Source organism: Pistacia vera, unplaced genomic scaffold (genome assembly GCF_008641045.1).
Source record: "Pistacia vera cultivar Batoury unplaced genomic scaffold, PisVer_v2 Contig492, whole genome shotgun sequence".
In the NCBI taxonomy this organism is placed as follows: Eukaryota; Viridiplantae; Streptophyta; class Magnoliopsida; order Sapindales; family Anacardiaceae; genus Pistacia; species Pistacia vera.
This window is the reverse complement of record NW_022196326.1, coordinates 261,142-327,303: the sequence shown is the minus strand read 5'-3', so window position 1 is coordinate 327,303 and position 66,162 is coordinate 261,142. Positions and strand designations below refer to the sequence as shown.

Sequence of the window (66,162 nt, the reverse complement as noted above, 5' to 3'; positions counted from 1 at the left end):
GTTTTTGGCACCAACCAATTGTCACGTGGATATTACTATTTGATGAATTAACACACGTGATAATGGATATATGAAGTGAAATAAATGCAAAGAAGACTTTTAAAGTAGTTTGGATGCTAAGGTAGCAAGTCCTACGTCCACTGATTTGTATTGATATTAGTGTGGGTCAGGTCGCGAAGCGGACTGACGTACATAAGAGTTATGAAAAGTAAGTGTTTTTTATAGGAGAGAGAGTTTTTTCATGTAAAGAATGGCTGAATCCCCTTAATGAAGGGGTCTTCTTCATTTTATATCAAACTGAAGCGTGTAATCATCATTAAATCCATGGGTTGGTGTGATTGTCAGGATATAATCCGGCTTTATGTCCCATTGCCCTCTTCCCAAGCTGACTTCGCCCGATTTGCTGCAGAGAAATGGACGCATGTGAGCTCCATATCATGTGGCAGGTCTGACGTGTGCGTGTTGCTCTGACGGGAGCAGGTCGCCCTTCACACGATTTTCCCACGTCAGCCCTTTATTTTCCCAGGCATAACAGTTTCTAACAGAGATTTAGTTGTTAAACATTTTATTCATATCAATAAACATGTATATAGCCAAATCACTTCTTCAAAGTTTACAAATTCTTTCAATGTACTACAATTCTCAGAACAATGGTTTTGGGAATATCAAAATTAATTGCGTGTATTATGGACCTATAACTGTTTCCCTTTTAAAGTACACCGAATTCTTTCTATCAAAGACAACTGCTAAGGATAACTAATCAACTGTTGAGAAAGTGTTCAGTAGTTAAACATTATATAATAATATATAAAAGTGCAGGACCAAATAATAATTAATGAATTTTAATTAATTAAAATTCTAAAATTTGTACCTGTCACATGACAATTCTTCGCAGGCTTCAGTTCACTTTTACTGGCCTAAATGGATTAGCATCAAGTTTAGTTGGGAAGCTATTCTGATATTGGAAGCTGATCACTCGAGACCTCTAGCTATATCAAAAAAAAGCTCGAATTGGACTGCTTTGATTTCTTCGATTTATTCTTTTCAAAGANAGATCCCCTCATGAATTTCCCTCATGATGTAGTCTGCTTCTTCGCTGGTCACACATCGGAGGAGAGGGGCACTGAATCCTCTCCTGTACAGCTGATCCCCGATGAGTGTGAAACGAGCAGACCTTGCTCGTAGGACCCTTGCCTCGCCCTTGTCGCTAGGCAAGATCCCCTCCTTGAGGTACTAGATGATGGGAGTCATCCAGGAATCCGGTTGGGCCACATTTAAGACCTGTTCGGTCGAGCTAATAGTTGGAGCGTCGACGAAGCGCACAGGAATGCTATCAGGAGCCTCTGAATCCAACGACGAGGCTATCTTTGCCAAGGCGTTCACTATAGAGTTGCTCTCTCTAGGGATCTGAGCGATTTCAAAGCGCTCAAACGACCCTAGAGACGCCTTAGCCTCTTTCAGGTAGCGGACCATGTTCTCTTCCTTGGCTTGGTATTCCCCTAGAATTTGGTTGACAACCAGCATAGAGTCGCTGTAAATGTTGATTGCGGTTGCACCCATTTCTTTGGCAAGTCACAATCCGGTGAGCAGGGCTTCGTACTCGGCCTCATTGTTGGTCACTTTAAATCTGAATCGGAGGATACCATGAACCCGAGCCCCCTCGGGGCTCACAAGGAGAAGACCCGCGCCGGCTCTTTTCCTGTTTGATAACCCATCGACGTAGAGGTTCCAGGTCGACAGGTTCTGAATAATTTCTTGCCCGACTTCGCCAGGCTGCTGCTCGCTTGGGAGATAGGAGAATTCCGAGATGAAGTCTGCAACAGCCTGCCCTTTGATGGTCGACCTGGGCTTATACTTTAGGTCGAACTGGCTCAACTCCATGGCCCATTTCAGCAGTTTACCCGAGGCCTCCGGTTTCTGGAGGACCTGCCTGAGAGGGTAATTCGTCATTACGTTGATCGTATGGGCATGGAAGTAAGGTCGCAGTTTCCTGGATGCGACCAGCAGAGCAAAAGCTAGTCGCTCCATCTCTGGATACCGCATCTCGACGTTTGACAGACGCTTACTTGCACAAAACACTGGTCATTGAGTCTTTTCTTCCCCGTATTAAAGCTGCATTGACCGCGAATTGAGACACGGACAGGTAGACGAGCAGGGTTTCTTGTGGAAGAGGCTTAGAGAGGAGAGATGGCTGCCCAAGGTGTTCTTTTATATTCTGGAATGCCTGCTCGCATTCGGGAGTCCACTCGAATCTCTTGTTAGCCTTCAGGACGTTGAAGAATGGTAAATAGCGGTCTGTTAGCCTCGATATGAAGCGACTAAGTGCCGCTATTCGCCCGTTCAGACTCATGACCTGCTTTCTGCTGGTCGGGCTTTCCATATCGAGCAGAGCTTGAATCTTTTCGGGGTTTACCTCTATGCCCCGCTGATTGACCATATATCCTAGGAACTTTCCTGACGATACTCCGAAAGAACATTTGAGAGGGTTCAGCTTCATTCTGTAGAGTCGGAGTATGTCAAACATCTCAGCGAGATGTTTAATATGTTCTGAGGCGACCTGGGATTTGACCAGCATGTCATCTACATAGACCTCCATTGTCCTTCCGATCTGGTCGGAGAACATTCGGTTGACCAACCTCTGATAGGTCGCACCTGCGTTCTTGAGGCCGAAGGGCATGACTTTGTAACAGTAAAGCCCCCGATCCGTAATGAAGGTCGTATGTTCTTCATCTGGCCCATACATTGGGATCTGATTGTATCCCGAGTAAGCATCCATGAAGCTTAACAGCTCGTGCCCCGAGGTGGCGTCAACNTTACCCAAAATTAACTAAACCTAGCTAATTCAATATACAATTATGTTAATTACATACATAGCTCGTAATCTTTCATCAATTAAGAAAGATAGAAGAAGAGATTTTTAAACAAAAATAACAAGAAATGAGCATCATCTTACCTTGTAACTTCTAAATGAGTAATATTTCTTAATTAATCTAACCAAAGAAAGAAGAAAATATAAGAGAAAAGGAGAGGAAATGAAGAATAGAGAAAATGTGAAAAATTGTTAGTTAATATAAATTTTAGCGGGACAATATAAATTTAAGTGTGATCAAATTTATTAATTACTATAAAATATAAATCTATTTTAATTAATCTCAAATTTTCAGTGGGTCCAAGTGAACCCAATAGAGAGAGACAGTGATGTTATTAAGAAAATTTAATATTGATTTTCTACATATTTCTACATAATATTTGTTCTTTCTCTTTTTTTATTCAATTATCGGGTTTACCCAAAAAAAAAAAAAAAAAAAAAATCTATTTTGAACATACTTGGAAAGTACATGCTTGTACGAATTTGAATAAAACTAGACATACTACAAGTAATTTTACGATAGATGTAGGAATGTTGTTGTAATAAAATATGGCTGGCTTACCAGAAAAATACAAATGCACCCAATTAAAGAAGTTGCAATTCAGATGCAGGTAGATTAATTGGGCTGTCTCTGATATTGTTGCCTGAAGAACCACAAAGTGTCGTAACTGAAATTTTGGAAGTCTGAGTTTGGAGCTAGACCCTTTAATACTAGAAAAGCAAGTGTTGAAGCTAATATGTCAGTAACACAATAGCTAGTGTAGATGGAACTGTGGAAAGAAGTATATTAAAGCTTAATTATGCAGAATCAAGCTGCTTTTTTATTGCAAAAGCTAGGTTGGCGATTGAGCAAGGAAAGAATTTAGTACCTGGATTAGTGATGAAGCAAAGCATTTGCGCAAAAGCTAAAATATATAGGCTGTGTTTATAGTAAAACCTCTTCATAAACCCCAAGGGGTTAGCTTGACAATCAAAGAGATTTGTTCATTTCCTTGAATTTTTTTATTTAAACCTTAGAACTACCTACCACAATAACATTGTGATTTACCTGTTCCTTTAAACTTATAAGGTGTCCAACAGGGTTCTAAAACTAGTTGAGGTGCGCGCAAGTTAACCTAGACACCTCGGTTACTTTAAAAAAAAAAAAAAAAAAAAAAAAACCCTCTCTATAACGATACTCTATGTAAGAATAACCTCTATATAGTAATAAAAAATTATAGTTCCAACTTAGGATAGTTTTAAATAAGAATAAACTTCACATTGCAATAAGTTATAATATTCTTAATTCCCGTTTTAAGAAAGTTGTCTCCACATAAAAATAATTATATGTATACTAAAAAATATATATGTTATGTTACATCAAAGGTTTAAGATAAAATAAAATATTTATTTAAAGTTATTTGGTACAATGATTTATGTTTTAAAGTTGTTACCACATCTTTTAACATGTGGATATGTAATAACTCGCTAGTATAGATACATTCTTATTGAAGTCAAAATATTTCTAACTTCTTAAGCATATTTAGAGTTTCTTAACGCGAAACTTTTTGTATTTCGTACTATCATCCTCAGGATTATCTCATTTCTCTTCTTGTCTAATTGCAGCAATGACTACAAACAATGAATTAAAATCTTAATACATACTATTAAAAGATGAATTATAAAATAAGAAATCAAAATAGCAATTTTTATAACTATACCTCTATTAAGTTATAACCTTTTTATAATAATAAATTAGTTTGATTTCACCATAATCACTATAAAGATATTTTAGTGTATATACAAGGATCTAGACTGTAATTACCTCATTTTATCCATAAGTCATAATCCTTATGATTCCAATGTGTGTTTATCAATTAATATTATATAATCTCTAACACACAACTTTGATTGGTATGTTTATTTCTTTTACCTCTCTCACCAAAGGACAAAGAAATAAACTAGGGGAGGACAGAGACAGGTAGGACCTTCTCCTACTATGGACTTAGCTTTTTTAGCATCTTTAAACACGTGAAACTTAGAGNATATAGTATAATTTTGAAAAGATTACATTAATCTTAATTAAGCACTAATTACCCTTAATCAATAATATGACTATTTAGTTAACATTTTAAAACTTGATAGCCTTTTAATTAAATGTAAACTTCAAATGTCTTTTTAATAAACTCCCCCTGAAACTTAACATTACTCTGTAGCTAAAGATCATTCTCCATTCCATTTTTTTACTTTTCGTGAATCTATAAATCACAAACTTTAACTTTTTGTTGAAGTAAAATTTACATGTCCGTTAAACAGTAGTTTCTTAATAATTCACTTATATATTCTTTTCTTTATTTATTTGTTTATTTTTTTTATCGTGAATGTCCTAGTTAGTTTACAGATACCTTAACTAATCTCCTTAGACCCTGGAACTACTGACTGGATAAGAGTTTCAGTAACCACCCCTATTAACACTATATATTCCTTTTTAATGTGGAGACAGTATAAATAGGTACAAGGACTACATAAGAATGAGAAAAAAAATCTCTTAAACTAGGAAACAACTTATTTCAAGGAAAACTAAATATTCCTACGTTAAATATATTTAAACAAAATATTCTAGAATTACATGGTTTTGCAGAGAATTACCGAATTCAAGATGTTCTGCATGATACCCACAACATAGTTTCTGCTTTTAATATATAGTTTCTGCAGACCATTTGAGAAGCTCAAGAAAAATAGTTGGTCCAAAAACTGGGGAGAATTAATGGGAAAAGTGATACCTTGCGGTGATGCTGGTTTGGGCACACGTGAAATTTTTTCAAAGCTATTCCGATTGTCTTTCCTTTTCGTACAGACATGGAATTTCTTTCAAGCAAACTATTTGCAACTTCTTTTACAATTCCATTGCTTGTTTTACTTTTTTCATAAAACAGGATTCGGAAGAATGAGTAAAGAGTGAGTAATTGCAGAATATTAAGAAATGCAGATTCCTGAAAATATAAATTTGAGGATATTTGTTTAAAGTTGTTACAAAATCTGGAGAATGTACTGACCCTTTACTACTCTTCTCAAAATGGGAAAGTTTAAACAGAAAAGAAAGCTCAATAAAGATGAACACAAAAGATAATTCCCAAAATGCAATGCATTAAGCAGAATACGAAAATAATTATAAATACCAAAAAGAGAATTATATTTTTCTCACAATTTTTCTAATATAGGGAGTATATGTACAGACAGAAATTCACAAAACCCCCGCATTTTCTGAAAACAAGCTTAGCTTAGCAATTTTACACCTTAATTAAGTTATATACAAGTTTCTTGGAGGGGTTTCATTTACCATACCCCAATAACAGAAAAAGTGTGCTAGGTTTCATTTAATATACAACAAGATGGCGATGGGATGGAAACACAATGTTGAAGACCTCTTTCAGATTCTTGCAGCCTATGATTTTCATCTTCTCCAAACCCATACTTGCTAGAGATTTCTCGGCTGATTTTGGGACTATACATTTTTCATATCCTAGTTTTGCCACCATACTCGCTCTTTTCTCCATTCCCGGCACCTATAATATTGCAATAGGGAATAGAACCATAAAGTGTGAAAACAGAGACTTGCTAATCTAGACACAAGAATCTACGTACGGAGGCATGTGCCCTGACTGTGCAAGCATATATGTAATAATGTCGTGGAAAATCTCTTTGAATTTAGAGATTAGATTTGTGCTCACCATGCGAAGCTCACCACCAAGGCCAATTTCGCCTATGAATGCAATGCTATTAGGAATAGGGAGCCCCAAGAAACTGAATAAGAGAAGAAGGTTAGCTTTCATTTATTCAGGAAAAAGAAAAAGTATTTGCAGCATATGCATAAACTAGAGAACCACAGACACGACTCAAAGCAAAATCAATCAAGATAATCTTGCATAAATCATGGTAGAAATGTAATGATATCTCCATGTCATAATTATAATGGGTGGGACAAAACAAAAATTACGAAAAGTTAAGAGAAAATGTATAAACCCATAAATAGAGAGAACATAAGAATTAGTTGAAGAGGTAAGCAATGGACCAGCTACTCAAAACACATGCCTGCTACAAATTGCTGCTGCTACAGCAAGATCCCCAGAAGTCTCTTTCAGGGCCACCCCGCTAACAACATTTAGAAATAAGGCCTGGTGTAGAAAGATTTAAAAGAAAAAAAAAATCAAATATAAAAGTAAACAAAAGAAGTAAAAAAACAGTAGCCCATACAGTAACTAGAAAATAACTATAACCACAAAGCTTATGGGATCCTCTAAATAAAGTACAGCCAATGAAGGGTCCATTGGGTATTTTCCATTGCTTACAAATACCATATATTTAGACATGAAAATCGCCAATGCATCTGGTGAATGTATATGATTGTATGTATAACAATTTAGAAGTACCAATTTCAAAATATTTATTATGCCTGCACTTGGTGCACATATAGATCAAAAACAAAGGGAAGAATGAATTATAGAAGACCCTAATATGATAAAAGTCCCTTTTGAAATTATGGGAGAAAAGAGTAAATAGTGATAAGGAAATCATTTATGAAAAGATAGATAGTATGTTAAGAAACTTACGTTTTCTCGAAGCTGCAGACCGGCTTGCTCCATGAGAACCTATAATTCCAGAGAGAAGTTGTCACAATTGAATGCTTTTGAATGCTTGAAGCAATCATGATAAAGATTACTTGTTAGACAGAAGCATAAATACCTTAAATCAATTTGAAAAGTAACATCATAACAAATGAGTCCTGAACGTTTAAATTGTCCTAAAAAAGATGAAGGAATATGGAAATAACATTTTGAATACCATTTCCTGAAAATGAATAACATACTGGATATGATGAATTAGGTTTTGTTGATGTTGGATCAATTTAAAAATAAGGCATATTTAGCAGCGATTTTTGTTTTCTGTTTCTAAAAACATGTTTTCAAGAATGTGTACAGAGCACAAGTTTCGTTTTCTAAATTCTGGTATCCATTTGTCAGTCAGGTGTAAGTTGTAGTATAAGTTTGAATGCTAAGCTTCAAGTATTATACCTCGTCATGAAAGATGATATTTTACTCAGTCACATGAAAAGAAATTGTGGTTCATTCAAAACAATCCTGGTAAAGCAGAAAATGACATAAACATGTTCTTGATAGTAAACTCATCAGGGTGTTCTGACAAAAGTATAAAGCAGTCTCTACACATTGTTAGCTAAATAAGTTGTCTGCTGCAGATAACACATGATCGTTTAGAGGGAAAAAAAAAAAAAAAAAACATTTTCTGTAACCAGGGAACCAAACATGCACCAATTATGCTTTTTTATTAATCAATTTAAACCAACTATTAAACATTGTGTAAATGTTTGCCTGTATACTTCCTAAGTAACTAAATGGGGTTTTTTGGTACTGAACTATTCAATTAATGCCTATGTGAAGCTTAATGTCTCATAAATGGCAAGACATTCTCAAAAATACTTCCTCGATTCATATAGGCCTTCCTAGCTGGAAACTAGAAATAGTTTAAGTGGTCTAGTCATCTAACAACTATAGCTAATTGATAAGAAACTATTAGAAACAGCAAATACGTAATCAGCAAATACAGTGAAGCACAACAATACCTTTAAGAGAAAATTTCTTTTCTATAGGAAGAGAAACACAACTACTATGGCATGCATGTGATGACAGAAGAACTTAAGTAGTACTTACAGCAATAATCATGTCAGCTCTGCTTGCTTGATACCATTGACAGTTTTGAAAATCCGTAGCCAGACAAAACATAAATCCTACATGAAAATCCAGAAAGTCGATCAAACATATTAGGTACATGCAAGGAAACTATAAGTCAGAAATTTTTTTTTTAAGAAGTTTAGGCCAAAAAGAATACTAAAATTGGCTAACAAAGCAACAGAATAACCAAAAATCTGACATCGTAGCTCACTCACTTAGAAATTCCACCAAAAAATTCTTAACCTCCCAAAATAAAACTTATCTTAGATGGATTTTCCACCCCTTGAAGCTGTTGGTTTAACACACATCCGCAAATTATTTACTTTAACTCTGCAAGTCTAAATTACACGAAAAAGGACGCACAGAAGTACTCTAAAAGACAGCACCACAGAATACTAATAGTAGCTCTGTACCATACGTACATAATCAGTAAAAATAAAATTGAAAAAATATAAACAAAACACAGTGACACAAACTAGTACAAATAACCATTTAAGTACATCAATTATAAGCCTTTAGAATGTTGATTATCCTTAATATAATGTTTAAACATAATAGATCTGGAAACTAAACAAGTTTACCATATTCATTAAATTGGACTTACCATTCTAAAACGTGTTACAAGAAGTAGCAAATGTGGAAAAAGCTAACAATTATAAAACATTGGAAAGCACCTGAATTTCAGTAAGGAATGTCCGAGTACCATCCATAATAACAGCAACAGCAAGTCCAGCTAAAACATCAGAATCTGAGTGCGCTCACTTAAAAACATTGACTGGGTTTGAAACAACTTGCAGTCCTGATTGAGACATTTCAAATACCCAAGCTGAAAGTAAAGATAAATCCTCAACAATGGTCGATAAGATAATATTTTCTCCATTTGAGTAAGAAAATAAACTCATCTTTGTTATGTTAATAAATTATCTGCACATACTAGCACCTGTTCGAACTGCCATCATCTATAAAATCATTATTACCTCATCAATGGACCCGAAACGATTCTTCACAGCTCGAAGCAGACGTAAGATGAGCACTTCTCACCCTAAGATTAGCATTCAAAAACACAAACAATCAGAGATTTTCTTCATGCCATTAAGCAATGTATGATTCAAAATAAGGACTTCCGGCAATCAGCAAACAACTAGAATGAAAGCATCAATAAAAAATAAAAAATTCTTAAAAGCCTACAAAATCAACTACGAAGAAAAGAATATTGTTTTAAGGTACAAACTTCCACATATAAGACAGCATCAACAATGTGCTGGAGAACACGAGGCCCAGCTATGTCACCAGATTTTGTCACATGCCCAGACCTGAATAAACAGAAGAGAGGGAAAAGTGAGAAAAGAGCAGAAGCACAAGAGATCAGCCAATTATTAACCATGTTCAACCCATGCAATTTGATTACAAAAATACAGGTAGACAACATTCACATGAAATCCTAGAAATAAGCCATCAATCTACCAAAACAATTATTTTGATGAACAAGGTCCAATGTAAAAAATTAACCAGCAACAAATCGAAAGCCGAGAGATCATACCAAAAAAAAAAATTAAAAAAAAAAAAAAACTCACAGTCATTCCTTTGTAGATAAGTAAAAACAGAAATAATTAGAGTTGCACATCGGCCACCAAATAAGGAACAACTGATCATAGATTCAACATTCATGTAGCATATACTTAGAATTTAACATAAACATTTCAAACACCTAGTATGACATTTTCCATTAATGTGTGAAAGTGCTCTCACTCTATTAAATTGAGTTTAGAAAGAATTCATAACTTAATGTGTTTCTCACCAAAAGAATTGGAGTTGGACTTCTTTGCAAAACGTAGCAAGGCCAAAATACATTCCTTCACCTGTTGTACACCAATGCAATGTTATACTCAGAAGAAAATGCAATCACAAAACCACCCTATAAGATTAACCGAAATAAATATAACAATATCAGTTGCAACGCTCATGTAAGAAACCAAAACTACAAAGTCTTGCCATCCTTAATTCTTTCATTTCTATTTAGAAATGTTAACAGTTGGGTGCAGAGCAAGGTTAAAATTTGAATATAATGCAAAATTATTTCACAAATGAGAATTTTACAGTTGTTATCAACTAACAATAGGTTGTACAATTAAAGAATCCTTTAAGCTATGTCATTCATACATCATCTCACAAAGATCATAACAGAAGCAGCATATAAGGCAAACAGATTAAGCTAAAACATGCATTCAGACTTGGCAGGACTGTAGACATAAAAATCAACCTGTATGAGCCCTCCAGCCTTCGGTTAACTTTCTTTAAATAAACTGTTTGAATTGAATCAATTATTAGCACCCGAGGGGAGAGGGGCTGAACTTTTTCTAATATGTCCTGAAATCAGAAAAAGATACCAATTATTGGGCATCCTCCATGATGCTACAGATCCAAAAAACTAAACATAATATTTGCTTTCATGATAAAGCTAACAAATTTGGCAGCTGAGGAAAAGTATCAGCCAATTACAAAGATAGCACCAAAGATACTTAGTTCAATACTACTTTCTGCATAAGAAAAAAAATTATTGATCATGACATGCATAACCGAAAATCTTCTTGGCATCCAAAAAAATTAGAAGATCATGACATGTATTACATAAACGAACATTCTTAAAACAAAATTCTTTGCACCCATTTATAACAGATATTTGATGCAAGTACGGGTGAAGTTAAGTAACTGCAAGAAAAAAGTGATTTGATGTTAATACACAAATCACCAAAGGAGGGGTGGATAGGAAGAAATGATTGCTCCTTATCCCTCAATGCACTCATGTTACATTAATCAAAACGGTACAAAAAGGCAAATTTTCACAATCGAGTTTAAGAAATAATAATATAATAATTGAGTCAATAAGATATAAAAATCATAAACATAATAGTGTGTTGTGTAGAGGAAAAGATCAGAAAAGTCGGTCATAAGAAAAATGGCATAAAATTGGGACCTCCACATCGGTACTGGAATACAAGAAAAGTTCCTCCGTTTCCAATCCATCCGATCAGCTCTATTTCCAATTTGCTCAACACTCTATCACAATGAGGAAACAAAAAGGAAAAAAGTATTACTCTAAAGTCTTAAAGGTGTCTTGATGTCTGCATAGCCATAATGAAAAACAATACAACTTTTAACGACAACATATAGCATGATTTCCCCATCCAGATGCTAAATAGGCTTCCAGAAACTAACCTAGAATCAAATAACCCAAGATCTATTCAGAGGATTTTAAGCATGTCTCCATCCGATGAAGTTTCCAGCAAACTATCAGTTAGATATAACGAAACAATAAAATACTATAATTCATTTCCAAAGAGTGAACATAAATATGTTTAGATGTTGACAAATAACCATGCAGCAAACAATCTCATCAAAGGTCCTACAAAGATAAAAGCTATTTAATTATTATTTAATGACCAAATAAAGGACCTCTAAGAAACAAAGAAAAGCATAAGCCTAAAAGGGTGGTCAACCCTCCTTAGAACTTTAGTTCTCCCGTTTTGTAAAACACATTTCCACTATTAATTAAAAAAAATGAAAATCTATTATTTGTATATAAAGAAAGATACAAATTATAATATATTATATATATATATATATATATATATAAAATACAAACAAACACACACGAAAATAATTAGAAAGCTGGAAAATGTATACGACGTGACATAGCCATGCTTTGAATGAAAGACAATTATCAACATGCAACACTAACCCTCTCACCGGAGACATACACAACCGGAGCGGGTTCACCAACATCACGGCCTTCAGCTATTATTGCAGCCATCTGCCGGTTCAAATGTAAAAATTGGCATGAAAAGAAAGCATTATTACACAAAAATGAATCATGCAATAAATCAAGGAATTAAACTCCTCAGCATTTGATAGAGAATTCATATGTTTGTCTATAGAATGAGAATCCATGAGACAAAATCTAACCCTTGCAGGAATTACATACCTGCAACAACAGTGTGCTCTTGCCAACACCAGGATCGCCACCAACCAAAAACTAAAGAGCCTGTATACGCAATCATAAACATGAAAAAATAAAATTTGAAATATCCAATTTACAGGGGAAAAAATTAAGGCACTAAGGTCATTCTTTTCACAAGCTGATGCTGCAAATAGAAGGATCATGCTGTCAGCCAGAATAGCATAGTGAGGTATTACCATAAATATCTTTGAAAACAGCGCAACTTTTTGTCGGCTAAAACTGAATTTTAGACAAGAGGCTGCATAGGTAGTAAATCTGACAACAAGATGAGATACATGCAAAGGGAGGTAGTATAGTATCTAATGCTATTCAAGGCCCAATAAGATTTTAAAAGGTTGGCTTCCAAGAATTGTAGCTAATAAATACAGAGTTTTTATATATCTCCAATAACCACTATCAAATAAATTCGCATCAACAAAGTAGGAAAACAAAGAAGTTAATAACTCCAAGCAATTAACCAAAACAAGGAATAGAAACAGTCAGATGAAACAACCTGGGACAAGACCACCACCAAGCACCCTAGCAACTTCACTCCTAAGGGTCCAGACCTAATATCAAGAGACACAAGAACCAAAATGGAAATGACAAGTACCTCTATTATAAGAATTTCGGGTTAAACTTTACTTAATATAAACTATTTGTAAAGGCACACTTCACTTTCCTTTGACATGAACAAAGCATTTACAAGTCCATTATCTCATTTTTTTACAAGGAAGCCAGTCCCTCGATCTCTACCCAATTGACCACACTAATCACATTGTTCATCCATATTAAAAATCTCAAACTAAAACTTACCCAATACACAAGAAGAACCCCCAAATGATCGTAATCTCCATCTACTCACTCCACGACCCTTATCCTCACAGATTTCTTCGTTACCAAAGGTTGCAATATCTTACAGTTGTTCCAAATTTCCGACCTGTTCACATGTAAGAAGACCAAGGGATTTTTGGGTATCACTAAGCAGAGGAGTGCTAGCAAAAGTTGGTTAAGTCACTTTCTAAACACTCCACTCCATGTACGCGATATTTATGTAGATTGACAAAACTAAACAAGACATATGGCATCACTCAGGAAGTGAATTTAACTCATGTTCACATTTCTCCAAGGCAAACATTAATGGGAAAAAATTTAACTTTTAAAAACAAAAATAAAACCAATTATCACTTCAAATATTCACTGCTTACAGAGGAATTCTCCGATCAACTGACTAATCCCTTGTTCACATCTCGCAAACGCTTTGGCTGCACCTGTTCCGGCTTCTGCGGTCCACCACGCGTATTTCCACTATCCCTTCAGAAAACCTCTTCGTGTCCCCACGCTCTCACACGATGACACATCCCCCACCCATGCCCCTCGTGTGGCCACAGTCGGCACAAAACCAACTTACACTATTGCCCTTCCCTTTCTTCTTATTTCCCATTAGTCCCCAAAGCCCAAACTACCCTTCTTCTTCATGTGAGGTTTCTCCAAATCCCTGAACTTTGACTTCTTAACTTCCCACAAACCCTGTCCTCTCCAAATCATCACCAACACTCGACTCTGGCACCAGGACCGGCCCGCCTCTCGAGCTTCTTCACTGCCTTCAACTGTCTTTTTGGTAACCCGACCGGCAGTGACAGGATCATAAATAGACCATACACCAGGAGATTCTGGGTTTTGGGTGGATGGCTGGACTCGGGTTCGGAGCAGAGAAGAGGGTGTACGGAGTGGATTTGGCAGGAAAATGAGGAAATTCGCGAGAAAGAGAATGGGTTGGTTTGAGGAGTGGAGAAGATGTTTAGGAGAGTGGAGCATCTGAGAGCTGATTTCATTACTGGGAATTGCATGTGAAAGAAAGAGAGGACTTTTGAGTTTTGTTAGGAATTTACATGGGAAGAAACAGCGAAAGTTTTCAAAAGGAGGGTATGTATATATGTAAAATGAAATATGCTTTATTGTCCTTTGCCTGGAGACTCATAGACGACATGTAATATTTGTTATAAACCTAGACTCGAAATTCAGTGACTAACCCCGAAAATACGATAGAGATAAATTCTCAAAGGAAATAATAAAAGATTTCTATCAGTTTTTCTGTGTTTTTGCCCCTGATGCTTTTGTTCGTGCAGGATTTTCGAACTCTTTCTTTTCTGCGATGAGGACTTCCGTTTAGATAAACTATTATCACGAACTTCTGGTTTCCGTCCATCTTGATTCTGAATTGCATCAACTCCTATTTCAACTTCCATTTTCGATGTTGACAAGTGTTGTGCTGAGTTTCTGTTCAACATTATATTTGTTTTTATTTATGACGTACTCTGCTAACTGGCATAAGAGTTAAGGTGTTCAATCAGGAAACACAATTAAACCATAAAGAATTAAAATGTCCAACTAAATCTGCACAATTATGGATTTTAGTGTCAGAACATATAGATAAAGAACTTGAGACAGGCAAACAAGTAACTCTCAAATATAATCATAGATGTATATCTTTAGATCTCCAGAAAACTTGATGATTTAACTTCTGGCCTAAGTTTAATAATTTCCATGACCAATTCTGTCTCCGTTCTTTGAAGCAATGTGTAATACTGAATTCAACATTTTCTAGAGCTGATCTTATAAAGTATGCATATCATTCATTCCTATTGCAGCAAACAGCCTTGGATCCATCTCCTAATATTTTTGGTTTTTCCAAAGCAAGCTAAATTTGCACATAGCAGGACTTGCAAGATCCACCAGAAACTGGAAATAACAGATGATATATAATTCACAGCTTCATCCTTTCCGGTAATCTTCCTAACTCCTTCGAAGAAACTTCTAATATCCAATTAGGCTGACAAATTCTACTGGATTTTTCATTAAAGTGTGACTAAACTTATGTAAGTTTAAAAAAAAAAAAAAAAAAAAAAAATGGTGTTTGAGAATTAAATATGAAAAATTCTAGTCTTACATATACATTTGTTTTCACGCTTCATAGTTTATTTATTCTGTTGTTTCAAGTTTTAACTGATATATTAATGCCTGAATTGTGACCAGAACTTGCTCAGATGAAAATGTTGTATAAAATACTAAGAATTTAATCTCATTTGCCCTACAAAGCTACCAATATTAGAGAAGTTAATCTCTAAATCTCCATTAATGAAGTATGGATTCAGCATTATAAAATTGCTAATTACAGATCAAGCAAACAAGTAATTTCAAACTTTTTGGCGTTTCCAGAATGTCAAAAATGGTTAAGCAGAAATAACAATTTATACCCATAAAAGCATAATGGAAAGTCAATCTTTTTAAAATATATTTATTAAAGAAAATGAAAATCATAGTGTTTTAACAACAAAAGTGGATGAATTGATGTTTATATATACATGGACAAATTTTAGATATCTCTTATATTGAGCAAAATATTATACAGATTTGTCTGTTAAGGAATTGATTTGTATATACTAAACAATTGTATTGTTAGTTACATTGTCCGATTGGTTCATTATTCTAATACTTTTTAAAATAATATTTGAAAAAAATATAAAATTGAATTATATTTATAAGAAAGATAATTATTAATGTTCGGTGAGATTAATAAAGTAGAATAGGATTTTAAGAATATTGAAACAAATACATTTTTGGATGTTATTTTTATTGTAAAAACCAGAATAACATTTGAAAGATTGATCTGAAATTGGATTTTAAGAATATTGAAATAAATTCATTCCCCTCTTCATCGATTACATCTTCTTCAACATGGTATCAGAGCGTGATTTTTCCGCAAGATTGATCTGAAATTGGCTTGATCAGACTCTCAATTTCACTCTAATCAAGGTCAAAGAAGCTCAATCTCTCTCGTTTCTTCAATTTTAGCTTAGTTTCTCTGAAGCTTCAATTTCGTCGATTATGGCGACCTCAAATCAAGAATCTGCGACTCTCTCAATCGATTCCAATTCTCCTCTCTATGTTCACCCCTCAAATACACGAGGTTCCGTTCTTGTATCTGAACAATTAATGGGGACTGAAAGTTATGGAGTATGGAGTAGGGCAATGACAGTGTCTTTATGTGCGAAGAACAAGTTAGGTTTTGTAAATGGGACATGCACAAAGACATCAGTTCACTCACGGTCAGTGCCACAGTGGGATCGATGCAATTCTTTGGTGCTTGCGTGGATTTTTAACTCGGTATCAAAGGAGATCTTCAGTGGGATCGTCTATTCTACTGATGCTTCTCAAGTTTGGCAAGACTTGAAGGAGCAATTTCACAAGGTTAACGGAACAAGGATTTTTGGTCTTCACCAAGAGATTGTCAATCTCACGCAAGGGACAAACACAGTGGCAGTATACTATAACAAGTTGAAGTCTCTTTGGGATGAGTTGGACTCATTAGTAAGCTTACCTGCTCCAAAAAGTGTTTCTACCAAGGCTTTTCTTGAGCACCTCAATCAACAGAAGCTATTACAATTTTTAATGGGTTTGAAGACTCAAATTCGATGTTGAGGAGCCAAATATTGCTTATGAATCCTTTGCCAAGAGTTAAGCAAACTTACTCAGTTGTAAGTCAGGATGAAAGCCAGAAAATTCTTACGGGAATGAGTGTCAATTCAGAAGTTTTCACTGCTTTGTATGCTCAGAATAATGGCAAGGTTCAGAATTCAGGCTAGAAGTACAAGGGTAAGAAACCCTATGTTGAGTGTGAATACTGTCATGTGCGTGATCAGAAAAGGGAAAATAGCTATAAGTTGATTGGATATCTAGCGGATTACCAACAAATGCTAAAACAAAGGCTATTGCTGCCAATCAAGCACAAACACAGAGTTCTGTTTCGGACTCATTGGAAGCTGGGAATGGTAATGCCATTAGACCTGTTTTAACACCTGAATAATATAGTCAAATTCTTCAGCTTTTGGGTAAGGAGAATGTCACACCCCCTGCTACCAATCTTGCAGGTATAATTTTTGGCACTGTAAATGCTTACTTTTCTTGCTAAAGAATGATGTTTGGATCATAGATACAGGGGCTACAAACCATATTACTTGCAATTATTCTAGCTTACAATCACCCATCACTTTAGAACCTTCTTCACAAACGCTTGTAGGATTACCTAATGGCACTAAAACACACATTAAACATGTAAGTTCTGTGGAATTGGCCAATGGTTTTCACCTTACAAACCTGTTACATATTCCAGAATTTAAGCACAATTTGTTTTCAGTGTCTAAATTCACCAGTTCAAATAATTGTGTTATCAATTTATATCCTGATTTTTGCCTCGTTCAAGATCTTTACAGTGGCAAGTTAAGAGGAATAGAAAACAAAAACAAAGAAAAAAAAATAATAAAAAAAAATAAAAAAAATACAAATTAAAAAAAAAAAAAAATTTAAAAATAAAAAAAACTGTTTGTCAGTCTTCAAATGATATTTTACCTACTGTTTTACAATTGAATAAAGATACTTTACCTAGTTCTTTTTTATCGACTACTGCATCTCCTAATATTGAATTGTGGCACAAAAGACTAGGTCATACTCCATATTCTGTTTTGCAGCTTTTGCATCCCAAATTTCATTTGACTAAATCTGTACCTTCACACTGCCTTGTTTGCCCTTTGGCTATAAACTGAATCTCAATCAAGTATTACAGGATTACAACTCATCAATGGCAATGGATTGATAGAAAGAGTGTATACAGGAGAATTACACAATATAACTTCTTCAACAACACTTCACATCACAGAATTAGCACTAATTTTCTGGGTTTTCGAGAGTTTTTAAGCCTCAGAAACAGAGGCAATTAAGAAAAAGGAAATGGATTCAAGGCATTTGATGGAATTGCCAACGAGTCAATGATATAGAGGGGTCTTTGACAATTTAGTTCAAGACAACGAAGGAATTCTAGTACAAAGAACTGATCATTAGTTGAATACCATGCTGCACCTTGTCTCAAGGTTCAAGTGCTTCAAATTCGAGAACGATACCATTGAGTTGCATTTGTGAACAAAAAGCTTGAGGATCCATTTCTTGAAGCTTGTCACAAAGGGAAAGCAGATGTGGTAATGCTGCTCTTATAGACTAATCCGTGATTAGCTACAAAGCTTAACTATGAAAACGGAAGGGCATTTTGATGTGGTCAAGCTCATGATGAATCAATCTTGGTTGATGGAATTTTAAGAAGATGAGGATGATTTAACAGCTCTACATGTTGCTACATCATTGGGGCTTACAGTAATAACCAAATCTCATTCTTACTCTGTAACAAACGTGGCTTATGATGCAGAAATTGTTCATAACATGTTGGAGCTTGGTGGTTTGGCTGAATTTTGCTCAAAAAACCAACAAGACATTCTCCAATGCATTGTGCCTGTAGCAGAGGATACTTGGAGGTAACAAGATTGTTTTTGAGGGTTGACTAAGACCTTGCTCTACAATACAATGGAAAAGGTTAGACCCCATTGCTCTTGGCAGCCATGCATGTCAGAATTCCAGTCCTTGAAGATTTTTGTTAAGTTCTCCAACTTCCTTTCAGTACCTGACATAAAAGGAAGAAACAGTGTGTCATCTTGTTGTTAAGTTCCAGTGGAAGTTTCAAGACTTGAGATAAAGAACAAAATAGTTTACACTTGAATTGATTTTAATATTTACTATCTGAAAGATGTTATTTCAGTTAGCAATGTATATTTTGAATAAAACAACAGAGAACATCAACTGCTGCAATTGTGAACGTGATACAGTGCTAGAAGTGATGTAGAAAGCAACCAATTTAAGAAAGCCTTAAAGCCACAGAAAAACTCTCTCATCAGGGGTCACAAAAATACTTGAAAACACCAAATGATTTGATATGGGCAAATGTGTGAACTGCCCTTAGACTTCCAACTTTGCCAGTAGCCCAGGAGTTGTGCCTGCATCAAGCTCAAGCATGTCAGCAAAATCTAGAAAAGATCAGGCGAGTGTTAAATCGAAGAAAAATATGTGATAGTCATGACAGTGCCCTAATAAAACCACAGATCCAGAAGCAAAAACTGGATATGCTCACCACTTGGCCTCGACACAAGCGTGTCATTGAATCTTGTGGCCTCTTGCCTACATCAAGCATGCAACCAGTGTGAAAAGAGGATTTACTTGAGCTTCCATCCCTAAATAAACCAGAAATTCAAGATGATAAGCCATTAGAACCCGTTACCTTGACCGAAGAAAAGATTTGTGTAATCTGAAAGAAACAAGGACCATGAGTGATGGACGCGGCTGAGAATTGAATCAACCTTCTAAAAGTCGCCATAAAAAGCAAAGGCAAGATGAGATATACAGAGAAGCTCTACACAATGCTAGGAACACAATTATAACGGTGGCAATTTTGATTGCCACAGTTACTTTTACTGCAGGCACAAACCCTTCCGGTTGAGTCCCTCTAGGAGGGACCAGTGAAAGGGAAATTAACAGTTGGCAGAACAAGGGATCTTTACGGTAAGCAACAACATTGCATTTTTCACATCCTCCTGTATTGTCATTGTTCTGGTGAGCTTCATCCCCTTTCAAAGAAAACAAATTTCTGTAAAATTCAACCACTTTGATGAACTTGTATGTCTGGAAAATTTCTTCATATCATCTAATCTTCTCCTTAAGAAAGATAAATATGGAAACACCATATTACATTGATGGAAAGCTACGCAGAATCATTCACTCAAAACACACAGCACAGCAGTCATAATGAATCAACCCAGAATACACAACCAGAACTTGCCCAACACAGGAAATATCAGAAATTATATATATATTGAAGATGATGAACTCTACTCCAATTCAAGATAACCTCAACTCAGTCAACATGAACAAGTAAAGAAATAACAAAAATGAAGATAAACAGGGTAACAACTTAGTAACATAGCCTGTTGGACTTCAAGGGCCAGCCACCTCCCCTTTTCACTTTTCTTCTCTGAATAACCTTCTAATTCTTCTTGTCTCATTTTTATTCTATTCATTCTCTCTCCCTAACAGAATTCCCAATCAACCATACTCCTATTTTCACCTGTTTCACACAAATCTCCCTCACATACACACACGCATAGGACCTATTTTTGCCCAATAACAACAATTAATTCTCTATTGCCCCTTCCTACGCCTCCTATTATAGACCAGCACCTCATGTGTTTCATCATAACGACAATTGCACTTAAAAACTAAATCAGACAAATAATAATTTGTGAAAAGTGGGTTTGCAACCTGAAGGACGGAGGTTATGTTATATATTCCACAGCAACTGTCTCAAAATTATGAGGAGAGAAAGATGAACTAACTCCGATATTTTGATCGATAAACTTTCCAGTTTCAACTGCATTCACAAGAAACTTGAATACGTTAGCCCTGAAACTTTTGGACGAAAATAAAAGAATTTTCAGAATTCAGAGTAGATTCAACTAGGGCCGGTTGTTCAGTGTCCCGTTTTGCCATTCAGATTGCGAAGCTATCAGTAATTCATGATTATGATTAGAAACGAGTGCAGGCTAATGATAAGCCGGCAGTGCATAAGGTATACACCCTTAAAGGGCGTAAAAAGCATTAGGAAGGTTGTTAAGGGAAAGGGGCCACAAAGTACAGGTGTCATTGGGGGTGGATTCAGTTTTGGAGAATACAAATTGTGTGAGTAAGGATAATTGTGGAAAAAGGGAATTAGTATATATTCAGGGAGAGATGTAGTAGGGAGCAACTTTTGATTTTGGATTGATAAAACAGTGGAGGCTCCTGGCTCCTCGAAACGCCAGGGTTTTATGTTCAGTTATTTCCATTTTTCATCTGTTCTATTTTCATCCAGTTATTCTGTTTAATACAAGTAGTGCAGGAATTGCATTTGTTTCTTGAGTTGTGCTTGACTGTGTGTGTTGGTTGAATTGTGTGAGAATTATTGCTGGCTGGGTGTTGTTTGATTTAATCTGCAGGTGGTTGTATCAGCTAAATGTTGTGAAATTTTTTGGAAATTATATAATTTTTATATAGGCCATCATAGTTAATTTCTTGAACTCAATTGAAGTGTGGACTGGACTTGCGAAAGCATTTCAGCCCATCAAATGATTAGGTGATTTTGAGACTATTTCGGCTTGCAAGAACGATCCAAGCAATTTCTTTTAACTCTTCATAATACTCCATTTACATATGATTCATATAAATTAATAAGGTGTTTTCTAATAATTATCAATTTGAGTATAATGTTAACTCATTCACTATGTCTTATAGAGTGTTTGTTCACTGTCCTTACAAAATAATATTTGCTTCTTCACCACTGCACAAATTAATTTGGTAAGAATAAAGGTTCCAGGAAATAACCTGATGAATTCCATGAAGAATCAAAGATGAGGATACTTTCAGTTCAAAGTTGAGTATAAAGTACACCTCATCAATGGATTGATATAAGAACACAAAAAGAGGATAATTAACACTATGATAACTTCTTCAACATTACTTCACTTCACAAGATTTGTACAGTTTCTTGAAGTATTAGTAGCAGAGGCAATTAAGAAGAAGGAAATGGATTCAAAGATTTCCAGGAAATTGCCAACAATGATAGAGGTGTCTTTGACAATTTTGTTAAGACAAAGATTCTGGTACACACACACACAGAGGAAAAAAAAAAAAAAAATCTGATTATCACTTGAACACGGTGTTGTACCTTGCCTCAAGGTTCAGCGCTTCAAATTGTTGCAACTGTGAACAAGAAGCTTGAGACTCCATTGCACGAAGCTTGTCATCAAGGGAAAGCAAATGTGGTAATGCTGCTCTTGGAGACTAATCCATGGATGGCTACAAAGCTTAACTATGAAAATGGAGGTGCAATTTCCATTGCCTGGATAAAAATGGCATTTGATGTGGTGAAGCTCATGATGAATCAATCCTTGTTGATGGACTTTAAAAAGGATGAGGATGATTTAACTGCTCTATATGTTGCCACATCAATGGGGAACACAAGTAAAAATCAAATCTCATTCTTAAAGTCTAGAACAAACATGGCTTATAATGCAGAAGTTGTTCAGAGCATATTGGAGGTGCTGCTAAAAAAACCAACAAGACTGGATATTCTCTCCATTGCACTGTGCCTGTAGCAGAGGACTCTTGAAGATAACTAGATTGTTTTTAAGGGTTCACCAAGACCTTACTCTGAAATACAATGAGAAAGGTTACACCCTATTGCACTTTGCAGCCATGCATAACAGAGTTCCAATCCTTGATGATTATTCTGGTTAAGTTCTCCGCCTTAAAGGAGTACCTAACATGGGAAGAAACTGTGTCATTTTGCTGTAAAATTTAAGTGGAAAAGTTTCAAGACTGCAGATAAAGAACAAAATGGTTTGCGCTTGCATTGATTTTAATTGTACCATCTGAACGATGTCTATTTCAAATTTAATTCAGTTAGCAGTATAAAATTTTTGATAAAAAAACAGAGAACATCAATTGCTGCTATTGTGAGGGACATACGGTGCTATAAGTGATGCACAAAGCAACCAGTTCAAGAAAGTCTTAAAGACAGCTGCTTGTAAAACAATCACAGAATTGTTAACTCGATCACCAGTGGTCTCAGAAATACATTCTCAATAGCTGATACTTCAAAACTCCAAAGGATTGATATGGGCAACAGTGTGAACTGCCCTTAGACTTCCAACTTTGCCAGCAGGCAGAAGTTGTGCCTACATCAAGCTCAAGAATGTCAGCAAAATCTAGTAAAAGACTCCAGAGAGTGTCAAATTAAATAAAAATATGATAGTCATGACAGTACCATAAAAAAACCACAGATCCAGAAGCAAAAACTGGATATGCTAACCACCTGGCCTCGACACAAGCATGTCAACAAATGTTTTGGTTTCTTGCCTACATCAATCATGGAACCAATGTGAACAGAGGATTTACTTGAGCTTCCATCCCTACAAAAACCAGAAATTTAAGACAATAAGCAATTATAATCAGTCACCTTGACAGAAGCAAAAGATTTGTGCAATCTGAAAGAATTCAGGACCCTGAGTGATAGACACAAGAGAGAACTGAACGAACTTTTCAAAATTTGCCAGAAAAAGCAAAGGCAATATGAGATATAAAAAGAGCGCTTCAAAATGCCCAGGGCTCAATTATAATGGTGGCAAGTTTGATTGTCGCAGTTACTTTTGTTGAAGATTGATGCTGTGCTGGAAGTATGGTTTGCTGAAACTGAATGTGAAACCCCGTTTTTAATCCTAATACATATTACGTATTCTGTGTGATTTTATTTTTATGGAAGGGGATTTTTGTTAGTTTTTAAAAGTTTTATTGGGGATGAAATAGCAAGAAAAGGAAGCTACTGGGTTTGCATGTAACAAGGGGCAAAATCTGGAGGTTTATTTGAAAGAAAAGCTGATGTGGTAGGGGTTTAGCGGGATTACCTGTAATCTAGGGGCAGAAGCATAAATTTAGAAAGATTAAAAATATAAAAAAAAAAAAAAGAAAAAAAAAGAAAGAGTTGTTCGCCAAAGGAGAAGAAGAAGCCGAGACAGAAGAAGACCCAGACAGGTGAGAGAAGGAGAGAGAAAAGAAGGAAGGAGAGCGGAAGAAGAAGAAGAGAACAGAAGAAAGAGGTGTTTCGGTCTAGAGATAGAGTGAGAGAGGAAGAGTGAAGCAAAGATGGAGGATGAGAATTATGAGAATTGACGCAGATCCCACCATTTTTTTTATTTCAGTGTTGGAGGAAAGAGTGCTTGAGGTTTCCTTAAAGTTTCGGTTGAGCTAAAAAAATGGTGAGTGGGATTCAACCTGTATTCTTTTCAAACTTAAATGAAAGCCTTTGCATGTAAATTTTTAATGCTATTTCAATGATTGAAGTAATTTTTTGTGTAAGTGTGATTATTTGGTGAATCTTGCTTTGCATGTTGGCTGAGCTAATTTTTGGGTGAAAATGCATAGACCTCGTTCCCAAGGGTTGAGTTTTCATGTTGCATGCTATTTAAATATATGTATAAACCATAAAGGTGGGTTACTGGAGAGATGAGTTATATTATTGCTTGAAGAGTGGTTGAAGGAAGGGTTAGACCTGTTCAGAATAGTAAAAAATAAGTTTGCATGTTGCCATATTTGATTAATTTTGGTAATTACCCTCATAAAATTACATGTGATTTTTCTTAGTTTATTAATTTAAATCGCTTCTCCATCATGTTGATTTCGATGTGCCATTGGTGGATTTTCCTCAATTTTGGAAAATATATAAAATTGGAAATGTTGATTTCATGGGTGGTGACAGTTGTTGGCTGTTGAAATGGTATTGAAGGAAAATGTAAATGAGTTGAAAGAAATTGTGTTTTAAATAGTTATTGATTCTGAAATGACTTGAAAATATTACTGGATCAACATATATTTGTCTTGAATGCCCCATTGAAATTATAGCTTGATTTGGTGAGTGGATTAAACAAATCTTCTTCCAAATCCTTAAATCCATGCTTGCATGTTAACTTGTGATTTTATTTAAATGTTTGTGAAGTTTGGTATTAGAATTTATGTATTCATGCGATATGAATAAAATGTGCTGTTGAGAGTAAGAATTGTTGAATTGTATACGGGTTGAGGATCGTGATGTTGGTAGATGGTTTCTTGGTAAAAAGAAAAAGAGAAGGGGTGCATTCTGTCAGTTTTGAAAGTATGTTTTAAAACTTGCATTCTACCCCCATTTGCATGGAATTTCATACGATTTGGCAGATTTACTTTTATATGAAATGTGGTATATATCTTATGATTAGTGATGGACATATGCTATGGAAATGTGATATTGAAAGTAATTTTTAATCTGGGTTAAACTGTCAGTTTTAAAACATGTTTGGAAATTTTCGTTTCACCCCTGGATGTGATTTTTGAATATTATGTCAATATGCATGATTTATAAGCACATATGTGGTAAGTTCTTGACTTACATGTTAGTTGAGATTATGCATGAGATGTTATGGTGCTAAAACCACCCTACGAAGTACCCATCCCCCAGTTTTAGGCTCTGCCCACGCGATGCAGGATTCCGCTGGGTATTGAGATATTTGGTCTTCAGGCTCTGCCCACGCGATGCAGGATTCCGCTGGGTATTGAGATAATTGGTCTTCAGGCTCTGGCATGCGTATTGAGATATTTAGTGCTCTACCCGGGCGTTGAGTGGTCCGCCAGGTATGACAGTTTTAGTGGCTCTGCCCGTGCGATGATAGATCTTGCCGGGTATGACAGATTTTATTGGCCTGCCTGGACGTTGAGTGGTCCGCCAGGTATGACAGATTTTATTGGCTCTGCCGGGCGTTGAGTGGTCCGCCAGGTATGACAGTTTCAGTGGTCTGCCCGTGCGATGATAGATCTTGCCGGGTATGACAGATTTTATTGGCTCTGCCTGGGCGTTGAGGGTCCGCCAGGTATGACAGATTTTTCCCCAGGGTACTAGTTGCGGTGAGGGTTTTCTGTTATAATATCATAATCAGTTTTAGAATGTTCAAAATCACATAGTTCTGAGTATCAGTTATGAGCGATAGTCTCAATATGAGTTTTCAAAAATTAAGAGGCCTTCAGTATTAGCCCCGGTTTTCGAAATAAGATATTAGCTTATAGTTTTAGTAACAGTAAAAGCTACAGTATCCAATTTAAAGTTCAGTCATCAGCACAAAGTTTACAGTATTCCAAAATCAGTTATCAATTTTATATCATCACAATAGTTTTAAATTTAGTTACCAGATTTTGTCTTGTGAATCATGAGTGTTCATTGAATGAGGTTTGGATGTTACACATGACTAGTAGAGTTGTTATTTCAGAATCACATGCATGAGAACCTTTAGTATCAGTTTACTGTTTCCAAACAGGATATCGGTTTAAAGTTTTCAGATACCAGCCTGCAGTTTTCAGTATCAGTTAACAGTTCAGTTTTCAGTATAGAGGATAGTTTGCATTAGCTATATGAAACAGTTGATGTTTGTAGCATGATTCATAGAAAACATTGTCTTTAGAACCATGAGCATTTACAGCTATTCTTTAAGTTCTCATAAAAGGTTTTCAATATTTGTGATGAGCTAGGATTCAGAAATTGTTGTAGTTTAATTGATCATATTATAATACTTAGAACAACTTTAGAAAACGAGTTTTACATGCATACAGGATGATTAGCTACCACCATATCATGTTCATAGAATCATGTTGTTTTCAGGATTTCATAAGAACTATTGCATGCCATGACTATTGTTGAAGAATGTTTTGCAAACTCACCCCAATCCCCCACTCACTGAGTATTTCAGCTCACCCCTTTTTAGACCCTTTTTCCCAGGTTCACAGGAAGAGTCGTGCTGAGGAGTGATTCCTCTCGAGGTTGGGCCCTTACGTCATCAACTCATCATGTGTGTAAAAATGTCATGCTTGTTACCGCTACCGAATTATGTTTTATCCTTATGATTATCTCCTGTGTTGATTATAAAAGATATGAATATCTGATACCATCCGTTTTTGGATTTTATGAACGTACAAGTTAGCTTTCAGATTTTCAAAATCTTATGTGTTTATGCTTTCAAAACGAGTCCAAGCAAATGTTTTTATGATTAGAGTACCGGTTTTTAGATTCCCACACGGCACGTGTCGGCCGCCCGAGTCTCATAGGTGCGCCCGGAGCTTATGGGGTAGGGAGGGTCGAGGCGGGTCGTGTCACTGAAAGTCTGAAGCTGTTTTTGCTGCTGTACAGGGACGTGCATGGTGCTGTTTCAGAGTTCAGTAGTTTAAGTCTTACTGTAAACTTTAGTGTTAATTTTGAATTTGATGACTCAGCTTATTTTGTAATGAAGTTGTTAGACTTGAGTGGTTTAGCTGAGATTAAGTAAAAGCTTACTGACAGTAGTTGAAACAGTAAGCTAAAGTATGTTATATACAGATTTTTTGTCTAATGAAATCAGTCCAGTTTTTCCTTTCCATTCTCTTTTCTTTGCACATCCGGCATTAACAAAAACACTAACATGGTATCAGGCCTGGGATCCAATGCAGGGGATGCAAGCAGTTCGGGCACATTGAAAAAGTGTGCAGGAACAAGGGTGCACAGCCACCACAGCAAGCACAAAGTGCAGAAGACCAGCAGCAGAGCAGTGAACCAGAACAATTATTTGTGGCTTCATGCTACTCAATGCAGACCAGCAGAGATATTTGGCTGATAGACAGCGGGTGTACTAACCACATGGTAGCAAATTTGGAGAATTTTGTTAGGCTGGACAGGACCTATAGCTCCAAAGTCAAGGTTGGAAATGGTGACTATGTGGAAGCAAGAGGGATTGGAGATGTGGCAGTCCAAACTCAGGCAGGGACTAAGGTTATTTCTAATGTTCTATTTGTACCTGAAATTGTACAGAATTTGTTAAGTGTAGGTCAAATGTTAGAGAGAAATTACACCTTGCATTTTCAAAACCATGCTTGCATTATAAAGGATAGTGAGGGAAATGAATTGATGAGTGTTAGGATGCTGGGTAAAAGCTTTCCACTAGACTGGAAAAAATCAGAAAACTCAGCATTAACCAGCAAGGTTGAAGAGTCTGAGTTATGGCATAGAAGACTTGGGCATTTTCACTACCTTGGAATTAAAGAACTCAAGTCAAGGGACATGGTGTTAAACCTGCCCGAGATAGAGGAGAAGAGGACCTTGTGCACAGCCTGCCAGCTTGGCAAACTCAGCAGGCCATCATTCCCTTCAGATCAAGCCTGGAGAGCAAGTCACAAGCTGCAATTGATCCACACAGATGTGTGTGGTCCAATGAAGACTAAATCCTTAAATGGTAGTAGGTACTTTGTACTCTTCATTGATGACTTCTCAAGGGTGGCTTGGGTTTATTTCTTGAAGCAGAAAAATGAAGTGGCTGCTGTGTTTAAGAAATTTAAGTTACTGGTGGAGAATGAAGCTGGAACCTTGATCAAAATAGTAAGGAGTGACAATGGGACAGAGTACACTTCAAATGAATTTAAAACAATCTGTAGTCTAGCTGGAATTCAGCAGCAGTTCACAGCACCATACACCCCTCAACAGAATGGTGTTTGTGAAAGAAGAAACCGAACCATTATGGAAATGGCCAAATGTATGATGGCTGGAAAGAACCTTCCTAAGTGTTCTGGGCAGAAGTTGTTAATACAGTAGTTTTCCTGCTGAATAGGCTGCCCACCAGGGCAGTCAAACATCAAACACCAATTGAGGCATGGAGTGGAGTCAAGCCAGCTGTAGGGAGCTTGAAAGTATTTGGAAGCATAGCCTATGTTTTGATCCCAGCCAGCAAAACGTCCAAATTGGATGACAAGGCGGAAATTGGGATATTTATAGGCTATAGCAGCAACTCTAAAGCTTATAGAGTATATATTCCTGAGTCTAGGAAGATTGTAATCACAAGAGACATAAAGGTTGATGAAGGTGGAGTCTGGAACTGGGAAGAAAAAAGGGTTGATGTGCAAGCTGAATCAAGTCAGGATGAGATGAATGAGGGGTTGATTCAAGAGGCATATTCAGATGAGGAAGAAGAACATGCTGTTAGAGGGACAAGATCTCTGGCTGATGTGTACGAAAGGTGCAATGTGGCAGTGGTGGAACCAAGATGCTATCTTGATGCTGCAAAATCTGAATTGTGGAGGGCTGCAATGCAGGAAGAACTCAGCATGATTGATAAAAATCAAACTTGGAAATTGGTACCAAGACCTGAAAAAAGGAAAGTCATTAAGGTGAAATGGATTTTCAAACTGAAAATCAATCCTGATGGCTCAATCTACAAGCACAAAGCAAGGCTAGTGGTGAAGGGCTTTGCACAGCAATCAGGTATTGATTTTTCGGAAACATTTGCCCCGATTGCTAGACAAGACACAATCAGGCTGCTGTTAGCACTTGCAGCTCAGTTCAACTGAAAAATTTTCTAGCTGGATGTCAAGTCAGCGTTCCTGAATGGGTGGATTTCAGAGGAGCTATATGTAGAGCAACCCGATGGCTACAAGGTTGAAGGAAAGGAGGATTATGTGTACCTGCTGAGGAAGGCCTTGTATGGCTTGAAGTAGCCCCTAGAGCCTGGTACAGCCGAATAAATGACCATTTGTGCAGCCTTGGTTATACTAGAAGTCCTAATGAACACACTCTCTACATTAGGAAAATTGAGAAAGGAGTGGCTGTGGTTTCTCTCTATGTTGATGACTTGTTGGTGATAGGGAGTAATCCTGATGAATTGGACCAGTTTAAGTTAGATATACAAGCTGAATTTGAAATGACGGATTTGGGATTGATGAAGTACTTCCTTGGCATGGAGATAAGTCAGGCTGCTGGTAAGATTTTTATGTGTCAATAGAGGTATGCAACCGAGCTTCTCTTGAGGTTTGGAATGGAGAATTGTAAACCAGTGAATACTCTACTTGTTCCCAACGTGAAATTGAGCAAAACAGATGATGCAGAGAGGGTAGATGAAGGGAAATACAGAAGCTTAGTGGGAAGTTTGCTGTATTACACAGCCACCAGACCTGATCTAATGTTCACTGCAAGTTACCTCTCAAGGTTTATGAGCAACCCAAGTGAATTGCACTTTAAAGTTGCCAAACGTGTGTTGAGGTATGTGAAAGAAACCAGCATGTTAGGCATCTGGTTTAGGAAATCCGAAAGTCTAAGGTTGTTGGGGTACACTGACAGTGATTGGGGTGGATCCCTGGATGATGCTAGAAGCACCTCTGGTTATGTGTTTTATCTTAATAAGGGTGCAATCAGTTGGCTGTCAAGGAAGCAGGAGACTGTGGCACAGTCTACTGCTGAAGCTGAATACGTCTCTGCTGCAGCAGCCGTGAACCAGGCTGTGTGGCTTAGGAAGATGTTGAATGATTTGCTCCAAGTGCAGGGTGGTCCTACTTTGATTCTATGTGATAACCAGTCGGCTGTAGCAATGGCAAAGAATACTGTACTCCATGGCAGAACTAAGCATATTAAGATTAAGTATCATGCTGTGAGGGAAGCAAAGGAGAAGTAAACTTAGTGCACTGTAGAGGGGATGATCAAGTTGCTAACATTATGACAAAGGCATTGTGCAAATCCAAGTTTGAAGCCTTAAGGCTAGAACTTGGTGTTTCCACCCAAAGCACCAAGGTGGAGTGTTGAAGATTGATGCTGTGCTGGAAGTATGGTTTGCTGAAACTGAAAGTCTGAAGCTGTTTTTGCTGCTGTACAGGGACGTGCATGGTGCTGTTTCAGAGTTCAGTAGTTTAAGTCTTACTGTAAACTTTAGTGTTAATTTTGAATTTGATGACTCAGCTTATTTTGTTGAAGTTGTTAGACTTGAGTGGTTTAGCTGAGATTAAGTAAAAGCTTACTGACAGTAGTTGAAACAGTAAGCTAAAGTATGTTATATACAGATTTTTTATCTAATGAAATCAGTCCAGTTTTTCCTTTCCATTCTCTTTTCTTTGCACATCCGGCATTAACAAAAACACTAACAACTTTTACTGCTGACATAAACCTTCCTGGTGCAGCCTTCTAGGAGGGTTGGTTGAAAAGGAATTCAAAAGTTTGCAGAACAACGGCTACGGCTTTTAAGTTCTTTACAGTAAGAAACAACATTGCATTTTTCACATCCTCCTGCTTTGTCATTGTTCTGCTCAGCATTATCCCCTTTCAAGGAAAACAAATTATTAAATGTTGATGATTACTCACAAGGTCATGTGAGTGGCTGCGTCATTCGTGGCTACTTCTTCCGTTGCCGCGACATGGGAAAACATTCCACATTTTTCAGGATCAGGATGGATAATTAAGGTTCTAATGGCTATCAGTGCTGGGACTGTCGTAACCATGTTCGTGTATTTGGGACTTCTTCTGTAAGAAGCCTAATCATCTTTTCCTCAGCTCTTGTGCATGAAACTACACTGAGAAAAAAAAAAAAAAAAAAAAAAAAAGTTGTTTTAGGGCTGAAAGTTGAAGCGTTGCACATAAAGTTCCAGGTCCTAATATTTAATAATTGCAGTTAATAACTAAAACAGATAATAATCTATGAAAAGTGGGTTTGCAACCTTAAAGAAGTAAGTACAGAGGTTATGTTGTATATTTCAAGGTGAATAGCCTCTGTCAGTCTTGCCCAGCATGATAAGAGCTCTGCAGATAAAATTGGATGCTTGGTTTAAATAGGTAACTATTTGTAAACCCAAAAAAGAAAAATAATAATAAAAAGAATGAAGTAAAAAGAACCTCAAAATGCCAAGCTCCTGTCATACATGGTCTTATGGTCTTCATTCTTCGAGAAATATTTAATGACATATAAACCTTGGTTCACTTCATCAAAACTCAATTATGGACATTATGAAGCTTCAGGTTCGCTGTTGTAACTGCTTTTGACTGGTCTGAAAATCCAGGTTGTTATTTTGAGAAGACTGCCAGATTTTCCAAGTACATAATCCAGAGAAAAATTAGGTAAAACGGAGAGCTTACAGAGAACTAAACTAGACCTCAATATATGTTAAATTGCATAAAATGACTTCAAATCTTTTTATCTTCTTTGGCTGGTCACATTTTGATCTTCTATCTCTTGTAGACCACAAAACATTATAGCACTTCAACAACTTAATCTATGTGCTGCTGAAATGAGTCTACACCGGTAACATTAATCAAGATTGTTAGCATTGAAATCTGGAGTGATAAAAAGTATGCATAAATTGGAGACCATGGTCCAATATAATACCTGCATTGTTTCAGAGTTGTCCTATGGAGAAGGCACCCTGACAGTATTGTCTTTAACTCGAGGCAGCATCTTGTTATAAGGAATGAAGATATGTCCTGATTGTAATTCTTCTTTTCCTTCTCCCATCCTTCTAATCTCATCATTGGAGATATTTCAATTTTGAGAGAAAAAGAATAACTGACGAAGATAATACTATCAAACTTCCCAAAGACCTTTATCCCAAACAAATAAAGATAAAAAAAAAGAAAACCAACCAAAACTCAGAAAGGCAAGTGAAGAATGTTATTGAAAATCTTCTCTTCGATAGATGGTGGAATCCAGCCACTCTCTCAAGAAAGCCACAAAGCATTAAAGCCAATACTTGAACAAGTAAATTTATGTGCCTTAGAAATGAATCTATACCTGTAACATATTTAGTGATAAATACAATTATATTCGAAATGACAGAAAATATTGATAATGCCTATCATCCATAAAATTTACCTTTCAAGAAAGGTATAAAAAGCAGCAAGAAAATAGGAAAATAGGTATCAGGGGAAGCTCACCAAGGAAACGTGGAAACCATTGAGCACGCTTGTTTCATCAAGTACATTTTATGACCTTGATTCTTCAAGAAACACTTAATGATATCATGTTAAAGTTGCTTCACTTCACCAAAACAAATATATGTTTATTAAGTTTCTTTAATAATGAAAAAAAAAAAAAAAGAATGTTAATATCCATATAAGCATATAAGCAAACCTCAAAGAGCCATCAAAGGATTTCATTGTGAATTTCCGGCAAATTGAGATATATTCAATGTCATAATGCTGAATTTGCTTCACTGCACCAAAACAAAAATATGGACATCAAGCGGTTGTTTGTTTTCTCTCTTTTCTGAATCTATTTTCTTTTCTCCTCGTGATACACACTTAAGGGTTCGGATGACTACATATAAAAGGGAGAGCTTACGTAGGAAATCAAAGCAGAGCTCATACAGGAGCAGCAATGAAAAAGGATCTTGAAAATCCCCTTCTTTTCTCCAGTTGCTCACATTGCTGCGCTCTCTCTTGTAAGCAAGTTGGACAAAAAAAATATTTGCCTCTGAAATAAATCTGCTGCTGAAATGTTAAATCATTATAATTTATGCAATTCAAATGAAGGATTAAAGAATTTATGGAAAGCAAATCGCCAATCACCTGGTTTCATATTTTAGACATACATCGCCCCAGAAAAGTCATTGGATGCTTGTGAATATCGAATTTCTTTTAACCTGTAGGAATTGTAACTTTAAATTCGAAATTGTAATTAAAGTTTCTAGAAGAATTAATCATACCCAGCAAACCTAGCGTTTTCAATTAGTAAATTAAGATAATAATAAATTGAAGTGTTTGAATATTAATCCAGAAATTCAAAAGATAAGTTTGTACTATTGCTCCAAACACAAATGCAACATGTAATTTGATTAAACAAAGAGTATATATATACATAAGTAATTACCTTTGGCTTGTGGGTTGATAGTTACTGCCGCCGTTTGTCCCATTTATAACCAGTTTCAATGTCTTGGGCCAGTCCTCTCCTATTCCCTGAAAGTATCGATCTTCTAGAATACGAGAAAAATCAATTTTCAATTCCTTGAGTGTCGTCCTCTGGATAAGGCTGTCTGGGAGTGCCTTTAGCAAGCAAGGGCATGAATCTAATAGGTTCTTCTTCTTCTCCCTTCTTTGCATTCTCGTAAGTCCACTCTTCCCATTTGGCTAAATACAAAAATTGGAGTTGTTTCAATTTGGGAAAGAAACCAGAGGATGAAGATGATGAAGAGGCTCCAGTTTCACTTCCCCAAAATTCACTATCCAGTTTGTCCATCCAAGATAGAGATAGTTCCTCAAGGGATGGTAATTTTCCCAAAGGGTACAAATTCTTACAATTTGAGCAAGAGAAAAGTGCTTTGCTGACATGATGAACATCACCACCTTAATTCCTCCATCCCTTTTGGAATGTAAAGTAGTGAACGTGTCGCCTTATGTTATGTGGGGACTTCCTTGTCTTAAACAATTCATCCTTTCGAAGCACACTGTAACATGAAATTAAATACAATTATTATGATAAGATTACAAATTATTTCCTCCTATACTATATTAATAACAGCTCTAAATTTATTTTTATTAGCAAACTTTTCTAATAACTAGTTACTCTTTCTTACAATGTCCTCAAAGAAGTTTCTGCCATTGAAAATTTCCTTGATTTCTTTGGCCTTGAGCATTTCCTCTACTCATCAGTAACATAATTTCTAAATACTAGCCTTGCTTGTGTGACCAGTAGATTAATTCTGCATTTTAAAGAAAAAACAGAACTAGTCACACAATGGAATCAAAAGACAGATTTATTTTGCACATTTCAAAGTTATCAATAGCAATTTTTTTTGCAAGAAAGACACACTGGAAGAAGGAAAGAGAAATATAGACCTGATGAAATTTCAGCAATTGACAAATAGAATTTGGTCCTTCATAGCTTTGGCCTTTAGTATTTTCTCTGCTGATTGGTAAGTTCTTGCATAGCTAGCAAGAGTAGCGAATGAGTTCAGGATATTAAAAAAAAGTATAGTACAGTCAAACAGTCCTATGATATACCGTCTGCGATTGGAACATGAAGAAATGAAGAAAGAAAACAGATCAGTGACCAAGCATATAACTAACCAATTTGATCTGTGTGGCAGGAACGCCATTTGAGTCGTTTACAGAAAATTCTCATCAAATTAATCTTATTCGCGAATCAATTCTGCATATAAAGAAACATAACATAACCATGTAAAACTTTTTGTGATATGCTTTTTAATTGGACACAAATAAATAGAAGAATCGAGAGAACTTACCAAAATTTGATTCCTTTCCAGCAAGTTCCTGGTACCATTCTCCATGATACACAATTCGGAAAAAACTGCTCTGCTGTAACTGCTTTTGATTAGTCTGAAAATATTTTCTAATCTCAAACAATACATCATTTAATGACCAATGAATGCTAGAAGCACACTGTGTACATGAAAATATATTACTTATGAGATTACAAACGGAATTAATGATTTAATTGAGTATGAGAAAATCCTTTCGCTTGTCAAAAGTTCTCTTAAGCAACCTTGTCTAAGAAAGTATAACCAACCATTTGAGTCCAATAATCAATTTATCTACTGGTGTAATCCACAGTTTATACATATAACAAAGACTTGTCACTAATAACTTCTCTTTATCTCTTCTGGGAATAGAAAGTAAACACAGATAATTATTTCTTTAGAAGAGGAACTATTACCATTGAGAAGTACTTACAGAGGTTATATAGGATATTTTGGGGTTGGTTGTCCATCAATTTGTCTTGCGTAATACAAAGTCTGTGGATGGAAATCAATGATTATTCAAGTAAGCTATAAGAGAACAAAATATTTTTGTATGCGGTGACATTTGGCGGAGAAAGTTTACGTAAAAAGAACCTCATTTTGTCATGTTCCTGTTACACATCGTCTTCTGACCTTGGTTCCTTGAGAATGCTGCATGAGATATTAAACTTGCTTCACTGCATTAAAATGGAAATATCCAAACCAGTTTCTATTTCAACAACTGAAATAACATACGAGAGACACAGTATAAACATCATTCTATAGCTTGTCACATACCACCAATTCCTTTGATTAGATTTGCGTACCATGATGCTGGACTTGTCACCACAATGCATCAGTGGGTGACCAGTTAATACTAAAAGATGACAATAATGATGCTGATTCTGCATGTGGAGGATAATCCTTTCGCCAATCACAAGTTCTTTTCAGCTACATCGTCGAAAAAAAAGGTTATATACTCAGAAGATAATGTCTATTGTCAGTAGCAATTTATTTTCAAGAAAGATACAAAGCAACGAGGAAATACAAATTAAATTTGAGGAAGCCCACCAAGCAAATTAATGTAAAACTTAAACATTGAGTTCCTGAGTATTTCCTCTGCTGATGAATCAGTAGCAGAGCATCAAATTCTAAGCATAACTAGAATGAGTAGCAAATGAATCCTGCATATTAAGAAGCAAAAGCATAACTAGTCAGACAGTTGTAAGATATGCTTTTAGATTGGAGCATAAAGAAATAACTAAAAGAAATAGAGCACAGAGACCAAGCATAACGAACCAATTTGATCTGTTGGGCAGGCAAACCATTTGAGTGCTTTCCAGTAAATTCATTTAGAACGAAATCTGTAAACCTAATAATCTTCTCCTCTACGTAGTGCAAGTATCTGCAGTGAAACGAGAAATATTTGTTTAATGGCTGAAAGTTGAAGCTTTGAATATAAAATTCCATGTCTTAATAACGACAATTGCACTTACCCTGTAGTAACTCGGGGCAGTATCCAACTGATTGTAATTCTTCTCTTTCTTCCCCCATCCTTCATATCCTGTAATTTGGAGAACTCATACAGGTGAGACAAGTGAAGAATGATCAGTTGCTTCATCTGGTATATTGTATTTCCTTGATCCTTCACATGCACTGGAACAAAAATATTTACCCTAAGTTTCCTTAATAAGGAACAAAAAGTATTTCAATATCCGTATAAGCATTAGCACACCTCAATGAGTAATCAAAGCATTTTACAAAGTGAATTTCGAGCAAATGAAAAAGCTACCTACACCATTGATCCCTCAGAAGGAATACCCAAATTATGAAAAATATTCTCTTTTTGTTACTGCTTTTGACCCACAAAACATTCAAGCGACTTGGACTAGCAAATCTTTGCCACCTCTGAAATGAATCTACCCCTGTAACATTGATTAATTATTAACTAAAGCATTAAAAATGAGGATAAAAGAGAACATGGAAAGCCAATGGCCAATCACATGGTTTCTTGGCAGTATCAGCAAACTTAACATATAATATAATAAGAAAGAGCATACATAAGTAATACCTGTGGATGTTGACGTATAAAATCAATTTGGATGTTAGGGATGTGAGCGATTTTGGGCCAGTCAATTCCAACTTTATTAGCGCATCGTTCTGTTAGAAGAGGACATTCAGTTATCTCCAATTCCTTGAGTGTTGTCTTCCGGAGAAGGCTGGCTGGTAATGCTACTAATTCTGGGCAGTAGCTAACTGTCAACGAAGCAAGGCATGGCATGAATCTTATTTCTTCTTCTTCTTCTTCTTCTTCTTCTTCTTCTTCTTCTTCTTCCTTCTCTGAATTCTCGGAATCCCACTCTTCCCATTCCATATGCCCATAATGCCACCATTCCCATTCCACATCCCAAATTTCGAGTTCTATCAATTTGGGAAAGAAACAAGAGGATGAAGATGATGAAGAGGCTCCACTTTCCATTCCCCAAAATTCACTATCCGCTTCTTTCACATTTTCCATGCTTCGTATAATTAGTTTCTCAAGGGATGGCAATTTTCCCAAAGGATGCAAATTCTTGCAGTTTGAGAAATAAAGAAGATGCAACTCCTTCAGTTTGGTTAACGACGTCATCCAAGTGGAGGGACAACTATTGCCTCTGTAGAAACCTATCAACAACCACTCTAATTTTGGAGGTGGCAGTAACACTTCAAGGACTAGTTCATCATCCTCACATAATCTCTCCTCTTCTCCAAGTATATCGAAATTCAGACTCAAAATAGTGAGGTTTTCCTTATTCTTAAGTACTTCTTTCATTTCAGCCTCACTCACATTTGTCAAATTTCCCAAACCAGTTATCTCTAGACTTCCTTCAAGGTGATTCAAATTTTTCAATCCTTCAAGCATACATGCTTTGCTATCATGATCACCTCCACCACTTACAACGAATTTAGATAATGTTCGAAGAGCAGTTAATCTCTTGATCCCTTTTGGAATGTAATGTAGTGAATAAATCCTCTCATTTACTAGCTGCCTCAAATTTACTAATTTTTCTATTCCTAGAGGCAATTCATGTATATTACTACAACCGCTAATATCTAAAGTGTGCAAATTATATAATTCACATAAACTTTCTGGTAACTTTACTATATTTTGGCCACTCAAATCAAGGTATCTTAAGTGTACCAATTTTTTAATTTCTTTTGGGATGTCTTCAACTCCGCATCTCGGGAATCTCAATGACCTTAAACATGTCAATTCACAAAACTTTTTTAAAACATCACCAGATACTGAATTTTCACCTCCGTCATGAATCACGATAAGACTACGTAGACTTTTGACACTACAAATGGACATGGGAAATGAAACCCCTTTATTAACCTTTAACATTAAATGACAAACATTTTTGTTAGAAGAGTTTATAAAGGGATCATTATCACAAATATTGACTTCTATAGCAAGACATTCACCATTACTCAAAAAAAGAGCAAAGTCATGCACTATATCATGCATCTTACATCCCCATATATCATCTTCAGAGTCTAAAAGTTCTTGGAAGAAAGATCGTGTTGCTAAGTGATGAAAATACTCTTCACCTATTGTCTCTAATTTTGTATTTTTTTCTAACCCCAAATAACCTTGTGCCATCCATAATTTGATTAATTCATCTTTGCTTATATGGTAATCTAATGGAAAGACAGCACAATAAGAGAAACATTTTCTTATCGAGGATGGCAAATCGTTATAACTCAACATCAAAGGGGATAGAAGACCCTTTTCAATCTCCTCTAATTTCCACATCTCACTATATAAAACACGTTGCCATTCATCTCTACTCCTCTTAAACTGCAAAAGACTCCCAATGGTTTTTGTAGCAAGAGGTAACCCTTTGCACTTCTTAACGATTTCCTTACCAATTTCTTCTAATTTTTCACACTCATGAGCAGGTCTTTCTGAAAGAGCTAGCCTCCTAAATAGTAACAAATTCTCTTCATAGGACAATTCTTTAACATTGATAATATCAATTGACTTCATAATACATGCAACTGACTCTTTACGTGTAGTAATTAAAATTTTACTTCCATGGAGACCATTCTTCAAACAGTTATGGAATGGTTCCCATTTATTGTAATCTTCATTCCACACATCATCTAAAATAAGAAGAAACTTTTTACCCGCTATAGAATCATGAATACGTTGAAGAAGAGATTGTAGATCTTCTATATTAGGAGTAGGAACTTTTAGACCTTCAATGATCACTCTAGCGATCTTGAACTCATCAAAAGGATTTGATACACATCAAAAGGATTTGATACACAAACCCATATTATTGAATTAAAATTGCTCTTCACCTGATCATTATTGCAGGTATATTGAGCAAGAGTTGTTTTTCCAATCCCTCCCATACCTACAAGTGAGATAATATGGAGACTTTGTTGACTACTCTCACACAATAACTTGTTAATTAAATAATTCTTCTCAACATCTCTACCACATATATCAGATACATTGATAAAAGTAGTAGTTTACATTCGTTGATAATCAGGTCTCTCATTAGCTGGAATGACATTAAGATTATAATCACCTTTTTCTTTTGCAATAGCATCTAACTTTATATTTATCTCTGTTATCTTAACTGCAATGTCATGACGTAAAACAACTTCTTTGAAGCCGAAGCAAGGAGAGGGAAAGAAGCAAAGTACCTTCTGCTTAGGAGCACTAGCATTATGGTCATAACCTCCCTCAATTTTGAGTTTCATGATTTCAGTGTTCCACTCATCCAACACATCTTAGACGTCATAGCATGCGTCTTTGAGCCGATCCAACCAAAATCTCACAGCTCTATTCTTCATTTGTTTTTGGTCTGCATCAAATAGCACAGCTTGAATTGCTTGAAGATTGTTCTTAAGCTTATCTACTTCTTCGTCAACATCCCCCACTAGCCTCACCTGTTCTCCTATGAAGCCAGTAGTCTGTTGAGCTAGAATTGAAGCCAGCTGGTCCAAGGCAACCGAAACAATTGCTTCAGCCATACTCAGATATGGTCAATAATCTGGAAGAGAAGAAATGGAGATTTTTATTTCGTATGCTTTGGTGTTATGATAGTGAATGCTGCCATCCATATCATTATTATGTATGGAATCTATGTCAATAATATAATTTCCTATAATTTATTGCTTTTGTCCCCTAATTTATTAACTTTTTGAAAATGTTCGTTTGCTACTTTTGTCGCCTAACCGATAGAATATATTCAACATTTTCTCATAAATTTCTAGCTATATCTCCTGGAGTTTTTTTTTTTTTTTTTTTTAAGAAAAAGGAAACGGAGACATGAAAGTCTAGGGAAGTTTCAGAGGTAATCATGTTTTATACTGGAGAACAGCCCATGACGTTTATTCTTGTAAAGAGAAATCAGCACCTGATCTTTTATGTTTTGGCACCAGTTTTGCTGAAAATTATTTTATTGAAAGTCATGTAAGCTTTATTATCCGGAGTTTTCAACCGTATGATTTGATTTTTTTTTTTTTTTAACACCCCATACTCTATTATATTAAATTTATCATGAATGATTGAGAAGATAATTCTAAGGAAAAAAAAAAAAAAAAGACAGCTTGCTCACAAGAAATAAATTGTGTAATTGACTAAAGTTGAATCATGTTCTGAAAATAGTACGTCCTGATATATTTGACATGACTTTGGGCCTACCTTTCCTTTCATTCAAAATGATTTTGTCCCCCACTCGATTAACTTTAAGCCACGGACTATTACAATTATATTTCACATGGCTTTTGGGCCTACCTTCCCTTCTTTCAAAACAAATTTGTCCCTCAATTATGATGTTCATTGATTTGGGATATTTAGAAAAAATTTGTTCTATAAACGTGTGCATAGAACACTTTTTTTTCCCTGTAGAGAACCAGTTTATTTATGGGTAGATTACAACAACTCTATGTGTTCAACTAATTTATAGACACAAATTGTGTTGTTATTTAACTTTTTTTTTTTTTTTTTTTTTTTACTATTTTCACTTTTTTAATTAATAATTAATTACAAATAATTTATGGACACAAACGTACTTGTATGATGGTCAAAACTGTAAAGAGTTTTCTCTATTTATGATCCAAATTAATTTTATTCTAGAATGGTGTGTATAATGTTATTGACCTTATATTTAATTAAGATTACATATTATTAATATCCCCTTAGTTTTCTTTAAGGTATTATTGCTATTGAGAGAGAGCATAGGATCATTTTGATTTTTCCATGGAAAAGATTTCAGTTTGAATGAATACAAGTCATTGCATATTTGGGCCGGTGGGGATTGGGTTGGGCCAGTACTCTAGTGATGGTGGTGGAAGTGAGAGTGAGGGAAGACATGTTTTTAACCGTTGATGAGAGAGTCAGTAGATGGTGGAGATTCCGTGTTGACTGCAAAAGAACTAAATATTTGGAAAAAATAATTTAATTAAATGAAAGTATGAGTTGATTGTTACAGTGAAGAGGGAGACACTAGAAGTTTTGGTAGATGAATGAAGAAGAAATGAGAAAGAGTTCGTTAAGTAGTTGGGGAGTTGGTTGGAAAATTTAGTATTTCTTTTGGGTAATTTTGTCCTTTGACTGCAAGTCAATTTAAATTTCTTTTTTTTTTTTTTTTTTTTTTCAAAAAATAATAATATTAAAATACACTATCAAATTTTTAGTTTTATTTTAGTATTTTTTTTTTTTATATGTAAATTAATCTCAACAATGTCTTCAAACTTGCTATGGACACAAGTTTTGATGCCTAATTCTAATGATTTTGTCAACCTCTTTTTATTTTTATTTTTATTTCTTTTTGTCTTTTAAAATCTATTTATTTATATTTTTACATTAATTTAAATTTTAATATGTAACCACTTTGTAAATTATTTTCATACCCTTTCACATAATTAAATCCAACACCAAGAAACTATCAATTATAAGGAGAGATTGACTTAATCCCTATGAACTTTTGATCTAATGTCAAGGTCCCGACCTTTCAAATACTAAGAAATATTCCCCTAAAACTAACAATCATTAATCAAATCTCAACTCCAAAACAACAATTATTACATAGAGAAGAGTGAATTAAGGGTGAATTACATGTTTTTTTTTTTCCTTTTGTATGCAAGTGAATTATCTGTTGTACTTTTATATGGGTTAACATCTATTAGAATTAACGTGAAGGGTGAATTACATGTCTTTTTTTTTTTTTTTCCTTTTGTGTACAAGTGAATTATCTGTTATACTTTTATATGGGTTAATGTCTATTAGAATTGACGTAAGTCTATCTAATAGTTTAAACTGTAAGATTTGGAATACTAATCTAAAAAGAAACAATAATACGTGCTTTGAACAATGCTTATTATCAATGACCAGTTAATTTTTCAAGAAAAACAGAAAACAAAAAGGATATAGAAATGTAGATATGATGGAAGCTCACCAAGCAAATGTGAAAGCCAAACACTGGACACTTGTTTTATCTCATACATTTTCTTTTTGTTGCAAGAATCGGTGACTATCCTCCATTGGCCAACAGATATTTAGATTATACACATAATTAGCTTTTGCAACACATCAATTTTGCATATCAAGAAAACTAACATAGCCAGAGTCAAAATTTGTGAAATATATTCTTTTCAATGAACATAACTAACCAATTTGATCTTTTGGGAACATACACTTTGATTGACTTCTTCTTCTCTCCTCTATTGTAGGGCAAGAAACTACAGTGAGAGAAGAAAGAAAATATTTGTTTTGGTGCTGATTATTCGAAATTTTCAATCCTTCAAGAGTCCATGCTTTACTATCATGATCATCATTACCACTTATAACGAATTCCAACAATGTTTTAAGACCACTTAATTTCTGAATCTCTTTTGGAATGTAACTTAGTGATACAAAGGTATTTATTAAATGACTCAAATATCTAAAATGTGCAACATGTTGAAACTACAACCAAAAGACACAACAAATACAATAGAAAGTTAAAGAGGACACAATCAATTTACCCTGGTTCATTCTCAATTACTGAGAACTACGTCCAATATTCAAATAGAGTAGTTTTATTGAGTTTCAAAATCTGTGAAATACAATGATGAAAAAGTATCAGCAGCTCACTCTTTCTCTCTAATTTTCTCACCCTAGAGATTTTCCACTATTACAATATGCATATAATAGTAACCCTAACCCCATTTGGGCTGACCCAATCTAACCAAACCCAAGCCAAAATATTTACAAATCAATTCTAAACCCAATTACTAATTGGGCTCACCATCAAGGGGGTGCTACCCCCTCAACCCCACTCACTCATTGGCAAGTGAGACCTCTGAATGCGTCAACGTAAGTCGATAATCCGCTAAGCCCATGCAAAGTATGAATCATATCAAACACAATACACAAACTTTCAGGTAACTTTTCCACAGAATTTCTTCATACTAGCCTTGTTAGCATGACTAGCAAATTGATTCTACATTTTTAAGGGAAAAAACAAAAGTTATCAGACAATGGAATGATTTGGTGTCAAATAACCACCAATAAATGAAGAAAAACACAAAGCATTGAGAGAAAGGATTATATAACTAACCCTTTGAGTCCAATGACCAATTTTTGTGGTGGTGTCATCCAAAATCAATGTAACAATGACTTGTCACTAAAATAGCTTCTTCTTTTTTTTCCCCTCTGCGAATAGAAAGTAGCATACCATTAGTAAAAAAAAATAGCACCTAAACACTAAAATCAGATAATTATTTTGAGTAAACAACATGTTCCCAGCCAAGGTTTAGCAAAAACCCAAGTTACTACCCTTGGTTTCATAAATTTCATATTCCCACCCTTAAATTAAGAGAAAAACATTTAATTTTATGTACAAAGGGTAAAATAGTCATTTATGCCGCAATAAATCTGAAATAAAAATTTCTAAACGACCCTCCATATATTAAATTTCTCTCAGAAGCACCCTCTCTTTAACATTTCTCTCATGGCGGCCAGACTTGGCCTTTGCATGGGCCAAAAAGCAGTAGCTAAATGGCCGCTTCTTGTCGCAAAATCCAGTCGCCATGAGGACCTCATGTGGTGTCCAAAATCTGGCCACCGCGGCCAAGAAGAAGTAGCCAAATGGCTGCTTCTTGGCCCTCACGGTGACCAAATTTTAGCAATCACAGCTTAGGGTGGTGAGGGTTTTAAAGAGGGCATGTCGATGGATCAAAAGGTGGTGTCGAGGTGGGTTTTTGTCGTCGAAATTGATCGAAAATCGGCAAGAGGAGTGCACCATTCCACTGAGCGGTGGCCGGCGATTTGGCAATGTAGAGGGGTGGAAATGATAAGGGTTTTGATAAAAGAGGTGAGAGGATGTGTTGGGTGGTGTCAGGGCCTTCCAAAGACGCTGAAATTGGGCCAGAAAACGACGATCGCAAGGCGGAGGAGCTCACTGGTGGCTGCATAAATCCAATACAATAAATTTTGGTCAAAAGGGGGCTGGGGGAGTTCGAACGATGCTAGGGGAGAGATTCCTACCGGGTTTGGTGGGTTTTCCGGTGAGGAAGGAACCAAAATGGCTGTCGAAATTCATGAATCCATGGGTGGGTTTTGTCAAGGGCAATAGGGTAATAGCACTCAACAGTCACTCACGGTGTTCATTTAAGGGTGGTAATATGGGATTTATGAAAGCAGGGGTGGTAAGTTAGGTCTTTGCTAAACCTTGGGTGGGAACATGTTGTCTACTCAATTATTTTTTGAGAAGTGGGGCTGCGACCTTTAAGATATATTGACAGAGATAGCATATTTCAAGGTTATCAATAGCAATTTATTTTGGAAGCTCACCAAGCAAATGTGAAAACTAGACATTGAGCACTGGAGCCTCAATGAAGTTCCAAGAAATATTGACCAATAGAATTTGGTCCTTCAGTACTTTCTCTGTTGATTGGCAAAGGAGCTTTAAGTTCTTGGCATAGCTAGCATGAGTAGCAAATAAATTCTGGATATTAAAAGAAGCATGACAGTCAAACAGTTCTATGATATACACACTCTCTGATTGGAACTTAAACAAATGAAGAAACATAACAAATCAGTGACAAGCATGACTAACCAATTTCGTAACTGCGGCAAGCACACCATTTGAGTCCTTTTACAGAAAATTCTCTGCATATTTAGCCTCAGTAGCAAATCAATTCTGCATATGAGGAAACACACTATCACCAGTAAAATATTTGCAATATGCTTTTTTATTGAATATAAATAAATGAAGAATTGAGGGAGAATTACCATGCATAACTAATTACTTTGGTCTTTGGGGTAGATAGAAAATTTGATTCCTTTGTACGTAGTAACTTCCTGGAACCGTTCTGCAAGATACAGAAGTTAGAAAAATGTTCTGGTGTAACTGCTTCTGATTAGTCTGAAAATCTTCCATCCTTAATTGTTCACCTAGTAGAAACTAAAGCTGTTATTTCCCATTCTCAACCAATGCATCCTTTATTGACCACCGAATGCTAGAACACGCTGACATGAAAATATATTATTTACGAGATTGCAAATGAAATTCAGGATTTAACTGATCATGAGGAACCTTTCACTGTCAAGTTCTTTAAGCAACCTTGTCTAAGAAAATATTGTAATTGCTTAGGACATAAATTACCTACTAAGAATTAGAACTCTGTTTCTAAATAAGATATATATATGTAAAAGGATGTAGAAATCTAGACCTAATGGAAAACTCCACACAACAAATGTGAAAACCTGACATAGAGAACTTGTTTCATCAGCCACATTTTCTCTTTTGTACAAGGTCCTAATTGAAGTTTCTACCATTGATAAGTTGGTGCTTGACAACTGCTTTGACCTTAAGCATCTCCGCTGCTAATCATTGACAGAATTTTGAAATACTAGCCTTGCCAGCATGAGTAGTAAATTAATTCTGGATTTTAAAGAGAAAACACAACCAGTCACACAATTGAATGATTTGCTTTCAAATTAAAAATCAATAAATAGAGAGCATTGCGAAAGTGGAGCTATGAACTTAAGAAGTACTGACAAAAGTTACATAGGATAATTTGAGATTGATTGCTCCCGGTCAATTTTGTCCCATGTGATACAAAGTTCTGTGGATGGAAATTAATGATTATTTTAATAAACTAAAAGAGAATGTAATATTTTAGTATATGGTGACATTTGATGGAGAAAGTTTATGTAAAAAGAACCTCATTTTGCCATGTTCCAGTTACACATCATCATATGACCTTAAATTCCTCTAGACTGCGAGACAGATAAACTTGCTTCACCGCAATAAAATCGATGTATTCAGATAATCAAGTTTCTATATCAACAACTGAAATTATATACAAGATAGTGTACAGAAATCAAGCTATAGTTTGTCAGTTGTCACATACCACCAGTTTCTTTGATTAGATTTTGCTGTCTGAAATGCTCATGCCTACCATGATGCTGGACTTGTCACCACAATGCATCATTGGATGACCACTTAATACTAAAAACACACTGTGACATGAAATAGAAACTATTACATAGGATTAAAGATGACAATAATGATTTTGATTCTATCATATTCTGTATGTGAAGCATAAATCCTTTCCCCAATCACAAGTTCTTTTTAGCAACATTGGTGGAAAAATACAGAGCATGAAGGAAACGCAAATGTAAAGTGAGGAAGCCCACCAAGCAAATGTGAAACCTAGACATTGAGTTCTTGAGTATTTTCTCTGCTGATCAGTAACAGAGTATTATATTATCAGCATGGATAGCCTTAGTAGCAAATCAACTGCGTGTGAAGAAACATAGGATAATCAGCCAGATATTCTGTAATAGTATTTTAAATTAAACATAAACCAATGAAGAAAAAATAGAGAGAAGTTACCAAGCATAACTATACAACTTGATCTTTGGGGCAGAAACACAATATTGCTCCTTTCTAGCAACTTCAGGTGATAATTCTCCATTTCTGAGTAAAGTCATTTAGAATGACTCTTTCTCCCTCCTTTGGTTGGTCGCATAATCACCCTCCCCTGTATTTTAATGAAAAAAACTGCAGTGAGACAAGAAGTATTTGTTTTGGAACTAGAAGTTGAAAATTTGAATATAAAGTTCCATGCCTTAATATTAACAATACCACTTGGAAAAACAGGTTGCAACCTTTAAGAAGTAAGGAGATGTTATGCTATATATTTCGAGGCTAATTGCCTCTGTCAATCTTCTCCAGCATGATAAGAGCTCCTGTCATATCTCATCATATAGTCTTTTGATTTCTTCAAGATATATTTATGATACATTAAACTTGGTCACTGCATCAAAACTAAAACATGGACATTAAGCTTTCTTAATAAGAAATAAAAAGCCCTTTCCAATATCCACATAAGCATACGAAAACCCCAATGTGTCACAAAAGGATCTCACAGAGCCAATTTAACGAAAAATGAAGAAGCTCCCTAACATGCTGCATAATTAATCCAACATTTCAAAGCATAAAGTTCATTAAGGGAAAACTTCTCAGATGTAACTGCTTTTAAATAGGCTGAAAATCTTTTCCAACGTTAATTGTTCAACCTGATAGAAAACTAAGGTGGTTATTTTGTGATAATTGCCAAACTTTTAAAGGACATAATCAAGATAAAATGGAGACCTTATGCGGAAAATCAGAACAGAGACCTTATTGTAAGTCCTCTCTTCTCCCGTTGGTCACATTCTGCTATTCTCTGTCTTGTACATCATAAAGCATTATAGCCAATTCGAAAATTAAATTCCTTTGCCCATCGGAAAAACTCCAACCTGTAATATTAATTCATGATTATTACCATTGACATCTGAATTCTGCAATTATAAAAAATATGGATAAATCATAGACTATATAAAATTCTTTTGGTCAATCTAGTACCTGGATTATTATTTTCTTTTAAATATATCAAAAACAGAAAATATTTCTGAAGATAATCATTGCATGCCTGTACTTTGACAACTAATTTATGAACCCCTGAAATAGACAATACTTCATTATCAAACAATTTAATTTTCAAGAAACATAAAAAGCAAATAGAAAATAGAAATATAGATCCAAGGGAAGCTCACCAAAAAAATGTGAACAACTTTCATTGAGCACTTGTTATCAGGCACATTTTCTATTATTTACACGAGTCTCACTGGGGTTCCCCCTTTGACAGATAAATTATTCCTTCATAGCTTTGGCTTCAAGTATTTTCTGTGGTTGATAACAAGATTTAAATTCTCGGCATAGCAAGCATGAGTAGCGAATCAATTCTGTAAATTCAGAAACACAACATAATCAGTCAAACAGTTATGTTCACTACTTATGCGACATGGAATTTTGCTAACTTAGGACAGCTGGAGTTACTGCTGCCGTTGATAACTTTTTTTAATTGAGCATAAAGTAATGAAGAAATAATAAAGAGCAGTGATCAAGTATAGCTAACCAATTTGATCTTCAGGTAAATACACCACTGGAATTCTTTCCAGGAACTTCCCTGCACCATTCTTCCGGGGTTCGATGTTTAGTTCAAAAAGGCTAAGAGGTATCTTATTATAGCTAACTTTCAATGGAAAATGAAAGGTAACTGCTTTTGACTAGTGTGGAAATCTTTTCCAACTTCAATTGTTCAACCTGATAGAAAAACAAGGATGTTGTCTTGTTATGACCGCTTCCCGAAGACCATATTTCCAAACAAATAAAAATATAATAGAGAGGTTACGAAGAAAACAAACCAGAACTCAGACAGGTAACAGAAATGAAAAATATTGTTGAAAATCCTCTTCTCTTCTCGAGCTGGTCAAATTCTGCTATTCTCCTCCTCTGCTACAAGCCACATTCCTTAAATTAAACAGATGTGACTTGTAGCTAAAAATATAGCTGCGGAATTAATCGTAAGCCAACAATTTAGTATACTTAACAAGTAATAACAGCAAGACAAAAAATTTAAAAGACTGATATTTCTAGGGTGGCTTAGAGACAATAATATAACATATAATCTGATTAACAAACGTATCTAGTTCTGAGATTACAGAGAACAAGTAATAAAAAAGGAAGCAATTACCTGTGGCCTTCGGATTGAAGGTAATTGCAGCTGTTTGAGAATTCAGTGATCAGGGCCTCCTCGCACATATTCACCATCAATCTTGATGGTAGAAATTTGATTGATCTTGGGCCAATGCTCTTCTATTCTCTTTTTGAAATATTGTGTTAGAACAGGACATCCATAAAGCTCCAATTTCTTCAATGTTATCCTCTGGAGAAGGTCGTCTGGCAGTGCTTTTAATTTGCCACAGAAATTGATTTCCAATGAAGCAAGACATGGCATGAATGTAATACATTCTTTTTCTTCTCCCTCCCTTATAATCTTAAAATCCCACTCTTCCCATTCTTTCATATCTGAAAATTTGAGATATTTCAATTTGGGGAAGAGAATAGATGATGACGATGATGAAGATCTGCCATCACTTTCTATTCCCCAAAATTTATCATCCACTCTTTTCACACTAGAAATTTTACGTATCCTTAGTGACTCAAGAGAGTGTAATTCTCCAAAAGGAGACAAATGCTTACAATTTATGCAAAATTTGAGTCTTAAATGTCTCAAACTGGTTAATGACATCACCCAATTGGAATGAAAAGTGCTGCCTCTATAGAATTGTATATCAAGTTTCTCCAAATTTGGAGGTGGTTGTAAGGCCTTGAGAAGTGATTCATCATGATTTATCCTCTGCTCTTCTTCATCCTCATCGAAGAGTACCCCCAAACCAGAGAGAATTTTCTTATTTTTAAGTTCCATTTTCACAACCTCACTAACATTTCTCACATTTCCTAACCCTCTCAAGACAAGTTTCCCTCGAAGACGGTTCAAATCTTTCAAACTTTCAAGACAACATGCTTTGCTATCAGGAGTACCATTACCAGCACCACTTACAATGAATTCACTTAATGTTCGGAGATGTGTTAGTCTCCCGATCCCTACTGGCATGTAACTTAATGAATAAGTATAATCATTTATTAAATGCCTCAAGTTTATTAACTTTCCCATTGCTTGAGGTAATTCTTCAAGTTCATCACACCAAGTAATGTCTAAACTTTGTAGATTATATAACTGACACAAAGTTTCTGGTAGTTTTTTTATTTGTTGCCCAGATAAATCAAGATATCTTAATTGTATTAATTTTCCTATTTCTGTTGGAATCTCTCTAACAAAAACATCAAACTTTAATGCCCTTACACGCGCCAAGTTACCAAACAACTGTTGAAGAATATCATTGTCTAAATGGTAGTAATCATCTTCACAACTAATGAAGAGAGTGCGCAATCTTTTGGCATTCAAATTGGGGACAGAAGACGAACTTTTCTTAAGCATTAACATTAAATGGAAAACTTTGTCAGGGACAGAGTTTCTCGATGGCTCTTCGGCACTATCATTAATTTCTATACACTCATTCCGATTCAGAAATTTGGCGAAGTCATGCATTAAACCATTAATCTTACAACTTGTAATATCACCGTTATCATCTTTTTCAAAATCTTGAAAGAAGGATCGTGTTACTAAGTGGTTAAAATATCTTTGACCTAGTATCTCCATCTCTATATTTGGTTCTAATCCAAGATAACCTTGAGCCATCCATAATTTAATCAATTTATCTTTATTCATACTATAACCCTTAGGAAAGATGGCACAGTATATGAAACACAATCTTACCATAGAGGGCAAATCATAATAACTCAAAAAAAACACTGGCAGAAAACCTACCTTTGACTCTTCTAGTGTCCAAACTTTATTATCTAAGATACGCTCCCACTCTTGAATACTAGTTTTAAAGCGTAACATACTGCCCATGATCTGTATGGCAAGAGGCAAGCCTAGGCACCTACTGACAATTTTCTGACCAATTTCTTTTAAGCTTTCACACTCCTGAATTGATCTTCCAGAAAAGGCTAGTTTTGAAAACATTGACCAATTTTCCTCCCCAGATAATTCATTAATCATTATAATATCGTCTGAGATTATCCTAAAAGCATCTGACCTCTCATCACTTGTGATAATTAAAATTTTACTTCCATCAATACCACCATCTATTACAAAATAAACTGATTCCAATTTATAGAAATCTTCTATCCTCATATCATTTAAGACAAGAAGAAATTTCTCATCTTTTATATGTTGATTAATTGTTTTATTAAAAACATCATATCCAACTGAAATAGGCTTGCCTTCTGAAACTTCAATTTTAATGCTACACTTGTCTTCAGAGCCCAATATGTTTACCCATATTCTTTTACTAAAATTTTTAATCACCTCATTGTTATTGTAAGCAGATTGAACAAGTGTTTTTCCTTCCTCTTTCATACCCATAATTGAGATCAGACTACTACCCTCACCCAACAACTTGCTTACTAAAATTTTTTCTTTCTCATTTTCACTATTTATCTCATTCAGATCAGATGACGAGGTAATCTGTATTTGTTTCTCTGTACTTTCACTCGCATTAAGACTAAGGTCATGCTTCTCGTTAACAATATCATCTAGATTTTCATTTATCTTTTTTATCATAACAGCACTTCGATGGCATAAATTAACTGCTGCAAAGAAAAAGCGAGGAGCAAGAAAGAAGAAACATACCTTCTTTTTAACCAGAGGATGTTCATCTCCCACAATTTGCAGTTTCAGAAATAAAGTGCTGTACTCATCAAATGCGTCATTCATATCATAGGATATGTTTTTGACCTTATCTAACCAATCTCTCACTTTCTGTTCCTGCATTTCTCGTGCCTGAGCATCCGGCAGAACAGCTAGAATGTCTTTAAAGTTTTTGGCAATTTTTTCTACTTCTTTCCTGACACCCGCTGCACGCAGCACCTTTCTGTGTGTGTCTTGAACAAAGATTAATGAAGAAAATCGTTTCCAGACATAGGGAACGATTTCAGAAGCCATAATAAAAGGTGATAATTGAATGAAGAAAAGGGAGAAATATTGAGTTATCAGATGGATGGTGTTTATGCTGTGAAAATACTACCCATCCATCTTCTCTCTTTTTATACTGCATGGCATGGAAAGCCATAGAATATTTCACTAAATGAGCAAAGTGAAGCCTTGCTCGGTGGTTTAGGTATATAGCTTTCCCCATCTATTGACTAATTGTCAAAATTACTCCTCCCTGAATATGGCCTTTAATTTCCTAAAGCAAGAATATGATGCAGGAGTGGAAAGCAAGTAAACGAAATAAAAAGAAAAGCAGATTCCCAATAGCAAAAGCAAAAATCTTAAGGTAACAATTTGATTAATTTCTCTATTGGAGTTGGTTAACTCACTTTAGTGTTAGATTACCCATTTTAAGTGCAGCGGAAGTATTATCAAGTTGATTAAAAGATTTTCAATTTAACTACATCAACCACAAGTGTGGAAAATAAAGAACACAGTCATATACATAGTTCGGCTAAATCCACTTTTAGCCTTCATCAATGGGACTCTATTCAAATCGAAGCAATCCATTAAATTAAAAACACATTATAAGACAATGTTCAAAGTTGATATGAGATACAGTAAAAAATTTTCCCTGTTCAACTTTACACTTAGCATCATACTCTGAATCCTTAATGTGTAGCAATTCATTGGATCTTCTTCACATTGGGAACACACCCGAGAATAGCTTGTGAACCATCAAGCTTCAAGCATTGATGCCACGCACCATCATCAGCAAAGGAATCACGTTCCAAGAACCATCAAGTCTATGTTTGATATGGTGAGGTTCTCGCACATAATGAAGATGAGCCTTGAATCTTAAGAGAAAAGGTACTGTAAGAAATTTCAAAGTACAAGGAAATAAAAGATTAAAATGTTAGATTCATATAGGCAAGAAGGGTTATTATATAATGAAAGATTTCTTGTTCAACAATATAGTGCCAAGTCAGCAACAAAGGGTTGACCTATATTTGTTCAAATAAGGAAAGTTTTCCTTCTTTTGGTTTGGACCACAAAACAAATTGGAAAAAAAACTTTATTCCCTAGGACCACATAAGGATACTGTAACACATGTAAAAAGGTTATAAAAAGTGAGAGACAAAGATAAACGATATCTTTTTTACTTTATTAGACATGTAACTCATGCTGGGTTGCAAATATTAGCACAAACTGTTATGCACACACACTCTAAACGAAACAAGCCAAGACTCAAGTCTAGCAATTAGTATGCACGCAGAACATTGTGCACACACACAATTCATAAGTTTGACAAATATGAGTTTTTCACATTCTCTATTAATAAGAATTTTTATTTGAGCTAAGCAAAAGTAAAATTTGATGATTTACACTTCTAATTTCTAATTAGTTTTTATACCAACCCCATTTTGATTTTAGAATAATTAATTATTTCTATTTTGATACGATTCCAAAGGATATATTGTCAAAAGCTACGAACTGTTTTAAGTCTAAATATATTGTAATAATGATTTTCACTAAGTCATGTTCCAATACTAGATTGAGTAAATACGAAAAGTTGAATATTAAGGGTGCTTTAAAAAAATGAAAGAAAGAAAGAAATCTCTACAGAATTTATGTTTTACTAGGCTTTTCTTTATTGTTTCTTTTAATTTGCCGATTGAATTTACCTGGATTGCTAGCTAATACTGAAAACTTCTGATTATGTTACTACACTGATCACCACAAAAATTGTTCAAGGCCAAAGTTGATATGACCTGTCTTGACCCTCCCTATCTTATAGGATCCAAGTGCTCCCATATAGGATTGGGGGGATCGAGACATGCCGTGTGGATGCTGCAAAACTTGTTTTCTAAATACGCTTCATAAAAACATTCTCTTGGTTTCAACATGAACATGTAAAATTGTCATTTTGTTTTCATAATAAAAACATATACAAAATTTATACACATATTTAAAAATCTGAATGCATAACACATACTTTTATAAAATTTGAAAAACGTAAGGTATCAGATTCTCATATCTATTACAATCAAAGTATGAAGTAAACATATGAGTTAAAACATAGTTCCGCAACAGAAAATGAAACATAACTTTTACACACATGATCAGTCAATGAAGTGTGGGCCCAACCTCGAGAGGAATCACTCTTCGTCACAACCTTCTTGTTGACCTGGTGGGGAGGGGAAAACAAATTGAAAAGAGTGAGCTGAAATATTTAGTGGGTGGTTGTTTTTATAAATCATTCAAATATGTAATGAAACATTCATGCTAATAAAAACTCATTTCTATGTACATATCATATAAATATAATCTATCTCTTAGCTCCAATGTTGAAAACTCTCAGCATCATATATATAAGCACAATAAATAGTTCATGCTTTACTAAGATCACTTTTCTAACTATCATTTTTCAACATTTAACTATTTCTCATAAACTAGTAATTATAATGTAAAAGCTTTTCTGAAAACAGCATTTAAAGTTATACCATGATTATTCATGCTTTTCCGAAATCATCATTATGATAATTCAAAATCTGAAGTCATTTATCATGAACTAGCCTTAGTCAATAATAACTAGTTCTCATTTTTTTTTTTTTTTTAAACTTCATGCCGAAAATATAGCTCTTAGCTTATACTGGAAACTCTCACCACTACTAGTACCCAAGGAAATAACCATTCTACCTAGCAGCATCCTACATCGCTCGGGAAGAACCACAAACCAATCATGTCTGGCGGCATCCTACATTGCTCAAGCCCTCGACCCTGTGGCATCCTACATCTCTCAGGTCACCATCATAATCAATCATACCCAACAGTATCCTACATTGCTCAGACAGAATCACAATGAATCATACCTGACGGCATCCAACATCTCTCTGGTGGAATCACAATCAATCATACCTGGCGGCATCCTACGTTGCTTAGGCAGAATCACAATCAATCAAACCCAGCAGCAACCTACATCGCTTGAGCAGAATCACTATCAATCATACTCAGCGGCATCCTACATCGCTCGATGGAATCACAATCAATCATATGGGGAGGAAGGGTACTACATAGGGTGGATTGAAAAACACTTCTATCTTTACTTTCTCAATCATCACTTTTCTCATAAAATCTTATACTCTTCTCATATTCTTTTCTTCTTTATAAAAAGACATGCTTAATATCATAATATTCTGTAAAATGAAAAGGGTAAACATGAAAATCACACAAACCATTCTCAACATTAGCAGACTCAATGCATTCCTTTTGCTCATTCAAACCATTTGCCCAATAAAAAATAAAACTCATTTCAAAACATGTACTTCAACAAATATCAAGCATATTGGGGCAAACAAAAATCATTAAAACATAATTCATAATTCTTTTCTATAATCAATCAACCAAACCTTCAAGAAGTAGTAATTCAACATCATGCTTCAAAATATAAACACAATTATAAAAGCAAATGAAAAATTATCGAAAAAATTAAAGTTTTTTTTATGTTGAGATTTCCTAAATATTATATAATCTCTTAAATTTGTCAATTTTAGGATACTCATAATGTTCTTGATATCTTGTAATCTCCTAATTATGTCGGCATATTGTAATTGACATAATTAGGAGATTTCGTAGATTGTATCTCCCCTATATAAAGCCTGCAACTCTCAGTATAAAATCAATAAATTGAAAACATATAATTCTTCAATTAAACATGATATCAAAGCCATTCTCTGATCTGCAAAAAAAAAAATTGCTTATTGTAGAGCAACTGCTGGAAAAATCACTGGCGAGTAATCATCTCGTCATCGTCAATCTAAGAAGGAGAAAACGACTGCAATCAACCCAACCACCAACTTTGTTCACTAGAAAACACCATCCTGCCCATATCAAATTTGCCAAATACACAAACCTCCAGCCAAAAACCAATCAATATTCGACCACAACCCAAACAACAAATTCAACCTCCATCTTTAGCAGTTGCAAACAATGAAAATACCCACGATAAATATTTCTAGCCCACAATCAATCAAGCCAACCACCAACCATCAAATCTAGTCGCAAATCAACAAAAATTACCCAAGAAAAACATTCCCAGCCACAATCCAATCAAACCCAAACGCAAACCCAACACCAAGTATCCCAATCAATGCCTTAAGCCCTTAACAACTTCACATTGCCAAGCAACCCACTACCAATCTACCTGAGCAACTCACATCACCAAGTAACCCACAAAACCGAATTCTTCAAATAAATTTCCCAAAACCAACGCCATCACCATCCAAAAAATCCCGAAGCCAAACACCATCGATCTGTAGCCATTTTGTACCTTCAAAAATCAATCACCACCGAGAAGAGAACCAAAGTTCCACGCCGACTGATCTGACGCCACGAACTGAGATCGACACCAACGTTTCTTCCAAACAAATTGTGGAAATCCTCTTGTCGCTTAGATCCATCACTCAGCTAAAAAGTCGTCGCAAATCGCCAATCTGCCAGAGTGAACAACGCCGGTTGTCTAGTGCCAAGAAGAGAGCCCATGTTTAAGGAAATAAAAAAGGAGGGAAATTTTTTGTTTAAGAGAGAAAAAAATTGAGTGTGTGTTCCAAAACCCATTTGCGTTTCAAAAGGTTTAGTTTAGTTTAGTTTATTTTTTGTTTTATATCTTTAAAAAAAAAAAAAAAGTCAAAAAGTCAAAGTAAAAAAAAAAAAAGATGTGTGGAGAAATTCTACGAAAAAACTTGGTTCTAAATTTAGCTGACACTTCGGTAATGATAGCTTAGAGTGAGAGTCAGCATGTACAGATGAAATCCAGCAAGCCCAACAACAACAAGAAGAAAAGTTATATTACTGCAGTTGTGGAAAAGTATGAAGATGCCAAACAATCTTCATCATTTGTAGCCACTACTAGAAATAATGGTAAGTCTTTACATATATGTATATTTGTTTTCAATAATGCATGGATAATTAATTATGGTGCTACCGATCATATGATATTTGATTCTAGGCATGTTTTCAACCTTAAAATATCCTCACAAAAATTTGTTTCTACTGCCAATGGTGAGTCCACCTAGGTCATTGGGGAGGGATCATTAACCCTAAAAAACACTTTACACTTAGATTTTGTGTTAGTTGTTCCATCATTGAGTTATAACTTGTTGTCAGCCTCCAAAATAACCAAAGCCTAATCATGTGTGGTGATTTTTTTGCCTGAATTTTGTGAGTTTAAAAATATTCAAACAAAGTAGATGATTTGTTGTGTTATTAGACGGGGGCAGTTGTATTAATTGGATTTAGAGTCATAAAGTTCTACCATGTTCAAGTAGGCTTTGACAGTAGTTACTCTAAAAGGGATGAACAAAAATCTGATATCTGGTTATGGCATCGGCACATCGAACATGCTTCATTTGGTTACTTAAAGAAACTTTTTCTAAGTTTGTTTGAAATAAATGATATTAGTAACTTTCGCTGTGACGTTTGTGAACTATCAAAAAGTCATCGAGTCCCATTCCTAATAACATTAAACAAAAGTCCAAGTCATTTTATGCTTATACATTCAGATGTCTGGGGGCCATCATGTTAGACCGATCGTCACAGTCTAAAAATTAAACCTAAATACCGTAGTAGCGGTAAGCAGGATCGAATCCACAGGGAGCAAGACTAACAACCTAATGTATTTTAAGTAGTAGAAATGAAATTGGCAATGGATTAATGAAACTAAATAGACTAAATGCAAATAATGAAATAGTGAAATTAAAACTAATAAAAACTTTATAATAAAAATGTTGCCGTTACGGTTCTGGTTCGACACGAGACTGACTCACACAATTCTTCTTCACCCTCTACGATCTCCTAAACCTACAAGGCAAGGTAAATCAATGAAATGGCCTCCCGACACTCTAGGTATAATCTATCCTGTCTCACCCGATCACTCAAGTTCGATTGGTTAAAGACTATCATTAAACGCCAAAAAACGCTACAAGGCAATACCACTAGTTGGTACGCGATTAACAAATACAATTTGTCAACACGTAAAATCCAATCAACCAACTTCACAATAAATGCAACAATAGTAGAAATTAAATTAAATTAGAACACAACTCAATTACAATCGATGCGAAGTAATGAAAAACAATATTCATCATTTAATTATTTCAAACCAACGTTTATCATTCAGCAGGCTCTATGAAAACATTAAATCATAATGGACAACAATATTCATCACAAATTATGCTCAAATCATATTAAAGTATCGAAATCAAACATGAAACGAAAACAAATATAATCTGAAGCACAATACTACCAAATGTCCTATAATCGGGCTCATCCAACTAGTCGAGAGCTGATGAGGAGAGTGGTGGAGTCAATCCCGATCTCGCCTATGCCGTAACAGACAACCGGGAGCTTAGCCGCTCATGGTGGTGATGACGGAGGCCGAAACGGTGGAAACAGAGCTGACCATGGCGGAGAGGAGGTAACCGACAGTGATATGATGCGAAAAAGGGGCAAAAACGACCAACGGACAGCCCGGAATATGAACAGCCGCGGTTTGTCAAAAAACGTTAATTTTCTGGCGGGTCTCCGAAAAACGGTGGCGGAAATGGGATCCGAAGGTACCGATGGAAAGCTCTGGTAATGGGGAGTTCAGATTAGGTCCTGGGGAGGTGAGAAGTCGCCGGAAATGAGCAGGATCATGGCCTAGAAGATGAAGAGTCGCGGCGGCTAAATCGCGGATTCCGGCGGTTTTCGCGGCGGCTGAAGCTAGGAAAGTGTAGATCCGGCTATTGGGAAGGGAGATCGACCCTTGGGGAGCTGGAACGTCACCGAAAAACGACAAAAACTGGCCGGGAAGATGAAGAGTCGCGGTGGGAAGATGAAACGCCGCGGTGGGAAGATGGTTCATGGTGGTGATGGAGGGATGATGGTGACCGGAGCAAGGGGGAGCCGAATCATCGCCGGAAAAGGAGATGAATCGTCGCCGGAGCTTGATCGGAGAAGGCGAAGGGTCGCCGAAAAATGATGATGAACAGCCCCCTGTTCACGCGATCTGCATTTTTCTTTTATAGAACATATTGTAAAATATAAGTTTAGTCCCTAAATAATTGAAAAGTGACAAAATCAGCCCCTTAAAACATGACATTTTACCCCCTAAACAGCATAAATGAGACAAAATCACCCTTAATCCATAAACCACAACCTAATATCAACTCATATACTTTCCAAAATCATTCCAAACACGTTAAATTCATAAGAAAAGTATTAGGAAGCGATTTTCGTGAATAAATTCATAAATTCTTTAATTATCTCAATATACTTCAATTTAATCACACATGGGGTATTTTTATCACCAAAATAGAGTCACTTTCATGACTCTAACACATCACAAGTTACTACTTGAGGTGGATCTCATTTGTTTGTTACTTTTATTGATGACTGTATAAGGATGACTTGGGTATGTCTAATGAAATCTAAAGGGGCGGTTAATTTGCTCTTTCAGAGATTTCACAAAATGGTTCATACGCAATATAATGCATAGGTTTAGGTCCTCCGAAGTGACAATTGAGGAGAATATCAAAATTCAGATCTTAAATAGTACTTGGCAACACATGACATCATTCATCAGACTTCTTGTCCCAACACGCCCCAAAAAAATGGTGTTGTTGAGCAAAAAAATCAACATTTATTAGAGGTCGTTCATACGTTATTAGTAGAAGCTCACATGTTGTTATCTCTTGGGGAGAAGCACTTACTTCTATAGCCTACCTAATCAATTGGGTACCTTTTAGTCCTATTGGGTTCAAGACACATTTTCAAGCTCTTGGTAAAGCAGCGAATACTCCAACGGTCCTGAACTTTCTGCCTAATTTATTGGCTGTACCGTCTTTGTTCATCTCCATAAACATCCACGCAATAATTTATAACTTGTGAATCAAATTCACTTTGAGGCGGTCTGGCATGACCACCCCATATCCATCCAGTCAATCTAATCCATTGATCATTTTAAGACTATGATCAGCTGGAGGTTCCCCTTCCCTCAACTTCATGCTAAAGAGGGATGCACACAATTCATACTCAACCACTCNTGCTGATTGGGCTAGAGTAGTGGATGACAGATGATCTACTTCTAGTTTTTTTCACTTTTGTAGGTGGTAATCTAGTCACGTAGAGAAGCAAGAAACAAAATGTTGTGGCTCGCTCAAGTGCTGAAGCAGAATTTAGGGGAATGACACTTGGGATTTGTGAAGCTTTGTGGCTAAGATTTCTCCTGCAAGATTTGGGCTATCAACCAATCCAGTTATATTGTGACAATAAAGCAGCACTTGACATTGCTCACAATCCAATTCAACATGATCGTATGAAACATGTTGAAGTAGATAGATTCTTCATCAAAGAAAAACTAGATGAAAAGGTTATTGAAATGTCCAAGATTTGATCAGAAGATCAATTGGCTGATATTCTTGCCAAGGCTATCTTCAAACGTATTTTCTCAGAAGTTTTAGATAAGTTGGGCATGCGTGACATCTACGCACCAACTTGAGGGGGAGTGTTGAGATTTCCTGAATATTTTCTAATATTATATAATCTTTTAAAATTGTCATTTTTAGGATACTCAAAATGTTCTTGATATCTTGTAATCTCCTAATTATGTCGATATATTGTAATTGACATAATTAGGAGATTTCCTAGATTGTATCTCCCCTATATAAAGCTTGTAACTCTCAGTGTAAAATTAATGAATTGAAAAAATACAATTCTTCAATCAAACATTTCCCCACTCACCTCTTAAAGCTCCTCCTTTAAGCCTAAGAAGGGTTCGAAATCCTCTAAGGGTGCCACCACTTGTTCTGCTTTATCTTAGATCCAATAGACTTTCCATGCAAGACCTCCCTGTAGTAACACATCAATATTAAACTTATTGGACAACTAACATACCAAAAGGTTAACTTAACTTCCTCTTTAACAAAACTATCTCATAATCAAACATTGGTCGCTCTCGGATTTTCCATAAAAACTCCACTCATCAATTTAAGCCATAATTTTATTGGGGAATTCTAGACACATATATTTTGTTTCCATAATTGTTTTAAGCCATTCCAGAACCAAAAACTATTTAAAACAGGATTTTCTTTCAACCTTTACAAAACTGCCAACAGTTTCCAAAATTGAGGTTACTAAATTGTAAAATTCATATCAATTTAACCTTTAATCAAAACTTCACGAAAGTCTCAAAAATTAAACTAGACACATACAAGATTCACCAAAATTTTAAACCATCCAATTTGGAAAAGAATAGGTAGTAAATCATTTACTAAAAATATTTTTTTTACAGGAAACCTAAATTCCAGAATTGTAGGGCAAAATTCAAAAATCCATAGAAAATTCAATACTCCGAGTTTTTGAGTGAAATAAATTTTAAAACACTCTGCAATAAGTCTACAACAACATATCAGAATTCAGCTTGAAAAAAAAGCATGTATAAAACTCTCGGAATTCCATATGGTCAAATTTTTGCACAGTAAACCCTTATATCAAAATCATATTTTTAACCAATTTTTGTTTAAGAACAACATATATGTTATACCTACATAACCTTATTGAAAACAATCTTACTATTTTAGTTCAATCTCATGCCATTGTACTCAATCATAAACAATACAACTCAAATGAACCAATAATCACCAAAAAGGGAAATATTAAACTTGACTTATCTTCCATTTGATCTTTCCAATCCCCGGAATTTGCCAACTGGTGGCCACTTTCATTCTATCCTTTCTTTCTTTTCTTCTTTCTCTCTTTCTCTTCTCCATTTTCTCTCTTTAATTTTTTTTCTTTGAATGAACACTGTTCATAAAAAATATCTGGCAAATTCAATTTGGTCCCTCTTGTTTCGGCCATCACACTCTACTCCCATAGATGTTTCAAAATCTAACACTTTAAACCCCAAAAATCACCAAATTANTAAAATTACCACCATCATATATAATATCAATATTCATCATATGAATTAATAATTCATAACTTTATGCTAACATCAAATTCCACCACTAAACACTTGCAACATTTGCATACACTTCATGCAAAAAATATACTTTAATCAAATTAAAGATAACACATTTAACATGTCATAGCATAGATCATTTAATCAAAGTCATGGAAATGAGCATGCATGAACATTTTTCTAAATAAATCATCATGCAACATTTCCTAAAACATTATTCATCAATGCATGAATAAAATGACATATCCTTATGACAAATCTAGTCATGACCGAGAATGACATATATGCATGCATGTAGTTCTCAACACATCTCATGCAATAACCATCATCCAAACATGCTATAACCATCTTCCAAACATGCTTTAAATCATATTCTAACATACCCAAACATATTAGAGCAAGAAGAAAAACATGTTTTCCCAAAACAAAGAGATGGCCGAGAATCACACATGCATCAAACATGCTTATTACATCAAACAACTCATCCATTACAAAGGCATGCTCATTATAACCATTATCATCATTCAAAACATATAAGAATGAGAAGAAAAATGAACATCTACCTCAGATCTATGTATGGCTGAGACATGCATGTAGAGATCTACTATGAAAAAAACATTTTTGAAACATATCACTAACATGCAAACTAAACCAAGTTTGATGAACATATCAACACATGGAAAATGTCATTTTTGCTTATAAATTCGACATGCAAGGAGCTTTTAGCTTTGATACCATTTGAAAGAATCAGCATGCATGAAGAGTGGTGGAAATGGAGAAGAAAGCATGAAAGGATGGATTCAAAAAAAGGGTTTTTCAAACAAAACTTGAAAAGAGATTATACCTACTCCTTTGTTTTGGATTGATGAAGATTAGCCTCAAAGTAATGAGACCTCCACACCTTAACACCACCTTGAGAGATTAGAGAGTGGCTATGGGTTTGAGAGAGAGTTTTAGTTTGTTTTTTGAGTGAACAAGTGAAGAATGAACTAAAATGCAACCTTTTGCATTTATATATACTTGGGCAATTTTGCAATTATTTATTTTTCACTTCTAAGCCCCTATAAAATCTTATTTTAAAAAGGAACCCCACAAATTTATTATGTTACCCTTTGAATAATCAATATTATTCAAGGGCCCATGTAAACTAAACTAGTTTACATTAACAACCCATAAATTTACCCTTTTTACCCTTTAACTACTAAAATGTAATTTTCGTTCATCTCATTAATCTTAACGCTTTAAGATATAATAATTAAATATAATTAATTAGTGCTTGACCATTTTAACCCTTAAAATGTCATAAACAATTTTCTATGTAACTATTACCATAGAAATCCCGTCCTTACACTCGGAAGGTGCTAACCCTTTTCGGATAATCATTTCTCTCTCTCATCCTTCTCTAACTTCTCAAGGCTATTGGTGTGACCATGTAGGTCCACCATGGATTAGCCGTTAGCCGGTTCTGGATGAATCCGGAAACCTGTTCGAAGGCCCAACGACTATGGTAAACATCTAGCAATGTGCCATAGTCCCTAAACCACGATGAAGAAATACTTCATCGAACCCATTTCAGATCATACGTACCATGTAGGTAAAGTCCCTCCATTGAGATATCCTGATAGAGCATGGATTCATAGAACATCAAAATCCTAAACTCGATCTTCTACCGAATCGTCGATCAATATGTCCGGAACTCGTCATCACAAACTTGCTTTTGTATGACTAATAATAGACTTTGGCCAGAGATTCTGTTTTTCGACATTTATCAATGTTCGTCTAGGAACTTGAATCCGGATGGAGTTAGCGGTACTCCCGATCCTATATTTTCGAGTCAATGGATCCCCTCTTGACCATCGTTCGTTTTTGCATATGAACAATGCATGACCAAATAGGCTTTATTATACGAAACATGATTAGTCTCGTACTTATACACCGTATGAACCATACGCATCTATATCGGATCTGACTACAATGTCTCAGGTCAAAGGACTACATCGTGCACTGATATAACCAAACGATAAATCATTGACTATATGCTTTTCCAAGTGATTTGTCGTTATTCGATCACGTTCGAAAAACAGTTCACCAACCGTTAATCCATACCAATGCCCCAGTGACATGACTAGTATCGTCATCCGTACTTATATCAACTCATGATATCTTTTAGAAGCATCCGATATGCCTACTGTGCAATATAGTTGCCCAAATTATATTGCTTCCGTAGGAAACCCTTTTCGATAATTCATTTACCGATTAAATAAATCATCTGGACAATTCATATACATACTTTATGTTAAATGCATGACTGAATAAAGGAAGCAATTTATATATATGAATTGAAGAAGTCTTTCTTCTATTATTTATGATATATATAGATACAAGACAAAATGCTCTGAAACAAAAACACGAATGGTTTCTAGGGCATACACTAATATACACTAACAGAAAAGACATGGTGGTAAAGCATCACCAATATGTCGAGAAGAATAGATTGAGCACGTACAATTTGTTTGGCTTCCCATGGGCAATGTAGGTAAATATTAATAGTTTTTTGTTATATTTTTTTGTATTATATGTGTTTTAATTATGATATGGACTATTTTTTTTACAATGTAGGCTTGGATGTATGAGGCTGTCCCTATCTTGGCTAAGGCGGGGGGGAGTGGGGAGGGGGATGGGGGGGGGGGGGGGGGGGGGGGGGGGGGGAAAGAAGACTTCAGAATAGTGACCGTAATTTCCTAGGATGTTTCCAGTGGCACATCGAGAAGTGTACCCATTGGGATTATGACAAAATAGACATAGAAATTCAAGTAGCCCGGGTAAGATTGAAGGATTAATCTTTTGAATATGCACTTGCTTTTAAATGTGGCTTAAATTTGATTGATTTTTTTCTTATTGCAGGGAGTCGTCTATCACTTCCTCACCCCTGCTAGGGGTGAAATAGGAGAGGACTATGTTTCATCATTCAGAGTACTAGACGATACAGTAGATGAAGGGATATACCGCCTAATGCGGGACCTAGAAGGGGTCAAACATGTGAGTGCAGTTACAGGGCCACTGCTTGAGAATGTTGCTGACGTCGAGAATTATGAAGCTTCAATTGGCGGGAGGGAGGAGGAAGAGGATGAGGAGGAGGAGGAGGAGAAGGATGATGAAGAGAATGAAAAGGTTTGCATGCCTCCACCCAATTGGCAAACTGGTACAACAAGTACCGCTTTGTTGAGGCATAAAGGTTGGGAGAATGAGGTTGTTGACCTCATAAATGGTTTGTTTGAGAGTTTTATAATGGCCATTTATGAGAGGTTTGAGAAGATGGAAGAACAGATGAAAAGGGTGGAGGAGAAAGTTGATAGGGTGGCGGAGAAAATTGGTAGGGTAGAGGAGGAAGTTGGTGGGGTACTGAAAGTGGTAGAAGTGCAACCTAAGCATAAAAGAGAGAGTCGAAAGAGTAAGCACGTAAAATCTCCTTACACGGCTATAACATATGGAAAGAAGAGGAAAACGAAGAAAAAAATTAGGAAGTCTATGAAAGTGGTGAAGCAAAAATGGAGGAGGGTAAGGAGGAAGGCGGAGGAAGTAGGGAATTGAAAATGGAGGAGGGTGAGGTGGGACACGAAGGAAATGGGGAAGTTAAAATAGAGGAGGGTGAGGAGGAAGGTGGAAGAAGTGGGCAAGTGAAAACGGAGGAGGGTAAGGAGTAAGGAGGAAGGTGGAAGAAGTGTGCAAGTGAAAATAGAGGAGTTAAAGATTGATTTGTATAGGAAAATAGATGAGGAAAAGAAAAAACTCTTCTATGCCTATTACAATGATTCTAGAAGTGATGGGCTTGTGAAGTGCATGATCGGGGATTATACCCAGGAGTGGTTTGAAAAGATGTGGACAATGGGCAAATGCCTTGACGACTTGGTGAGTTATTTTCCCTTATTTTTGCTTATTTTTTCCATTAGGTATTGTATAGTTATCATGTTGTTTTTATTTGATGCAGCACATTGATGAGGTATTGGCACTTATGAGGTTATGATAGAGAAGTAATAGTGATATTTTGTATCCGCACTGTGCCATCACCGATGTGACCTTTGGCCAAAGGCTAGTAACTACATATGACACTTTAATGAAAAAGGCCAATAGGGGA

The 66,162-nt window shown here is 35.6% G+C and overlaps 2 protein-coding genes, 3 long non-coding RNA genes and 1 pseudogene across 10 annotated transcripts; all 6 read right to left on the bottom strand.

Annotated features, from left to right (window-relative positions):
• Nucleotides 1–6,225: 6,225 nt before the first annotated feature.
• On the bottom strand, nucleotides 6,226–14,841 carry LOC116105089 (annotated as a pseudogene).
• Nucleotides 14,842–23,121: 8,280 nt separating this feature from the next.
• Nucleotides 23,122–33,333, bottom strand: LOC116105118. Of its 4 annotated transcripts, XR_004124026.1 has the most exons (11): nucleotides 33,222–33,333; nucleotides 32,986–33,067; nucleotides 32,790–32,892; nucleotides 32,499–32,646; nucleotides 32,245–32,374; nucleotides 31,995–32,152; nucleotides 31,755–31,906; nucleotides 31,580–31,661; nucleotides 31,227–31,435; nucleotides 23,379–23,475; nucleotides 23,122–23,241 (listed from the first exon to the last, which is right to left on the bottom strand). It is a non-coding gene; the product is annotated as an uncharacterized LOC116105118 (long non-coding RNA). The 4 variants fall into 4 exon arrangements; XR_004124025.1 differs by having other exon boundaries at nucleotides 31,755–32,152; XR_004124028.1 differs by having other exon boundaries at nucleotides 31,227–31,430; nucleotides 31,755–32,152.
• Nucleotides 33,334–36,977: 3,644 nt separating this feature from the next.
• Nucleotides 36,978–39,844, bottom strand: LOC116105088 (putative disease resistance protein RGA3). Its single transcript, XM_031391513.1, has 3 exons — nucleotides 39,615–39,844; nucleotides 37,480–39,054; nucleotides 36,978–37,014 (listed from the first exon to the last, which is right to left on the bottom strand). Exons 1-3 carry the CDS (start codon nucleotides 39,842–39,844, stop codon nucleotides 36,978–36,980), a joined length of 1,842 nt encoding a protein of 613 aa, XP_031247373.1.
• A 3,314-nt stretch (nucleotides 39,845–43,158) lies between these two features.
• LOC116105077 lies at nucleotides 43,159–45,446 on the bottom strand. Of its 3 annotated transcripts, none has more exons than XR_004124018.1 (5): nucleotides 45,366–45,446; nucleotides 45,190–45,273; nucleotides 44,925–45,078; nucleotides 43,690–43,784; nucleotides 43,159–43,572 (listed from the first exon to the last, which is right to left on the bottom strand). It is a non-coding gene; the product is annotated as an uncharacterized LOC116105077 (long non-coding RNA). The 3 variants fall into 3 exon arrangements; XR_004124017.1 differs by having other exon boundaries at nucleotides 44,925–45,055; XR_004124019.1 differs by lacking the exon at nucleotides 44,925–45,078.
• Nucleotides 45,447–47,007: 1,561 nt separating this feature from the next.
• On the bottom strand, nucleotides 47,008–47,872 carry LOC116105079. The gene is made up of 3 exons (XR_004124020.1): nucleotides 47,763–47,872; nucleotides 47,250–47,398; nucleotides 47,008–47,122 (listed from the first exon to the last, which is right to left on the bottom strand). It is a non-coding gene; the product is annotated as an uncharacterized LOC116105079 (long non-coding RNA).
• Nucleotides 47,873–49,201: 1,329 nt separating this feature from the next.
• On the bottom strand, nucleotides 49,202–52,039 carry LOC116105087 (putative disease resistance protein RGA4). The gene has a single exon (XM_031391512.1). The coding sequence runs from the start codon at nucleotides 52,037–52,039 to the stop codon at nucleotides 49,202–49,204; it is 2,838 nt and encodes a 945-aa protein (XP_031247372.1).
• Nucleotides 52,040–66,162: the final 14,123 nt, after the last annotated feature.

Coding starts and splice junctions, on each gene's coding strand:
- LOC116105088 (XM_031391513.1), bottom strand. CDS start 39,844: ATGAAACTCAAAATTGAGGGAGGTTATGACCATAATGCTAGTGCTCCT. Junction 39,055..39,614: donor AGACCTGATTATCAACGAAT/GTAAACTACTAC, acceptor GTTACTATTTAG/GAGGCTAGCTCTTTCAGAAA. Junction 37,015..37,479: donor TGGGATGTGGAATGGGAATG/GTGGCATTATGG, acceptor TCAATGTTACAG/GGGTAGATTCATTTCAGAGG.
- LOC116105087 (XM_031391512.1), bottom strand. CDS start 52,039: ATGGCTTCTGAAATCGTTCCCTATGTCTGGAAACGATTTTCTTCATTA.